Below are 51,028 nucleotides of genomic sequence, written 5' to 3' on the forward strand. Positions count from 1 at the left end.
ACCTAAACCCTAAACCCTAAACCCTAAACCCTAAACCCTAAACCCTAAACCCCTAACCCTAATCAACCCTCCAACGCGGATTTTTGCTTTTTCGCGGCCCGGCCCGGAATTGCCCTTGATTTACCTGAACCACATTAACTTACCTTAACCACTCTAACTACCTTAACCACTCTAACTACCTTAACCACTCTAACTACCTTAACCACTCTAACTACCTTAACCACTCTAACTACCTTAACCACTCTAACCACCTTAACCACCGTAACCGCCATGGCCAACTCAATCCTCATCCACTGGTCCTGACCCAACTCAATCTGCCTCCTCTGCAAATCTCTGTAACCCCACTGCTTTCGCCTTTTCCGCTCTCGCCCCCGCCCTCTACCCCGATTCACCTGCACCCATTCGCCGCCTTGGCCCGTCCTGCATCCCCATCACCTCCCCTTTTTCCTCGCCCTTACCACCCCTTGCAAACCCCACTTTCCTGACTCCTTTTCCGTCTTGCTGGGGGGGGGCTTTACCCCGACTTTCCTTACCCCTCTTCGGGTTTGTCCCGGGGGGGGTTAACCCTACTTGCTTTTCCTTTTCCGCCCTGGGGGGCTTGGGCTTGCCCGCACACCTCCATCCACCCCCAACATGTAAATCCCTGAACACAATCCATCTTGAACCGCCAACATCGATCCCTGAACACAATCCCATCTCAACTCATCATCCATACCTCAACACCCTCCAATCACAATCCATCATCCATCCCTCACCACAATCCAACCTCGATATCCCTCATCACCTGCCTCCATTCGCAATATCCATCAACAAAATCAATCTCCAACATACAAATCCCTCAACCCCTCGCCTTCATCCCCCAAAATCCTGAACACCCCCTGCATCCAACTCCCTCACCTCAATTCCTCCCTCAATCTCCTATCCGTCATCCTGCCGTAACCCTTACAATCTTCTCCAACACCCATCTCCTGGAACACAAATCTCCCCCTCCATATTGCCAAACCCGGACCACTCTACCTTCATATCTCTCCTGTCTCTCCAACCCTATCCATTTCCCCCCAATTTTCCATCCCTACTATCCATCCCCGTCTGCCCATACTCGATATCGTCGCCGATCCTCCATTTCCGCTCTCAAAAAAATTCCCACCTGACCGTTTGTCCTTCCGAATCCCCACCCGATATACGTATCCCGTCTTCCAAAATCTACTATCCACCGCACCCGGTCTGATTTTTTTTTTTTTTTTTTTTTTTTTTCAATATGATTTGCCTCATACTCGCGCCCTGCTCCTGCTTCCATTATTTCTTTCCTATACATTCATCGCTTCTACCATTCCTCTACCTGATTGAATCCTCCTATTGATCTGCTGTTGCCGTGGAACCCCTGCTCGTCGTTGCTGGCCAACTTGCCCCTCCCTCTGGTGCTGCCCTGCCCTGCCCATTTCCCATCACAACCCGCCATATTACACTGCCTGCCCTTCCCATTTGTACTACGCTATTTCCTGATCTTCCCCGGATGTATTATCCTCATTTCCATCATCCCTCTCTATCCTTCCTCGACCTCTGCACCCGCTTACCTCCCACCGCCTCTCCACCTCTTGCTTCCTACTTCATCCGCCTATGCCCCTGTGCCTCTCAACTCTACTGCTTTTGGTCGGATCGGGCCAACCACCTTTCGCCTTTCTAACACCACTCTCGCTGGCTCCCGCCTTTATCGCCCGAATATCCCGTTCCATCTCCAACCGTACTCCCTCTGCGCCTCTACCTTGTTCCGCCTTGGGCGCTTTCCGACACCCTGCCATTGAAAACCCAATATGTAAAACCCTGAACGCAACCCGGGAATCAAACCGCAACATGAATAACCCTGAACACGAACCGCCATGACACCCCATCCCGCCCAACATACATAACCCTGAACACCCACCGCCATGACACCCCATCACGCCCCAACATTCATAACCCTGAACACCTCACTTCCATACGCAATACCCCTGAACACGGCCGGTATGAAACCCTCGCCAACGACGGATCCGGGATATTCCATCCGTTCCTCCCCTGTCTTCCAAAACATCATTCCCATCATCAATAACCCTGAACACAAATCTCCCTCTCCATACGGATAAACCCTGAACACCACGCTTGCATACGTGCATCATATACTCCCCCAATCAAATCATCATATATTCTGCACTTCCGCTACCCATGGCCATCAATCCCGAATCGACTCCGTACCGCTCAAAATTTTGGACCTGTCATGGCTGGTCGCGGAACCGCAACGAAAATATATATCCGGTCGGCTAAATATATTTTGGCGTACCGGTATCCTTTTTGTTTACCACACTGTTTTCTTCACAATACGGCTTCCGTAACACTGATCTGGTGGATTGGATAATTATTCATGTCTTTATATCCCCCTGATCCAATATCGACACATTGCTGCTATATCTACACATTACTGCTGTATAACCTGCTGCCCCTGGGCTGCCGTGACGTGCCGCGCCGCTGTCTTTTGCATGCATCTCTCCGACCTCCCGCGGATCCGGAATACCAATCTTCGTGCACTGGAATATATATATGAAAATCATCATTCATATATTCCTGCTGGTAAAAACCAAACGCCCACGCCGATGCGATCAACATGACTCACGCCTCGAATCACTGCACTTCTCCCGTCCATCATATGTCCGCTGGGATGCTTCCGCGTGTGGTGGTGGGAATGGATGTGGGCTCGGCCCTGGGGTCGTGGGTGGTGCTGTCCTTGCTGCTGCTGCTGCTGCTGCCGTCGCTGCTGCTGCCGTCGCTGCTGCTGCCGTCCTCGCTGCGGCTGCTGGTGCATATGCCACCTGGGACACAATCCTCCCACTATCACTGCTGCTGTCCGTGCCACGGGGGGACATGCCCGTGAAAACCATCCGTGGCCTGGGGCGCAATGTCCGCGGGAACGGCGTCATCGCGGTCAACTATCTCAATATCCTCATCCGTCGTATACGCCTCCGCCATCACAATCCCATCCATCGCAACCGCCTCATCCACCGCCACATCCTCTGCCACCGGGAACGACGACCCCATCCGCGACTCGTGGTCCTCCCAATCGGGCTGGCATCCATGTCCATCACACACCGACTCGCCCGCCGTGTCACCGCACCGCCTCCGCGCATATCCATCAACCGTCCTGTCCAAATATCCATCCAATCCCGCCGTCGCCAACCGCCATGTCCCATCTGCATATACTCCTCCACCCGCCCCTGGTCCGTGCTCTGGCTTTGGAATGTATTGCTGGTGGCTATTGCCTTCATTCACTGGACGTGGGTCGATATATATTGCTGTCCGTCACCGGCTGATCTATATATAATCCGTCGCGCTGATCGTGTCCCAATGACAATCTATCCGACATATTCGTTCCCCTAAATTGTAATCAAATCTTTGCTGCGGTGAAATCGTATAAAACGCCTATCTGGGCTGCATTCCGCCGCCCATGCCATTCGGCTGGAAATGGCCATGTGATTCAATATCGAACAAAACCTTAAACCCCATCAATACCCCTGAATATGTTCAATTACCCTTAACACCATCAACACTCACTACCCTGAACACTCACTTCCCTGAACACTCACTTCCCTGAACACAATAATCAAAACCCTCAATGCCCATTATATCCCTCAACACCATCAACCAATAACCCTGAACACAAATCTCCCTCTCCATACTGATAAACCCTGAACACCACGCTTTCATACATCCATCATATACTCTCTCAATCAAATCATCATATATTCTGCACTTCAACTACCCATTGCTATCAATCGCGACTCGATTCCTTGCCGTTTAAAATTTTTGACATGTCATGACGTGTGCCGGAACCCCAACGAAAATATATATCTGATCCGGTAAATATATATTTCAACATATCGGGTTCATTTTTTGCCACACTGTTTTCTTCACAATACGGCGTCCGTGACACTGATCTGGTCGATTGGATAATAATTCGTGCCTGGACATCCCCCGGATCCAATATCTACCCATTTCTGCTATATAACCGGCTGCCCCTGGGCTGCCGTGATGTGCCGCGCCGCTGTCTTTTGCATGCATCTCTCCGACCTCCCGCGGAACCGGAATACCAATCTTCTTGGACTGGAATATATATATGAAAATCATCCTGCATCTATTCCTGCTGGTAAAAAACAACCCTTGTGAAACGCCTACGTGATGCCATCAACATGACCCACGCCTCGAATCACTGGCCTTCTCCACCCCTCATCCCATCGTCAAACCCCGCCTGCCCAACTCGCCGCTGCCATTCATCCGCATACCTCGTAAACCGCTTCTGGAATTCCTACGCCCCGCCGTGCGTCCCCACCCTGCAATCCAATCATGCATCACCATCCTGCCTCCACCACTTCATCAATCCCTAAACCCGCCTGACCGCCCCGGACGCCCACGGGTCCGCCAAATCGCCTTCATGCGCTGTCAATCGGCATCACTCCCATCACACAACATCTCGGATATGCCCAAATCCTCCTTGCCATCATCGCACCGCCTCCGCTCATATCCATCAATCACCCCGTCCAAATATCCATCCAATCCCCGCCGTCGCCAACCGGGATCACCCATCTGCATATACTCCTCCACTCACACCTGGTTCGTGCTCTGGCTTTCCAATGTATATATTGCTGGTGGCTATTGCTCTAATGAACGTCCCCGGGATCGACATATATTGCCATCTGTCACCTGCCGAATAATATATAATCTATCGCGCTGATTGTGTCACAATGACAATCTATCCGAAATATTCTTTCCCATAAATTGTAATCAAATCTTTACTGCTGTGAAATCGTGTAAAACGCCTATCTGGGCTTCATTCCGCCGCCCCTGGGATTCGGCTGGTAATGGCGACCCCATCAAACACCCTGAACATGTTCAATTACCCTTAACACCATCAATCACCCTCAACACTGTCACTATCCCTCAACACTGTCAACAACCCTCGACGCCGATAACCCTGAACACATTGATAAAAAATCCCTCAACACCACCAATGTCCCTCAACACCACCAATGTCCCTCAACACCACCAATGTCCCTCAACATCATCAATATCCCTCAACATCATCAATATCCCTCAACATCATCAATATCCCTCAACATCATCAATATCCCTCAACATCATCAATATCCCTCAACATCATCAATATCCCTCAACATCATCAATATCCCTCAACATCATCAATATCCCTCAACATCATCAATATCCCTCAACACCGACAACACTGAAAACGTTGATCAAAACCCGCAACACCGACAACCCAACCGTATCTCCGCCATATTCTTACCATCGCCCTTTGACCATCCTCTATACTCCCGGAAAACCCACTCCCACCCTACCGCCCATCCACCCTACTCCCCCCCTTCTCCGCATCACCAATGCCCCTTCCTCCTCGCCAATTCACATCCTCTCACCATCTTTCCCCTCCATCTTTTTTTACCCGTCCTTGTGCCCCCGGCCTATACGTCCCCCCGTTGCGGAATGTCCAATGCCCCTTCCTCCTCGCCAATTCACATCCTCTCGCCATCTTTCCCCTCCATCCTTTTTACCCGTCCGTGTGTCCCTACCCTATACGTCCCCCGCTGCGGAATGTCCCCAATATCCCTTTGAATATCAATCATCTCACCTCTTGCCCTATCCGCCGGACCCTCCCGGATATCATCACTGAATCCCTCCTATCGTGATGCCTCGATTGCCGCCTGCGATCATCCTTCCGAAATACCATCTTCACACCTTCGGATATTGACACTATGTGCTCATTCAAAACAATCACTTCTTCCTTCCTAATCATGGCAAATACGGTCACCCGACTGCGACACCTGCAACCGACAATATTAATTCCCTTAACATCCCTCAATATACACCATAATCGATCCGTTAATACCTCTTTTATCCGCCCTGGGAATTGCTACACTGCTTAATTACACCTCTGACAATCATAACTCGTGCCTCTCGACATGTATGTGCTAATAAACTGTAATATTAAAAACCCTGAACACACTGCTCACAAATCCTGCACACGTCTGTTAAAACCCCTGAACATCTCTGTTATACTCGGATGCCTGGGAACTATAAATGGGTCTCTGCTCTGGCTGTCTAATATATATATTGCTGGTGGCTATTGCCCTGATTTACGGGACCGCATTCGATATATATTGCTGTCCGTCACCTGCGGAATTATATATATTCAATCGTGTTGATCGTGTCCGAATGATAATGTACCGGAAATATTCTTTCGGCTAAATTGTAATCCAACCTTTACTGCTGTGAAATCGTATAAAACGCCTATCTGGGCTGCATTCCGCCGCCCATGGATTCGGCTGGAAATGGCGACCCCATCAAACACACTGAACATGATCAATTACCCTCAACACCATCAATAACCCTCAACACTGTTAATCACCCTCAACACCCGATAACCCTCAACACATGGGTTAAAACCCTCAACACTGTCAATAACCCTCGACGCCGATAACCCTGAACACATTGATTAAAACCCACAACACCGACAACCCAACCGAATCCCCGCAATATCCTTACCATCGCCCTTCGACCATCCTTTATACTCCCGGAAAACCCACTCCCACTCAACCGCCCACCCGCCTTACTCGCCCCCCTTCGCCGCATCACGAATGCCCCTTCCGCGCCCATTCACATCCTGTCGACATCTTCCCCCTCCCTCTTTTCTACCCGTCCTTGTGTCCCTGCCCTATACGTCCCCCGCTGCGGAATGTCCCCAATATCCCTTTGAATATCTTTCATCTCACTTCTTGCCCTATCCGCCGGACCCTCCCGGATATCATCGCTCAATCCCTCCTATCATGATGCCTCGATTTCCGCCTGCCATGATCCTTCCGAAATACAATCCTCACCTCCACGGATATTGACCACTATATGCTCATTTGAATCAATCACCTCCACCTTCCCCATCATGGAAAATATGCCCCCCGACTGCGACACCGGCAATCCACAATATTAAATCCCTCAACACCCCTCACTATGCGCTATAATCGATCCCTTAACACCTCTTTTCTCCGCCCTGGGAATTGCTACACGGCTGAATTACCCCTTTGACAATCATTACTCGTGCCTCTCGAAATGTCTGCTACGAAACTGCAATGTTAAAACCCCTGGAACACATCGGTTATATCCCCTGATCACACTGCTCACAAATCCTGAACACATCTGCCAAAACCCCTGAACGTCTCTGTTATACCCGGATACCTGGGAACATGTCGGTGCGCTGGCTTTCTAATATATATATTGCTGGTGGCTGTTGCCTTCGTTCGCTGGACCGGGGTCGATATATATTTCTGTCCGTCACCTGCCGAATCATAACCCTGAACACGTCTACTACAATCCCTGCATATCTCCTTTATGCTCTGATATCTGGAACTATAAATGTATCCGTGCTCGGGCCTTGGAATATATATATTGCTTGTCGATCAATTTGCCCTCACCCACTACCGTGAACACATTGATGAAAAACCCCTCAACACCATCAATAACCCTCAACACCGACCATTCTCAACATCAACATAATAACCCCGAACATGTTCCTTAACCCGCAACAACGACAACCCAACTCAAATCCCGCCAATGTCCTTGCCATCGCCCTCTCACCATCCCCGAAAAAAACACTCCCACCCTTCTCGCGATCACCAATGTCCCTTGCTCCTCGCTATTCGCCATCCTCTCTTGATCTTTCCCTCGATCGTTTTTACCCGTCCTTGTGCCCCCGGCCGATACTTCCCCCACGGCGGAATCTCTCCAATATCCCTTTAATATTAATCATCTCACCTCGCGCATCATCCGCCGGACCTCCCGGATATCATCACCCAATCCCTCCTATCGCCATGCCTCGATTGCCGCCTGCCATGATCTTTTGGAATCTCAATCTGCACACCCTCGGATATGGACCCTATATCCTCATTTCAAACAATCACTTCTACCTTCCCAATCATGGAAAATATTCCCCGACTGCGACACCGGCAACCCACAATATTGAATCCCTCAACACTCCTCATCATATACTCTAATGGAACCCTGGACACCTCCCACTATATATTCCATACTGGATCTCGTAACACCTCTTCTATCTGGCCTGGTATCCGCTATCCTGCTAAATCATATTCCTTCAACCATAAATCGGCGCTCGCTAAACACCCCTGCTAATAAACTATAATATTGAAAACCCTGAACACTCTCTTATAAACCCTGAACACTCTCTTATAAACCCTGAACACTCTCTCATAAACCCTGAACACTCTCTTATAAACCCTGAACACTCTCTTATAAACCCTCAACACACTGCTCACAATCCTGAACACGTCTGTGAAAACCCCTGAACATCTCTGTTATCCTCTGATACCTGGACACTATGAATCTGTCTGTGCGCTGGCGTTCATATATATATATTTCTGGTGGCTATGGCCTTCATTCACTGGACCGGGGTTGATGTATATTGCTGTCCGTCACCTGCTGAATTATATATAATCGATCGTGTTGATCGTGTCCGAATGATAATGTATCTGAAATATTCTTTCGGCTAAATTGTAATCCAATCTTAACGGCTGTGAAATCGTATAAAACGGCTATCTGGGCTGTATTCCGCCGCCCATGGATTCGGCTGGAAATGGCGACCCATCAAACACCCTCAACACCCGACAACCCTCAACACCGATATCCCTGAACACATTGATTAAAACCTCAACACCACAACCCAACCCAAATTCCCACAATGTCCGTACTATCGCCCTCGGGCCCTCCCCCATAATCTTTCCCCTCGATCTTTTTACCCGTCCTCGTGTCTTCGGCCGATACGTCCTCCCGCTGCGGCACTCACGAATATCCCTTTTAATATCAATCATCTCGCCTCTTGCACTATCCGACTGACCCTCCCGGATATCGTCACTCAATCCCTCCTATCGTGATGCCTCGATTGCCCCCTGCCATTATCCTTCCGAAATACAATCCTGACATCCACGGATATTGACCACTATATGTTCATTTGAATCAATCACTCCCACCTTCCCAATCATGGCAAATACGGCCACCCGACTGCGAAACCGGCAATCCACAATATTAAATCCCTCAACACCCCTCACTATGCGCTATAATCGATCCCTTAACACCTGTTTTATCCGCCCTGGTAATTGCTACACGGCTGAATTACCACTCGAAATGTCTATGCTAACAAACTGTAATATTAAAAACGCTGAACACACTGCTCGCAAATCCTGAACACGTCTCCAAAACCCCGAAATATCTCCGTTATGCTCTGATATCTGGAAACTGCAAATGTGTCCGTGCTCGGGCCTTCGAATATGTATACCGCGGGTGGCTGTTGCCTTCATTCGCTGGACCGGGGTCGATATATATTGCTGTCCGTCACTGGCTGAATCATATATAATCGATCGCGTTGAACTATTCTTTTGGCTAAATTGTAATCCAATCCTTACTGCTGTGAAATCGTATAAATCGCCTATCTGGGCTGCTCTCCACCGTGCATGGGATTCGGCTGGAAATCGCCATGATTCAATATCGAACAACCCCTACTGATAAGTCTGAAAAAATCATATGGAATTCGAATTCGAAAATCTTCTTCCGTGGCCTGCTGAATCTCGATCAATGGCTTCCATCCGTGGTACCGCTGTCAACATCAACCGGAACCCACATCTACCTGCATCGTCACGCCCTTGATATGCCCGCCGCAACCAAATCAACTCCTCCGTGATCTACGCCCGTTTCCGTGCCCTATTCCGCACCATCTGTCCAAAATTCTATCAACGCCTCGTCGTCCTGCTCCGCGTTCCGGACCCCTGTGCGGCCAACCGCTGGGACTACCGCTGCGATATCTCCACATTTGCATATGGCCCCTTCACCATCATCACCACCGTCGGGATTAATACTGTCCGAAACCCTTGACACCGATCCTGTACTGCCGGACTATGCTCCGTCGTGTGATCCGCCTGCGGGCATATGTATTGCGGCATCCCACGATGGAACCAACCTTCCACCTCCTGCTCCAAATATGCCTCGTCCTCATATCGCTGGGATGCCGTGCCATGGTGTCGATCTGATAAACGGGCACGTTTAATGTCCTGCGTTCGGAATCGATGCCATGGGCAATCGGGATCCTATCCGGTTTGGCGGCCGTGGATACTGGTGGTGGATGGGTGGTGCCGGCTTGTGGTGACTCGGGCTCATGCTCGTATGATCGCTTCCTACCCGCGATGATGGATCTGGATGGCCTCTTCTGATGCCGCCGCACAATGGGCTGGGTACTTTGTGCTAATGGCGAACTCAAACTGACACTGCTGTGGCTACTGCTGCTGCTGGGCCGATGGGCTATAATGGAAACCTCATAACTCTGATCACACACCTGGGGTGGCGGTGGTATGATGGGCATCCATCGGCCATTCTCCACCGGCGGCAATGGGGCTGGTATATACTGGGATGCCACGGGGGAACGATCAATATTAATGGCCTCGGTCATCACGGGCTCCTGGTCCTGCCATCCGGGCGCACATCCATCACATAATGACTCGGGTGGATATCGCCACAACGCTGCCGGTGGGATCCATCAATGTGCCCGTCTACATATGTATCCAACACCACACGCCGGCAATCGTGGACCGCACTCCATATACTCCACAACACCGACATGCTCCGCCACACTATGACCCTGCATCCAACGGCCGTTGCTCCCGTCCAACCCTTTGACCGTCGGCCTGGATGATCATGGCCTCGCTCGGTTGCCCATCGCATCCCGCGCGGCCACTCTCCTGTGCGTCATCGAACATCGTGCGTGGCTGACCGAATGAATGACACTCCGGTTGTCTGGATATCAATTCCAATGCCCAATGCGTTGGTGATGGTGATGACGGCGCTGGGCGTGTCCCGGAATGCTTGCAATACACCATCGCGGTCGATTGTCATCTGGTGATATGCGGCACACCCTAATGACTCGGCCATCCGGGTGATATGGGCCACGGCGGTGCCATATATGATCACCCGGCCGGGTTGCGCGCGACGGATCCGATCCTGGATGAATGCAATCCCCTCGGGCATATCCACCCACTGCGACTGCTGTTGAATTGGGCCGGGGGCCCCGGTATGCACCCGATATGCCACATGGGGCGATGGGGACGTCCTCGATCCCATGTCACGTCCCCGTCGGTCCATACCACATACCATGCGCTGGCAACACTCGGGCTCCGCACTGGGGGCAATGTCGCGGTTAACATATCATCTGCGTCTGCGCGGATCGTAACGGGCCTCATTCCTTGACCAATGGGCGGAATTCGGGGTCCGGCTCAACACAACATGGCACTCGTCAATCACCATCCGATCCAACCGCTTCCACATCCACTGCCGGTCCATGAATCTCCGGACTTCATGACTTGGCACACTCTCGGGCGTCACTAATATAATGGACGCTCCATCGGGGGGCCGCTGGCGATCCCACGCCGCACACGAAATCCCCACCTCCTGGCACCGGCGCTGCATGTCCCATCGTAATGCTATTAAAATGGCAAAACCACAATGGTCATCCCGCCACGACTTCCACACGGGCCACATGAATAATACACTGTTGCCACCCCCGGTGGGCATCACGGCGACAATCGGGCTCTCGCCGTTCTGGATGGACCGGAACTGGCTGCTCCCGCGTCCATACCGCCGGCTGATGGCAATGGCGATCTCCCGATATGCCTGGATGTTGATCGCGGTGCCATGTAACCCCGTGCGGGTTGGTGCCTTCAATATCTCCCGAATCGGGGAACTCCACTCCTTCTGGTTTTCGGGGTCGGGGACCAAATGTAATCGGCGCGTCGCTCGGTGGTGGCGGGCTGCCCACGGAACCCTCGCTGATATGACTGCATGGCCTCGATAAACGGCAACACCAACTCCCGCGGGATATATCGGCAAATCACCTGGTGTCATTGTTGATATGGAACCCTTGTGATATCGGCTGACAAACATCACCATCCCATCATCAATGAACCCATTCCGGCGCTCTCGCTCGCTGTCGAATACTCAACAATTCGGGGGCACGTCTGGGTTGCCCGGCACATACGTGGATGCCCACGCTCAACATCTCCCGGATTGACGAACAACGCGGAATACTGATCGATCCCCCGGCCCTCGGGCGTGATGAACTGCCGGCGTAATGGCCCTCACGGCACAACCGCTGGATCACCACTCCGATCCATTGACCGGCCACTGCGTGCGGGGTCCTGGATGAATTCCACCCTGGCTGGCGTCGTCGTGTAAATGATCCCATGGAATAATGGGCGCCCGGCGGGCAAACATCAACTGCCCAACCAATGTCGGGCACGTCTTCCCCACCAACCCATGCACGAATCCACGGAAATCGCCCATGGTGAATGGATCTGCTTCTACCATAACTCATCCCCGGATTGCCATTCAATCTGGCCTTCCACGGGCGTGTTGGTGACCCGGCCGTATGTACGCAAATTGATCAACCACTGGATGGGCCCGCTGGTGCCGCGGCCTCGCATGACGCCACACAATATTCTACAACCGCTGCTGGTTGGGCGATTGCCAATCATGGGGGATCTGGGATGGTTAATGGATCGATGGAATGTGGGCGGGGGTTCGCCGGTGGGATGCATGAATATATATATCTGGCTCCTCGACATGTATGCGGGCATGCGGACTCACATTGAATCGCCCATGGTGAAATGGATCTGCTTATACCATAACTCATCCCCGGATTTCCACTCAATCTGGCCTTCCACGGGCGTGTTGTTGACCCGGCCGTATGTACGCAAATCGATCAACCACTGGATGGACCCACTGGTGTCACGGACCATGAACATGTCAACGAAATACTTCACCCATTCGGGGAATGTCCGGGTGGGATGCCGCGCCTGCTCCTCTTCGTGGGCATGGATGATGGGGCCCCGCGCTCTCATCACTCTCGGCGCGTGGCGGCTATAACCCCCCAACTCGACTCATATCGCCGGTCATCCACCGCGGGCCACCGCGGCTCAGGAACCCTTGCCGAATCTCTAATGACCGGGGATCAAATCGTAACGCTTTGTGCGAAATCAAAAACCGGACGATCTTCAAAATACTGTATATCTGGGGGGGACGGGGGGGGGGGGCCCACACGGACTCATTGTATCCCAACACGGCGGTGGCACATATGAACGCGCATCCATATTCGTCGTTGCGGATCTTTTGGCGGATCAACTCGATACAAAACTCCAACCATGCCACCTCAATGGGCTGTAACTGAAATGGCTCGGCATCGACGGTGTCCGTGGGATCGGGGCTGCGTGGCCGGGCCTCGCATGACGCCACACAATATTCCACAACCGCTGCTGGGACTGCGAAAACTGATACTCGGGCGATTGCCAATCATGGACTGGAATATATATATATGAAAATCATCTTGCATATATTCCTAATGGTAAAACAACCCTTGTGAAACGCCCACATGATGCCATCAACATGACCCACGTCTAATCACTGCACCTCTCCCGTCCATCATATGCCCGCCGTAACCAAATAAACTCCTCCGTCAATTGCGACCGTTTCTGCGCCGTCCCCGGCGCGCGCTGTCCGAAATACTGAATCAACCCTTCATCATTCCGCTCTGGATCCACCACCCCGCGCGACGCCAATCGCTGGTACCATCGCTGCGTGACCTCCGCATCTCGCTGCGGCCCCTTGCCCATCATGGCCACCATCGGAATCAACACGGTGCGGTATCCTCGACACCGTTCTTGGACCTCCTCGCTATGGTCCGCGTGATGATCACCCAATGGACATATGTGCTGCGGCATGCCACACGGGAAATGTGCGGTATAATTGGCATACTGGACCTTCCCGCGGACCATCTTCATCCAATCCTTATTCGCCTGGATTTCCCTGCTGGCTCCCCCGGCCCCGGTAAACCCACAACGCCACATCTCATGCGCATCATCATATCCCCTCTGCGTGCATGTCCAACACCGATGCACCCACTTCTCGACCTCACTGACCAAAAACGCTTCGTCGTCGAATCGGGGCCCGGCCGGACCGTGATGCCGCTGCGCGATGTGGGCGCGCTCAATGTCCTGCTGCCGGAATTGGTGTCGGATGTCCGTCGGGATGGTTCGGGGTGTGCTGGCGGGAATGGATGTGGGCTCGACCCTGGGGGTCGTGGGTGGTGCTGTCCTCGCTGCTGCTGGTGCCGTCCTCGCTGCGGCTGGTGATATAAATGGCACTTGGGACACAATCCTCTCACTATCACTGCTGCATGCCACTTGGGACGCAATCCTCCCACTATCACTGCTGCATGCCACTTGGGACGCAATCCTCTCACTATCACTGCTGCATGGCACCTGGGACACAATCCTCCCACTATCACTGCTGCATGCCACTTGGGACGCAATCCTCTCACTATCACTGCTGCATGGCACCTGGGACACAATCCTCTCACTATCACTGCTGCATGCCGCTTGGGACGCAATCCTCTCACTATCACTGCTGCATGCCACTTGGGACGCAATCCTCCCACTATCACTGCTGCATGCCACTTGGGACGCAATCCTCTCACTATCACTGCTGCATGGCACCTGGGACACAATCCTCACACTATCACTGCTGCATGCCACCTCGGACATGCGCGTGGAAACGATCGGTGGCCCGGACACAACGGGGGGCGCAATGTCATCCGGCATGCCTTCATCTCCGTCAACCATCTCAATATCCTCATCCATCGCCTCCGCCTCCGCCGGGGACGACGACCCCATCCGCGACTCGTGGTCCTCCCAATCGGGCTGGCATCCATGTCCATCACACACCGACTCCGGCACCGTGTCCCCGCATCGCTGGCGCTGGTATCCGCCAATCTCCCCATCCAAATATGCATCCAATATCACCCGCCGGCACCCAATCGCGCCGCGGTCCATATACTCGACCACCTGCGTATGCTCGGCCTCGGGGGCATCGTTCATCCAATACGGACGGATCTCCCGGCCCATCGTCCGGCCCTCGGCCTGCACGATGATGGCCTCGCTGGGCTGCCCATCACGACCGGCCCGGCCACTCTCCTGCGCATAATCCAACATGTTCCGCGGCTGGCCCACGTGGATCACACTGCGGATGTCCGGAATGTCGATGCCCATGCCCAACGCACTGGTGGCGACGATGACGGCCCCGGGCTGGTGGCGGAACGTTTCCAACATCCCATCTTTGTCGACCGCGTTGCGGTAAAATGCCGGGCACCCCAACTGCTCGGCCACCCGCGTGACATGCGACTGGACGGTGCCATACACGATCACCCGCCCGGGGTATGCCCGTCGCATGCGGTCCTGGATGAACCGGATCACCCGGGGCATCTCCACCCACTGGAACTGCTCGTCATATGCGTCGTCGACGGGGATGGTGTGCACGCGATACGCGATGTTGTGCCGGCTGGTGGGACTGCGGTGCAGACTGACCTGGTCCCGCTGCCACCCCATGCGATCCCACAACGTCTGCTCCTCGCGGGGGGCAATGTCGCCGTCAACAACACCATCTGGGTGGTCGCGGCCCGCAACGCGCCCATTTGCTGCAATAATGGCCGGAAATCCGGGTTGCGACTCAATACCACATGGCACTCGTCGATCACGATGCGGTCCAGCCGCTGGGACACCCGCTGCCGGTTGACGAACTTCACAAATGCCTCGTTGGGGGTGGCCTCGGGCGTGACCAACACAATGGACGCCCCGTCCGGCGGACGCTGGGGATCCCACGCGGCACATGCAATGCCCAAATCCCGACATCGCGCCATCATATCACTCCGTAATGCCGTCAATGGCACGACGACGATGGTCAATCCGGCCCGGCCACTCACCCACGCGGGCAACATGAACAACGCACTTTTGCCGCCCCCGGTGGGCATCACGGCCACGATGCAACTGTCGCCGTGCTTGATCGCCTGCAACACGGGGCCCTGCGGTCCGCGCAATGTCATCGCGGTGCTGCCCATCATGTTCTGGAACGCCTCGGCCATGTTGGTCTGATGCAAGTCATATCGGCGCTGGATGCGGGCCTCGGCCGCGGCGTCTTCCCACGGGTTGGGCTTCCGCGTGATCCCCGGGGCTCGGCGGCGCTGCTGCTCCACGGCGGACGGGAATTCCAAAAAATGGTGCCAATCGTGGCTCACGGCCCGGAACAACTCGCGGTGCCGCGCCGTGCTGTTGGGGTTCTCCATCAACATGCGGCCGTAGTTCATCCCGGCGATGCTGGCGGAATGCGCGGCCTGGATGTCGGCGATGAATGCCCGCATGCCCTCGTCGTCCATCTTGCTGTCGTCGTCAATGTCGTCGGCTTCCTCCTCGACATTGTTCTTGAACTGGCTGCTCGGGCGTAAATACCGCCGGCTGATGGCGATGGCGATGTCGCGGTACGCCTGTAACCCTAATCGCTGTCCGCGCAATCCATGGGCGGTCTCCCGTTGTAACACCGCACGAAACCGGTCCCCACTCCATTCGGTGTGCCGATCGGGGTCGGGGGACCATATATACTCGGCCCGACGGCCCACGGTGGCGGGCTCCCCCGGACATGCCGTTGGTATGACTGCATCTGCTCGACGAACGGCAACACCAACCACAAATACCACACCACCAACTCGCCAATCTCCCGCGGCACATATCGGAAAATAACCTTGGTGTCGTTGTTCACGTGGAAACCCTTGTGGTATCGGCTGACGAATGTGACCATGCCATCCTCGATGAACACGTTGCGGCGCTCGCGCTCGCTGTTGCGGTGGCGGATGCTCATCAACTCGGGGCCCCGGCTGGGCTGGCCGGCACAAACATGCACGGCGACACTCAATTGCTCCCGGAACTGGGCCACCACCCGGAAAAATCGATCGATGGCCGGCATCCGGAACCCGCTCCCGTCGGTCTGGATGAACCGCCGCCGCAACTTGGGCTCCTGGCTCACCCGCTTCAGCAACCACGTCCGCCCGGCGACGGGCCACTGGGTGCGTAAATCCTGCAAAAAGCTCCATCCGGGCGCACTCTGCGTGGCATCATCATACAACGCGTCCCACGGGATGGCGGGCGGCGGCTGATCCAGATCATGACAAAACAGCAACTCGGACACGACCCGCTGTCGCATCTGGTGGACCAACCCATGGACGAATCCGCGGAAATCGCCCATGGTGAAATGGAACTGCTTGTACAACAACTCATCGCCCGACTTCCACCCCACGTGGCCCTCGGTGGGCGTGTTCATGTGGATCGTCCTGCCGTACGTGCGCAAATCCATCCACCACTGGACGGGACCGTTGGTGCCACGGACCATGAACAAATCCACCAAATACTTGACCCATTTGGCGAACGTGCGCGTGGGGTGCCGGCGCTGCTCCTGGGTGAATCGCCCGATCATGTCGTCGCGGGTCGGGGGTGGGGAACTCCGCATGGCCATGGGGGTGGACGGGGCGCTCGTGTATCCCTCGTCCTCGTATGCATATGCGTCGTCAAACTCGATCATGTCGCCCTCGACCCACTGGTGGTCCTGCCGCCCGGCCAATCGACGGCGGATCTCCTCCGAATTCGGGTCCAACCGCAACGCTTTGTGTAAAATGAAAAACCGCGTGATCTTGATCAAACTGGATATCTGCGGTGGGAAACTCTGGGGGGTGGCCCAACCGACCTCACTGTAACCGATGACGGCCGTGGCACAAACCATGGCACACCCGTATTCATCGTTCCGGATCTCCTGGCGTAACAAATCGATGCAAAAATTCAGCAATGCATTCTCGATGGGGCGGATCTCAAACGGCTCGGGCTCGTCCTCCTCGTCGCCGGGGTCGGGGCTACCGGCACGGGCTTGCGCATAATGCCACACGGTATCCCACGACTGCTGCTGGCGCTCGGTGAATGAATATGGGGGGACTCCCAATCGTGTTCGACCTGTGCTGGTTAATATGGTCGGTCCGGAATGGACATGGGTTGTGGTGGGAATTGGGTTGTCGACGGTGCGGGTCGGGCCGGGCTGGTCACCCCGGTGGAATATCCACAACGCGGCAATATATCTCTCCGCCGGTGGACGGGAGCATTGGCATACCCACACGATGCTCTGGGCACACCCTCACTGAACACAACGTACCTGGGTCCGCGCAAAAAACATCAAAATGTGCTGCCACGGCGCCACATGCTTTGCAATGGCGGCGGCATCCAAATATGCCAACAATGGCTTGTGCGGGCTCTCGTCCTTGGTGGTGCGGACGACTTCGATCCGCAATAAATGACCACACGCCTTGGCAATCTCCTGGCTCACATGCGCTAATCGTTCAATGGCCTGCCAAATCACGAATGCGGCGCGCTCCGGTCCCTCGATATTTTCCTTGGGGCGCCGGGTGCTCTCGACCAATGGCTGGCGGGGGACCCCTTGTAAATACCGGACCCATCCCGTCCGATTCAACCATGGCGTGGCTTCGTCTAAATCGCCGGCCTGGATGATGGTGTCCTGGGCCTGTTGATCTTCCTGCTGATACTCCGACACGGTGTGCAATAGCTGGCGGATGGCATCGGCGTCGGGAACGGGATTCACGGGCACTGCGGGGTCTGGCTGTCCCACGCAAATATAATGGGACCCGGGCCCTTGCTTAAACAACCGTTGGCATGAAACGGTCCAGCAGTGGGCTTCAATGCGGCCCTGGATGGCTCGAATCTGGGTGGGCGTGGGGCGACCACGGCCCTCATACACACGATAGTCATGGGCCTTGCCCAATGTTTCTTCATCACATCGATCTGACGACATGTGTATTGGTCGCAGAACCGACATATGAGTCCATCCTGATAAACGGGTAACTCGGGGATGGGCTCGTCCATCTGATGGGGCCAACGGTCGACCTGGGGCTGCTCGTCGATGTGATCCCACTGCTGAATGACGCTGTGAATGTGCTGGGCCCACCCCATGGGAATGCGATGAGCGGTACTGATTAAATGGGCCTTGACCTGTCCTGGTCGTACTGCACATTGGCATTTCTGGCAAATCAACACCTGGAACGCGGGGTTGACACAAAAAATGTCGCGGGCATGGTATTCGCGGCCCATGGTGGATCTGCAAACATCTATACTGGTGGATGTTGTAGATGCGGGGGAATGGTGCAACCGCGACCTCCTGGGATCGGGCTCAAAATCAAATGGGACGATGCGGCGGGATATCGGAATCGACCCCTGAAATTTGCAATCGCAAAAGCCAATTTGGTCGCTAACCTGAATGGGGTGGTGGCCGGCGATGGTCGTGGTGACTGGTCGCGACCGGCGGGTGGCGGTTACCCCATCAAAACATCGCCCACATTTTCACGATCGCAAAACCACCCTCAACATGCTCCGATCGCGCTCAACTTCAATTATGTTATGAACATACCTCCAACATAAAACATACTGATTTTTGGGATCCCTGCGACCCTATTTATATGCGCGATCGGGGCTTTGAACGTTCTGCGCGACCCAGTGCCACTCGAATTTTTCCCCTCCTAAAAACCCTAATTTTAGCTCGACTCGGGCCCATTCGAGCAACCCTGATGGCCGAGGCTGCTCTCCAATGGCCTCCAGCTGGTCTACCCCCTGTGCGTTGCGTTGCGTTGCGTTGCGGTTCGGGCGGTTGAAAAGCGTGGATTGGATTGTATAGATTGAAGTCGGTTTGGATATGGCGCTAAATCAACTTTATCTCCGGGGTGCGGGAACTAGGCCTGACCGGGTTAGCGTGGTTCCCGGTCACCAACCTTCGACAGAATTGGGGCTATGAGGATGTCTGTCAGCTTTATCTTCAGATCTATCACATTAAGGATACATTTGTTCCAATGGCCTTGGTGTGTTAGTCATCATGCAAAAGAGTTTCGTTTTGAGTATTTAACGCGAAACGGGCTTAATTTGAGGACAAACATGGGGTTCCGTGATTAAGTAATCCAGTTCAACGAACTCGCCCAAGCCCAACTTCAACGCATTATACTACATGAACCACACAAGGAATCAAAATTGTGATAAAACGATCAAAGTATACGGTATTAATTGTACTAGAATCCCAAGAATTAGCCTCGAAGGATGTGGTGGTGATGCAAGGTCAGGTCGGCTTCTACCGCATGGTTTCCTAGCTCTAACTAGCCATCTACCTCGCAGTTCTATATTAGTAGCTTTCATCATCACTATAGTCAATAGTGATATACTCTTTTCGGCGTTTCTGTGCAGATAGCACCTTTTCTTTATCGCTGAGCTGACCATAACGCCTTTTCTGACCTCTTGGAGCGTCGAAACCCAGCAGTTTATGCCATTCAGAACTGATTGCCCGAAACCGGATCCGCTTCGCCTCAATAACTCCGGGCGCCTCCTTCAAGCCACGTGCATAAGTAGTTCCGGCCATCCAGGACCCATGCGCGGCCTGTTCATCCACAATCGGGTCATCTGGCCCATAGTCGCGCTTGAATCCACCACATTTCAGGTGGACGCGAGAAATACCGATCGCTGCATGGCGCCAGTTAAGCACATGCAGCTTGGTCTGCAGATGGGCCTCCCCTTGTGATCTCAACACCGCTCCAAGACGTTTCGCATCCCAATGCCCCCTCCCCTTCGGCCAGAAATACGGCGACCGCATCCGGGTATTGCTTTGGCAGGCAAACATAGCGGCTTGCTCTGCGAATGGTTGGATCAGCCAAAGATAGTACACCACAAGCTCGCTCACCACTCGTGGCAGGTATCGGTGGATGATCTTCATGGAGTTGGTGACGCTCTTGGATTTATGGTAGCTAGTGACAATGCAGACCAGTCCATGTTCCACGAAGACGTTGCGATGTCTCCCTTCCGGGGTGTTGCAATACCGAATCGAGATCAGTTCAGTGGCACGCGCGGGTTGGCCGGAAGTCATGTGGACCAGCAGTAGCAGCCGTTGTAAGAACTCATCGACCCAGTTAAGATATTCCAGGAGGAGAGCTTTATTCCACTTCACAGCCGGACGAACTTCAGTCCTGGTGGCTGGGCCGACCTCAACAAAGTCCTTGCGAAGGGCCTCGGTGGCCATAATGCGGTCCAGCATCCATCTGTCACCACGCGTGGAGAGAAGCTGGCGGTTTTTCCTATGCTTCAGGAAGTTCCACCCACGCTGGTTGTTGACTGGATCATCAGTGAGCTGGTGCAGGGGCAGCTCTGGGATCGTACCAGCGCGTGCTTCACCTTCATTAAGCAGGAAGAGTCTCTCAAGCTCATATTGGGCAAGCTCCACTTGCGTGCGGATAAAGGCGGCCAGGGAATCCATAGTAAGCTGGAGATCCCGGTAGTGGAGTGACTGCTGATCACCACTCCAGATGAGAAATCCAAGGCTGGTGGATGTATTCTGCACTTTCTTGCCATAGGTGCGGAGACGGGCGATCCAGCTGAATGGATATCGGACGCCATACATCAGGAAACGTTCTTGCATCTCTTCAAGCGCATCGCCAGGGTGCTTGACCTCGTTCCGATCGGCCAGATCGACTGCCTGCTGGGTGACGAGCATCTGGGAGATCTTCACCAAGGCGGACAGGTATGTGGTATAGCTGCCAGGCTCGAAGTAAGTCTGGTTCTTGCTATCAACACCTAGCGCTGCCATGAAGGCAACCACAGGGCTCTCAAAGAAATCGCCACGGATCTCATGGTCTAGGAGCGCGAGAGACAGGTCCAGGCAGGCTTGGTCAAGATCCTTCATGGCCTGGCTGGTGGGTGTCTGAGTCTGGTCGCGGGGCGGGAGACCTGGATCGACGTTGGCGTCCTGCATAGAACCGGGGTCCCTCGCATGAAACAGCCGCTGGAGGGAGCCTTGGATGTCGTCAATGGCGCTGAGCTGGGAGGTGGTGAACTGGTGGCGAAGCTGGAGCTGCTGGTCGGGCTGACTCGTGCGATACGCAAAACTCAGGAGACGGACCCAGGTCCGGCAGTAGCCATGATACGTCTTGGGCCGGAGCTTGATCTGGATGGGGCGCTGCCAGATACCGGGTTTCTGGACAAAGCTGTTGATGCGCACTTGGTCAAACTCGTTGATACGATGAGAGACGATCGACTCAAATGCCCGATCGATGAGTCTTTTCACGCTCAGGCCAATCGCGACCAAGGTTGGCTCGGTCATGGGGTCCGGGTGGGAGGCAAGTTGGGCGATGTCCCGGAACGCATGCCCTCGAACATACTCAGGCCATCGGGTGAGCTCCAGCCACGGGGACGTGTCGGTGGCATTCTCGTCCGTTGGCGCCATCTGGTCTTCTGCATCCGCGATCCCATCAGATCGGAGGAGCGCCAAGTCCACCTGGGATCGGATATATGCAGCTTCATCGAGTTCCGGGGCCGGGGCCTTGGGGTCCGCCAGCTCCGCCGGATTGGGCGTGACAGCGAAGTAGACACTATGCGGCCCATATGGATGCAATCGCTGGCAGTACACCGGCTCCAGGGCCCGGAGTCGGAGTATATCGTCATCTGGGTCGACTGGTGGCCTCCCCGGGGGTAGACAGCATCGCGATGCTTATCTCCACGATGTTTGCCCATAGTGCTTCGGGTGCGGCACGCGTATCGACAGCCGTCGGCGGGACAGCGGTAGCCACGATGGACCGTTAATCCAGGAATTGGCCGGGAGTCAGGGGGTGGTGGGGTGAATGGCTCCGTGTCAGGGTTCCATGGGTTCGCCTTCATGGCTTCAGCATGAATAGCTGCCCGTTGGTCGCCAGTGCGGGCCATAGGGTGTTGTCGGTGCTTTGCGCCTAGGTGGGCAATCATGGTTTTGACATCCACCACATATTGACAGGTCTTGCAGATCCATAACCGATATGTGGCATTATATGTGAAGAATACCCCGATGGCGTCCATGGTGAGAGCGCTAGTGGAGAAGGCAGCGGTGAGTGAGGTCGATATAGAAAAACACAAGGTGTAGATTCAAAGAACTTGATCTAGGGAGGCAGGGAATAGGGGTTGAACGGCACTGGGGCCGATGTGATAGGTCATCCCGGAGAGTACCTCGGGATCTGACACGCGGGTGCGGGACTGCCGGAGGTCTGGCTGACCGATCTAGATATTCCAGCGCAATGCAACAAATAGCGACATCGAGAGATCAATAGTTGGGGAATCAAATCAGATATGGCCTCGGAATTATCAGGAACACGTCGATCTGGGCAGATCACATATGAGCCCAATGCACCCGGCAAACTGGGCTTGACAGTGTAAAGATATATATTGTAGTGGGGAGACCCCCTCCCCCTACTACATGGGTGCCATCCAGACTATGTGACATAGCCGGCAGTATACGGTGGCCGGATAGCCAGTTCTCGAATACACCTTCTTACACCTCCCCGACCTGACCCCTACATACGCGTGTGTTTTGTGGTGGTCTTTCTGCTGAATCGACCCGCACGTCCCAGCGCGTGCTGCCATCGAGCGTTCCCCTCTTCAATACATATACTGTAAAGACGGGGATACACATCTATACTCTAAATGTGATAATTCGGTGTGGTGAAGCTTAGGTCTGGTACGATCGTGCGACCGGAGTGTGGATGATTCTCCAACTGCATCATATAGCAATCCTTGGCCGAATGAATCGTGAATAGTCTATGGCTGTGCCCGGCAGGGTCGCTGCGGTCGGCGGTTGCGGATTTCGCGAATTTGATGGGGGCTATGATGCTCTTAAAATATGGGATATCAATCAATCCTCTGGCAATTAACCTCTGACATCTCGACGAAAAACTAGTCCTGTGAACTAAACCTGATGGGGGTGATTTTCGGAGTACGGCGGATGGACCACGGTCGGCGGGTGATGCGCGCTCCTGCAAAAACATCGGGCGTTTTCGAACCCCAGAAACCAAGCTTATATCAATATGGATTGGCCTCAAATTTGATCTGACTATCAAACCGAATTGCTTTTACAACATATTCAAATTTGGGGTATCTTTGTCAGCAAAAATGTCAACACAATGGGCCCCGAAACCCATTTTACGACGGCAACCCTAAAACCCTAGAAACCCTACGGCACATTGAATTTACGCCCATGGGGTGGGGTCCCGCTGCGGTCGGCGGTCGCGGACTGCGCGAATCTGATGGGGCGCGGGCCCTCCGGGCACGCACCGAGGGCGCCGGGAGCACGCACGGGGGACCAATCAGAGGGCGAAGAAGTCGAGCGGGCCCCGGGTGGAACACCCTCTAGAGTATATCCCAGTGGATCTTGTTAAGGAACCAGCCATAGCCGTGGCGTTGAATAGTGGTTCCCAGTCCAATGCCCTCCCGATACTGAATCTGGCCATTGGACCCCGGAACTTCTTTCACGTCTTGCCAACACGCCCGGCTTTGCTCTAACCGGTTCCCGCCTCCGCCAAATGCCCGTCGGAGACAGCGGAGGAACAGGATCATTACCTGGGTGCGATCCCAGGACACCATAGAATGGCGCTGCAGACTATTTGTTAACTCGAATCCCGCACATAGCCGATTTATGTTCCACCGGACCCATTTAAGGATAGTCGCAGTGGAATGGATATAGAATGGTTGACTTGATGGATTTTGAACCACCCGTTGAGTCGCGCGGCGTCGCTGAAACTCCTGATTAATTTGGATCAGGAGGTCTTCGCGCACCCGATGCTCTTCCCGGGTCCCAAAAGATTTTCCAATAGATGCATCGATTGCAGTGGCACACCGGGACTTGCTGTGGATGTACGCGCGATGGAGGGTGTTTCGGTCATGAAAACCTTTCCCGATATGCTGCCAAGTTTGATATGACTCGTGGTCCAGGGCTGGAGCCTCTAACAGTGGATTACTGAAGGGGTACTGATTTCCAGCCGCAAAGATCTCTTTGACCGAGTTGTAGAACTGGCTGTAAAGGAGCCCGGTCTTACGGAGGTGAGATCTAGTCCGGGTTTGGATCGTCAAGGACCCTGTATCTCGGAGAAACGAGAAAGGATAAAATATTGTCTTCCCCGGGTTCTGGACTAGCGGGGAGCGGAGAAGCTTGTCTAGACAGCATTGTTTCCAGAGCAGAGTTTGCCCCCGGATGGGCTGGCCAGAATCGGGGGTAATAGGACATGTTTCCTTCCCAATATCAAAGAAGACCTCGTGAATATAACTCTGGTTGGCAGTGCTGCTCCATAACTGTTGAAACCGATGTTGCATATCGGACCAGGTCGCGGACTGTGTACGGAGCTTTAGGTTCTTAGCACTCAGGAAAAGACGAACCCCCTGGAATTCGTCTAGCCCCTTTGCTCGAATAATTTGATGAACAGCCTGCCAGATATGATCTAGGTGCTCGGGGGGCAGAAAGTAGCTGAGTAGCTGTTGACGGGACTGTGTCTGGATCGATCGGCCCTCCGCCCACGCCGCCCATGAGTTTGAGTTGCTATGACTGAAACTGGAAGGGAAATGCTGTAGCCGGGCATCGGAGTAGTATTGATGGACCGCTGGGAGGAGGATATCGTCTATCCAGACCCGAAACTGATCATCTGGCAGTCGGCTAGACTTCTGCTGGGGCTGATGGAGTCTAGGGAACAGGGCGTAGATCGATGCATCCTCGAATCCCGACACCCGGGCAAACGTGTAGTGCTTAACGCGATGTAGCGGTACTGAGACGCAATGTAGGTGACCGTGGCCATCTGTGAACTGAACCGGGAGTGGATCTAAGTGAAGATCCGACTGGAGGTCCGAGACCGGCCGCTGAACAGGATACCAGTAGAGGCCTTGGGAACAGACAGCTGGACTGGTTACATGAGCTAAGACACTGTCAATATCGAAGTGGACGGCTGCTGGCCCTAACTTCTGTTCTCCCCGGGCCAAGCAGATAGCAGGCACGCTGCTGGGTTGTCCCGCATCGGTTCCGCAGAAGACTTTTTCACGCTGTTCTGGTGGCCAGTCCTCGATCAATTGGTCACCAGACCTGGCCAGTCTGGTAGTGCTGAGCACGTCGGGACAGGGCCAGCTGAAGACCTCGTTCAGACCGTGGCTCGGTGATCCGACTGGGTTCCGCTCGTGCTTATATCGCGTATGGCAATCAATGCAGCACTCGGGAGACCGGAGGAGCTGTTCCGCGAGTAGCGCTCCGGTACTTTTCGTTTCTTGGTCTGGAGTGGGACTCTCTAGCTCGGTATCCGAATCGACGATGATGTCAGGATCTGGCACGTCCACATCAGGCCACACGTCATTCGTGTCGCTCAGAATACGTGTATGATCACAGCCGGACTGGTTAGGGGATCGGATCGGAGATTCTTCGTTATCCTCGCTGATCAGTGCCGCGGGCGATGATTCGCTAGTCCGTGAGGGATCGAGCGGATGATGATCTGGATTTGCGTTCACAGGTATGCTATCTGGCAAAATAAAGGTCGAGTCGGCGGACAGAGATCGAGGGAGAGCGGCACTTCCAGGTTCAATGACTGCAGTTGGTGTGGGGCTCAGAGGAAGCGAGAGCGGCTGAATGTCTCCAGGCAGCGTGGGTTCCTCTCGGGGAAGGGCAAACGAGGGAGTGGTAGGAAGAACAAGCCCAGCAACAGGCTCGGCGGTTACGCGAGCGAGATTGGCACAGTACGGACCGATTTGAGACGCATAGTTGGCAGCCTCGGCAGCCCTGGCGGACTGTCGCCGTCGCTGATGCCGTCGTTGAATCGTGCGAGCCTCGCGCCTCTGCTCCACGGATGGGTATTTTCGTGGTCGGCCACGCTTTCGAATATTAGGACCTGTGGCTAGTAATGTCATGTTAAACTTGGCTCCTCAGCGGTCGATCGCACGTGGGGATGAGAAGCGCTGGATTCACCCCTGCAAGGCATGGTCAACAGGGCGGATGGAAATAGGGGCTGCAATGAATAAGTTCGCGGCACTAATTGAGGACACAAGATTCGATAGGTCAGAAAATGCATATCTGATCAAAGAGTAAGAAAGTTACACTAATGACCAAAAGAGGTTTAACTTGGCACTATTCCAAAATCGGTTTAGCTGTCGCCGAAAATCGATCACTGTCGCCGAAATTATGAACTTCAAAAAGTCCCCAAATTCCCTACCTTCTTTTGGCTCAACCAGAGGTGTTGGAGGAGTTTCAAGTGTGGATTCTGATTAAGCAGATCTTCTTTAACCTCTATCTACGAGACCAAATCCCTGCGACCCTGGGGTGGCTCTGGTCCTGGCCATGAATTACCCGTTAGAATGAGAAGCTTCTCGAGGAAGTCCGAGCTCTACGGGCACAAATTAACGCCGTCCCACCGACGTCCCCGACCAGATCTTGGGCCACGGTTGCAGCTGCTGGCAGCAACCTAGACCCCCAACCAAACCACCGACGCCCCGACAAGGACCAGAACTGTGTCCGGATTAGCACCCAGCGATTGTTTGTGGACCCAGACGATAACGACAGTAGTGAAGGAAACACCTTTGGCCGATACCTCTCCACCGAGTCTGCCAACACCCACATCCGTACGGCGCTACTAAACGCGCCCTCCACGCAAGATGCCGAGGTCGCTGGAATTGGCACCACTAAGACCGGATATGTTATTCGGTTCAAAAACCAAACGTCCGCTAGCGCGGCCCGCAACAACACCGAGTGGTTGAACGAACTCGGGAACAATACGAAACTGGTGAAACCACGGTTCGAAGTGGTAGTCCACCGCACACCGACAGAGAACTTTGATTTAGAAAACGCAAACGCGCAGGCTATTGAGAAAATAATGGAAGAAAATGATCTAGGAGGACAGGGCTTCCGGATCGAAGAAGTGGCGTGGCTCAAGAAAAAGGACAAGGTGTTAGGGAAGTTCGCATCGCTAGGTATCTGGTTCGACTCCCCAGAAGGGGCCGAAAACATCCTGAACAACGGCCTTCTTGTCGGCCAGAGATACATTGGCAGCGTGGAACGGCGCGAGATTAAGAAAAAGAGATGCTTCCGGTGCCAACGATTCGGACACCTGGCGTGGTCCTGCAAGGAAACACCGCGCTGCGGACATTGTGCAGGCCCACACGAGCGACAGCGATGCCCTCCAGGTGTCAGAGCCCGATGCCTTGATTGTAGCGGAGAACACCCAACGGGCGATCGACAATGTTCAACCCCCGCGACTCCCAACTCCCAATGTTAAGAACCAACCTACGCGTGTTACAGTTGAACATTATGAAGTCGGGGCCAAGAATGGAAGCCCTCATCAACGATCACCAAAGCCAGAACCTAGATGTGCTCCTAATCCAGGAACCATCTATCACCACTTACCGAACACATGTCAACCACAGCGGCTGGCGGCTATACCGCCCGACGTCTGAGGCTGACGCAGTACGGTTCCGCAGCCTAATCTATGTCAACCGGCGAGTCTCGACCTCTTCACACCGGCAGCTTCGGTGCGATCACCCCGATATTACCGCTATTAAGATCTGGACTGCCGACTCCCAAATTCTACTCTTTTCTGTGTATATCCCATGTGTCCCGCTACACACGCCTAACGACGCGTCAGCGGAACCAGCGCTGACAGCAATCCAAAACACGGTCACAACTGCCCTACAGGACGACCGACGGTCTACGAGTATCGTCCTCTCGGGTGATTTCAACCGTCACCATCCGTCCTGGGGCGGCAACCACATCCAACCAAGGCTTATCGAAGATGCAAGCGAACTGATCACCTTCTTCCAAACTCATAGTCTACACAGTTGTCTCCCCCGGGGAACAGCGACGTATTGGTCACTGAACGACCCTGGAAGGAGCTCTACTATCGACCAGACTGTAACGAACAGGCCAGAACTACTGATTAAGTGCCATCTCTACCACGAAAACTACGGATCGGACCACCGCGCCACATACTCAGAGTGGAGTCTCCAAGCTCAATACAATCCAATCGCCAAGCCAAGGAAAGCCTACGACCGTGCAGACTGGGGCAAGATCGGCGAAGAAGTAACGCGGAAGATGGAACCGTGGAAGGAAATCAAAACTCGGCCGACACTAGACGAGACCGTCCAAAGACTCACAGAAACGACAGCGGCAGCCGTGAACCGGTTCACGCCCGCCCTCCGACCGTCCCCGTATGCTAAGCGCTGGTTCACACCGGACCTTAAGGCACAGCAAACTAAGGTCAATCAACTACGGCGGAAGTGGCAAGAGAGTTGTAGTGAGCTCGGGCGAGACCACCCCTGCTCTATGACACTCTTCCGAGAAATGCAACAGAAACGACGAGAGTGGACCCGGACTATCGAGAAAACTAAAGCAGCACACTGGAGACAATTCCTAGATGAGGCCGGAGAAGGGAAGCTGTGGAAGGCTGCCACCTACATGAAACCGCGAGAGGCTTGGGGGTGTGTCCCGGCCTTGCAAGTCGGCAACCGTGAGCTCGCTGAGAACGAAGATAAAGCGCAGGCATTCCTAGATGCCTTCTTCCCCGAAACGTTACCACCCGACCAGCACGTGTCGTCCCCGGCTCCTCTGGAACTCCCATGGCAACCAATCACCGACCTAGAGATAGAACGATCAATCAACGCGGCAAAGGGGTCCACAGCACCTGGCGACGATGATCTTCCCATGCTCGTGTGGAAGCACCTATGGAAATACCTGAGACCATTCATCACTAGTATATTCACTGCATCAGTGAACCTAGGATACCACCCGAAACAGTGGCGTTGTGCCAAGATAGTGGTGTTACGGAAACCCGGGAAACCAGACTACTCGAAACCGGGAGCCTACCGCCCTATCTCCCTCCTTAACACGCTGGGCAAGCTTCTAGAGGCGGTCATGGCTAGACGACTATCGTACCTAGCAGAAAAACACGGTCTGCTCCCAGATACCCAGTTAGGTGGGCGACCGGGAAGAACCACAGAACAGGCCCTGTTAGTGCTCTCTAATGCGATCGACCGAGCATGGTATAGACACAAAGTGGTTACTCTCGTTTCGTTTGACCTAAAAGGAGCCTTTAACGGCGTCAAAAAACTGAGTCTGGACGCCGCCCTGCGAGCTAGAAGGATCCCTGGAATAGCAAGGAAGTGGATCGCGAGCTTCATGAACGACCGCTACGCCAGTATAGGGTTCGATGATTACCGCTCTGAGACATCACCACTAGCGAACGCAGGCCTGGCACAAGGATCACCGCTCTCGCCTATCTTGTTTGCGTTCTTTAACGCTGACCTAGTTGACCAAGCTGTCACCTATCAAGAGGGCGCATCAGCCTTTATTGATGATTACTTCCGCTGGCGAGTAGGCCGCTCAGCTGAGGAGAATCTGGCCAAAATACAATCTGAAGATATCCCCCGCATCGAAGCATGGGCGCGTCGAACTGGGTCCTGTTTTGCAGCTGAGAAAACCGAGCTCATCCACCTCACTAGGAAAAGGGGCGAACAGCTCCAAGGTCAACTAGTCATAAACAGACAGACAGTCAAACCGTCTCCTACAGCTAAGCTGCTAGGCGTGGTCCTCGACCAGGGCCTACGATGGAAAGAACACGTCCAGCAGGCCATCAAACGCGCAACTAAAGTAGCCATCGCACTGGGCGGGCTACGACATCTACGCCCAGAACAGATGCGACAGCTCCACCAGGCCTGTGTCACACCGGTGATGGACTATGCATCAACCGTCTGGCACGATCCACTAAGAGACAAGACTCACCTTAGACACTTGGGCACAGTGCAAAGGACCTCGCTGATTCACACCCTATCAGCGTTCAGAACTGTGGCCACTACGACCTTAGAAGTTGAAGCACATGTCCTCCCCACACACCTCCGTCTCCGCCATCGAGCCCAGAACACTATCGCTAGACTCTTCACTCTACCTCGCGACCACCCTATTTGGAGTGCACTATCACGTGCCCAAAAACGCAGGAATAATATTGGGTCGTCCGCTCGGTTCCCACTAGCGGAAGCGTTAAAAACTATGAGCCTAGAAAGATTAAATGAACTAGAGACGATCGACCCACGACCGCTGCCCCCATGGAGGGCAAAACCTTTCGCAGAGATTGAAACAGAGACGGACCGAGAAACGGCAGAAGGAAGAGCCGAGACGGCACGGACCACATCTGATATTGTCGTCTACACAGATGCCTCTGGTCGACAGGGCCACTTAGGCGCAGCTGTCGTAGCGCTCAACAACAGCCTAGAGATCGTCGAGTCTGAGCAAGTCCAGGTGGGACCCTCGGACCGCTGGTCGGTCCACGTCGCGGAACTGATAGGCATCTTTTATGCGGTCAGCGTGGTGTTCAAGATTGCCCACCAACGCCCAAGGACAACAGACAAGGAACAGACAACAGCAACGATCCTATGTGATAGCAGGTCAGCTCTACAGGCAATCCAAAGCGTGAGAAACAAATCAGGGCAACGAATCGTCCACGCAATCCTCCAGTCGGCGACTGAAGTTCAAGCGGAGGGAATCATGCTCCGTCTTCAATGGGTGCCAGGGCATTGTGAGAACCCGGGAAACGACGCAGCAGACCGACTAGCCAAGGAGGCAGCATACCCAGGCAAAACCCACCCCTTTCGCCCGCTGCTCACCAGAAAGAGAGCATTCATCCGCGGCAACATCGCTGCCCAATGGGAACAAGAATGGAAGTCATCCACTAAAGGGTACCATCTGCGGAAGATAGACAGCAACTTACCGGCGACCTACACTAGAAAGCTATATGGAAACTTGCCCAGAAACCGGGCGTACCTGTTGATGCAGATGCGCACAGGCCACAACTGGTTATCTACCTACGCTAAGACCTTTGGCTTTCGCGATGACGATCAGTGCACGTGTGGAGCGCAGGAAACGGTGGTCCACGTACTAGTGGACTGCCCAAGTCTGAGGGAACTGAGAAGGGAATTAAGAAGAGAAGTTGGAGACGCGTTCAACAGCGTGTCGAGTCTGCTGGGAGGCTCTAAAGAAGGTGAGAAAGGTAAACCAGACACCGTCTCGCGAGCCAGGACGGTCAAGGCCGTGCTGGACTTCGCCGAGGCGTCACAGCGGTTCCAAAGTCGCGCGCCACGAGAGCAGCCTAACAATGGGAACGGCAATTAGGCCACGACAGGCCTTGACGAGGCTCTAAGTTCGTTATCAGGAAGTGGAACACTCTACATGTACGTGCATTAAGATATATAGTGGTTGTAGCCTGCATATCGCTTTTGCAGTTGGATCCCAGGTCAGGTCACGTGACATATAGATATTATCATATTGGAGTGGCAGCCTATCAGGCTGCCACTACCACTCTAGGCAGAAGGTAGCTACTGTGACTACAAATAGCTGCGCTTACTTGCATAGCTAGAGAATGATTAACACACTGGTACCTCAATTCAGGGTCTCAACTGGTTATGAGCCTCTTTTTTCCATTCTAGACTTTGGATTGAAGCAGGTGACCAGACCCCAGACACCTGACCCCAGACCCAGACCACACCCAGAACCAGACCCAGAACCAGACCCCAGACCGAGACATTAGCTCTCAGCACCAGACATGACAAACTTCGAAATGGACGAAGTCAAGGCCGACCGCAAGCTCAAGGGCAAAATCAACTTCATCAGCTGGAAGCGCGAGTTCGAGCGTGCGGCCAAGGCGAATGATACCTTTGAATATCTCACAGGTGAAGAAGTTGTTCCCCCCAAACCTAGAAAGGAAGACTACTTCACGAAGACTGGCGAAGCCGAAATTCGTCGCTCTACACGGACCAAGAAAATTTCAACTCCAACAGTTGACGACGGTGATGAAACAGATGATGCCCAGGCTATTCTGGTTACTACCAACAACAACCTCCGATGGCAGATTGACTACAATGAACATAAAAATGCCAGGGAGAAGATGAAGCTCGCTACCAAATTGCTGGACACTTGGGTCTCAGACGGCATCAAGATTGAGATCGAGGATTGCACCAACGCCAAGGAAGCCTACGACTTCATCAAAAAACGATACGCAGTCACTCATGAACGTGCGCGTGACAGCCTGTTGAACCAATTGAGTCTGATCAAGCTTGACGACTGTCTATCTGTGACCGACTATACGAACAAAGTTCACCAGGTCAAGGCTGACCTCAAGACCGTCAAATATGACATGACCGACGATATGTTCGCTACCGCTCTGCTTCATGGCCTTCCTCCCAGCTATCGCGCCTTCAAGGAAAAGTATGACTGGATCCGCTCGACCAAGCCCGACGACCCTCCGGATCTAGACTACCTTTATGAGCGCCTACACGTCGAAGAAGCTCAACAACTTCGACTGAGGGAGGAGAGGAGGGCCCGCGAGAGGGCCAGAAAGGACACGAGCGTCGACGCTGGCAACAGAGGCTACAGCGGCCGATATAAGCCGAGTCGCGCGGATAAAAGCCACTTGAAATGCACCTATCCCGACTGCGGCAAAACCGGCCACACCGAGGAGACCTGCTGGGTCAAGAGCCCCGAGAAAATCCCACGATCTCTCAAGGACAGATTGCCTACCCACATCGATAACAAGCCCATGAGCGAGAAAGCCGGCATGGCAGGTGTCGTTAAAACGGATCCTGTCCCCGACAGAGATGTCTCTATCCGTGCTGATTCCCTAGGTACGACTCCCTTCTCCACAACTCACGTAAACTCAGCTGACTCTTCGCCACAGAAGCGTAGTGCTGTGTTGTGCACCGAATTGCGAGAATTAGGGGGAGCTACTACTAGGGGGTCAGGAATCAGGAAATTGAGTTTCTCAGAGCGGGTTTTGGGAGCATTCTTGACAGGCACCTTCTGTACCACAGACACATGGCTAGCTGATACTGGAGCAAATATGCACATCGTCAATGACATCAAGTGGTTCAAGGATAATACTTTCCGTTCGTTCAATTCAAATATCAGCACCGCAGATGGATCTACTACCCTTGAAATAAAGGGTGGAGGAGTCGTTCAGCTCATTCTTAAGAGCCCTGATGGGTTCCCGGTTAAAGTATCGCTATCAGAGGTCGCCTACGCTCCTCAGGGAAAATGCAACCTATTCTCGGGCGGCTTGTTTGTCCAGAAGGCAAAGGTAACTGGTGTCTACAACGATCGTTATATGACATGGATCAATGATCATGGACACACTATCGGACATGCCATCTTTGGCAAGGGCCTGTATCAACTTGATGCTACAAGACTCTCCAAGGGACATGACCCAATTGACGGCATTGCTGCCACAGTGGATTTCGATGACCCTGTTTGGAAATGGCATCGGAGACTGGGACATCTTGGATTCCAAAACATGTTAAGTTTGTTGGATTCCTCCACCGGAATGGAGATCACTGCCAAACAGATCAAGGCAAAGCTCAAGGCCGTTTGCCCTATATGTGCGACTACAAGGGCCCTGGTAAAGATTCCCCGTGACCCCGCTAAACGTCATGCCCAAACACCGGGATGGATGGTGCATGCTGACGTGTGGGGACCATACCCAATCGAGGGATTTGATGGCACTAGATATTTCCTCTTCATCACGGACGACTGTACACGGTATACGTGGAGCGCACGATTCGATAAGAAATACCAGCTCTTCGAAGTTTTCAAATCGCTAGTGAAACTGATCCAGAACGCTTTCAATATCACTATCCGGTGTTGTCGCCTTGACAATGAATTCGAAAGGGGGCCGATCGGCAGGTGGTGCGAATCTCATTCTATCGCCCGAGAACCGATCGAGCCCTATGCTCATTACCAAAATGGAGTCGCGGAAAGGACTAACCGGACAATCCGAGAAAAAGCTGCACCTATGGTTCAGGAGGTATCCATTTCCGGGCAGGTCTCCAAAATCATTGCGGAGAAGGGCACCGAGCTCTTACGTAACTCCAGAATCCCCGAGAATCTCTGGCCGGAAGCCATACAACACGCAGTGTGGCTCAAGAATCGAACTCCAGCACGTGCTCTGCGCAAAAAGGACGCAAAAACACCATACGAAGCTTTAAGGGGAACCAAACCCGCGCTCACAAGAGAGCGGATATGGGGGAGCCGGGCATATGTTACCTATCCTCAAGAGCTGAGGAGCACGGCAGAGATGAAAAAGTTACACAGCCCTCGTGGATGGTTGGGCTACTTTGTTGGATGCGAGAGTGAGGCGATGTATCACATTTACTCTCCGGAAAAACACAGGGTTTATCGAATTGGCGTTGCCAGGGTCGAAGATGGTGAAGGTTTGGATGACCCTCAGAATGCGCCCTGCTTGGAGGATAGAATCTCCACCCCAGATGTTGCGGTCTCAAGCAACATCCCCTCGGAAGATGAAAACGACTATTCTAGTGACGCAGGCAGTGATCACTCTGAAGACGAACACCACATCAACACTCCTGAAATTCCTGTCGAACAGACCAACCAGACGGCTGCCCGAAATAAGGGCAACGTTCCGAATGACGGAGAACAACCCATTTCAGAAATGACGCACGAATCGGAGGACGGGGTCGACGACTCCGACGACGAAGATGAGGCCAGCGAAACAAAGTCAGGATCTAGAGTGGTGTCTAAGTATTGGAATCGATTCAGTTATGCTGGCATGGCCAAACGCAAGATTGATGAGGACACATTAGTGGCACCGAAAAACAGCCGTCGAGCCACTCACGACCTACGTGGCACCAACAAGGATGATTCCTCCTCAGATCTGTCGGACTTGAATGATGACTCATGGTACTACTCAGAAGATGGAGCTATTTCTCAAGCTTACTGGCGGTTTGTCGCAAAGCATGGCGGGAATCATATGAAGAATTTCTTTCCTGATAATGATAAATGCGACCGTTGTTTTCGGAATGGTCGAAAGTGCGACTCTGCCGAAAATGGGATGCCATGTTCAACCTGCAGAAAGGACAACCAAGCATGCAGACCGCAGTCAAAAAGAACCAAACGGCTAGTACTCCCTGAGAACCGCCGTAGACAGAAACGGATCGGAAGATTACAGCAGGAGCAGCCATGCCGAAGGTGCTTCCAGACAAGCCGCAGCTGTTTTCTTCTTGACCCTAATATCCAACAGTGTGAGGGATGTCAAAAGTCAAACCTACGGTGTAACTGGAGCCTGGACGGTGCAAGGAGATCAACCGCCCGTCAAGAAAAGAGAGAAGCTGAGCGACAGGCAAGATATGAAAAACTTGGATTCGTCCCAGTGCCTCGTGACCAGAAATGCTCCAGATGCGCCGCGAAAATCATGGCTTGCGATGGAAAAATCCCGTGCAACAGGTGCAACACTCTACTCCAGCGTCTATCGTGTCGACCACAGGGCGTTGACGATTTGCCTCCATGCGATCAATGCAGTTACCGAACTCAGATTGGAAGTGGGAAAAAGTGTGACCGTGGACGACCCTGTAAGGCGTGCATCAACAGAAAGTCAACATGCAGTTACAGAGCCCAGAACGGTCTGCTGACGAGACTCTACCACGTACCCGACTCACCGCTCCCGATTGGCTTCTCTTCAATAGGCCCATTGGGAGAAGGAGAGTCGTCCGACGAAGAATGCATACGCTGCCGAAAGGGCAAATTGAATTGTGACGGAGAGCAACCCTGTTACCCATGTGTCAAAGCACAACCTAGTCCCCACGTCGCTAATTGCAACTACCGACGCTCTGACGGGACATACGAATCATGGGCGATTCGCCCATTTGAGTTGACACCCCTGGGCGGGCCAAAGCTTCGGGAGGATTACGAAAAGCACACCGGTCGAAGGAAGTCTAGGAGAGAAACATCCGAGACCGGCCAACAGGAGAAGAATGAACTTGCCCCATATGCAACGCAAGAGAGTATCGACACCGACCTCGATGACAACAACGTCAGTACTGATCAACAGGTGGCCAAGAATAGCCACAAAAGTTTCAAGTTCGGGCTGTCTGCATACAGTGAACGTACTCCACATGCTCTCCAATTAAAACCGCACAACACTTCCAGTGCAAAGTATCATCAGGCTAAGATAGAAGAGCTGAAATCTCATGAAGAAAAAGGCACATGGAAGATCGTTCCTCTCAGGAAAGGGATCAAACCGATTACCTCACGATGGGTCACCACCGACAAATACGGACCAGATGGTACGGTCACAAGACATAAGGCTCGGCTGGTAGCCAGAGGTTTTCAACAGGAAGAGGGTCTTGATTTTGAGGAAACGTTTGCGTCCGTGGTCAAGCCCGCTTCAACCCGCATCTTGCTTGCATTGGCGGCTATTCTTCATTGGCATATTCACCAAGCAGATGTCAAAACAGCATTCCTGAACAGCACCTTGGACAAACCAGTCTACATGAAGGCCCCGAGAGATGTACAGTTGCCCGGTGGGTACTGCTTGCTTCTCATCAAGGCACTCTATGGACTGAAGCAATCACCTCGTGCGTGGTACGAAAAGCTCCGGGACACTCTGATTGGTTGGGGCTGGCGCATGTCCGCTTACGACCCATGTGTTTTTATCAACGACAAGTTCGGGCTCTGGCTGGAAGTTCATGTGGACGACATAAACGTCATGGGCAGAAGCCTTCAGGCAATTCTTGATTTCAAAGTTCAATTCGCAAAGCAATTTCCGATTTCCGACGAGGGCGAATGCTCCTGGTATTTGGGCATGCACATAGAGCAGAAGCCTGGGCAAATCCACGTCCATCAAAAGCAATACATCGACCAAATCGTCAAAAAATATGGATTCGGAGACGCTGCCCCAGTTAAGACGCCTCTGGACAAAAATATCAAGCTCGCGAAGCAAGACGGCTACATCGCAGACTCGAAATTTCGCAAAGGATATCAGTCCAAGGTCGGATCGCTCAATTTTGGCAGCAATCAGACACGGCCAGATATTGCCTTCGCTACAGGTTACGTAGCTCGGTACGCGTCCAATCCAAATCAAGCTCACATGGACGCCGTGGATCGCATCTTCGCCTACCTGAAAGGTGATCCGGCGAAGGGAATTGTCTATTCGGACAAACACGGTCTTCAGGTGATGGGTTTTGTGGATAGCGACTTTGCGGGGTGTGAGGACTCGCGTAAGTCAACGACTGGGTGGGTTTTCACGCTCGCCGGAGGCCCTATATCTTGGTCGTCTCAAAGACAAAAGACTGTGGCCACGTCCACTATGGATGCAGAATATATTGCGTCCGCTGAAGCTGCGAAGGAAGCAGTGTGGATTCGCAACTTCATTAATGACCTTCGCATTCCCGGGGTATATGTCAACGCAATCCCACTGTACATCGACTGCAACTCGGCCTTGAAGCTTACAAGAAACCCGGAATTCCACAACAAGTCCAAACACATCGACGTAAAACACCACTTCGTGCGTGAAAAGGTGGAGGAGGGGCTAATCAACACCCAGCGCGTCAATACAAAGGACAATCTGGCGGATGTCTTCACCAAAGCTTTGCCCAGGGCTACCCATGAGGACCTGGTTAACCGTCTGAACCTCCAGTCAGGGGGAGGTTCTTCGGATTTACCCAAAGAAGGAAAGGTGAAGAATGACTTGGATTCTGGGATCTTTTCAGGTGCCTCGGCCCCTCCGGGTCCTTGGCACAGGGGGAGAGTTGGATCTAGGCCTCGCCAAAACCCGCCCACGGCCCAAACCCGCCCACGAAAACCCGGCCCACGGGTTGGGTTGGGTCTTAGTCAGCAAACCCGTGGGCGGGTTGTCTGTTGAAATATCACGGTTACTGGGATAATCATGGGGGCTGGGATCACGTGCATGCCTATATACCTGTTCACCAGTCTACCTGTATCTAACACAATCAACTCCCCTAAACAACATGAACACTGAAGCATCACTATAAATCAACAGGTTATGAGCCCGGCAATGCTCACCTCAAACTGGAGAATACTTTCTACTCCTAAGTTTCCCCCTTAAGTGAAAGCTTCATACATATATTGACTGAACTGGAATTTCTCATTTAGTTCTTCAACCGAGAAGACATTTTTTCTGAGGATCAACAGGCAAACGAATTGTGCGAAATCGTCTCACAAGGCTGACAAAGCCACCACACCGCTACAGAAAGTCGTTAGACCAATGATGGTCTATAGACATGTTTCACAACAGACAACATCGTCTTACACCGCTACAAACGTCACACCGCTCCAGACGTATCACATTGCCACCAGAAACGACCTGCTCTCTGTAGCATGCTAGGAATCCATTTCCTCTCAAATCCCTGGCATTCTCGGAAAAGGACATTCCACTATTTTGACCTATGACGAGAAGGAAAGGATCATACAAGGGACACAGATGGACTGAAGAAGAGCTCAACTTGGTATGCTATCTTCGATACATCCGCCAGTGGCGCTTCTCGCAAATCCAAAAAGCGAAGTTTCCATTACTTTCCCGACACGCACTCGGCGGGGCCTATAGGCGTTTACCTCTGGAAGAGCGCACTCGCCGGGCGATCGCTGCTGCGCCTGTTATCGCCAACTCCCGGCATACCACAGGACACAGTTCTCCACGTCAAGTTCGACCTTCGTTCTCCAGTCCAGAGCAGGGTCCAAATCACCTCAACTCAACAAGCACTGAGATTGGACATGCACCGTTGACCTCAAATGGGAATAACTCAAATCGGTACAACCTCCGACCAAACAGACCGACAACCTTTCAAGAGCGAAAGCCACGATATATGGTTGACCGCGTCCGCTTTCCTCATTTCTTCGAGTCGTATCGCAATCACCTCAAACCATACGACCTATCGGACAGTGAATACATTCCTCCATCGCATACGCCTACTCCAGGCTCATCGGATTATTCCCACTCCATCAGCTCTAGTCCGCCCAGCGAGATATCAAGCCTGGAACTATTCGGTCTTGAGGCGCGGTCTCCCGAGCTGTCAAACTGCACGCCTTCTGTCCACTCAATTCACTCAAGTGGCTCGTCAAGTGCCGAATTCTTTAGCACCGAAGAGCCCTGAAAACCACCACGATGGATTCGAATAAATTTGAACAAATAGGCTTGAGCACATTCTATCATGCCATACCAACACTCGATAATGCCAACGACTGGTCACAGTGGAACCAGAAAGTCAAGGAGTTTCTTCGAATATCTCCTGTGGCTAAGGATGAAGCCATCCCACCTCTGGAAGAAGAGGAGGCGCAGCAATGGTCTCACCGCCAGACGTTCTACTCGGCAATGATCGCGGCAAAGCTGACCCACAATGCGGCTCAGCGGATAAACGCCTTCGAAATCACCCGAGTCCAGTCACTGATCAAAGCGGTCAAAGAAAGCTTTAAGCCGGAAGGTTCAGGAACATACGTGAATCTTCAGAGGAGGTACATGTCACTTACCCGGGCAAAATGTGGGAGTGCACAAGCCCTCGGGGCCGAGATCAGAAAGATCCATGCCGAGAAACTTTTACTCGACCCCGCATGTGTCACTTCTGAGATTGAACGAACTTTCTTCTTCCTCCATGCCTTAGGTCCAGAATATGAGAGTTTCCGCGACCATGTCTTTCGGCAAATGGACATTGTCAATGATAGAGATGAGGACGGAAATATCACCAAAGCAGCTCCTACATTCGACTACATTGAGAACAAGGCCATTGAAGAGGAACACAGAAAAGGACAGCTGGGCAACCAACCCGCAGATGCAAATGCCCTTCCTGCCTTCACACTCAGTCGAAGACTTGAAGACAAGAAAGTCATACCGTCTCCAGATGGGAAAACTTGCCGGATCGAGATCAACAATGTCCCCTTCTGTCTTTTCTGTCGAAAACCCTATCACAGAGAGCCGCAGTGTTTCAAGAAGAACCCTAAACCGAGGGACCAAGGAAAGGAGAGAACGACGCGCAGATCAAACCCCAAAGATGCGCATGCGGACCATCGTAATTCATCAAAGAGGCGGGCCAGTACGGATCATGAAGACGACGATTCAGAAGGACCGAGAGACCCCAAAAGACCGACGTTTATGGCGACACAAGCCTCAAAACAGGATATCAATGCAGCATTCGGAGCCGAAGTTGAAGGAAATGTTGCCACATTTGATTTCATTCCCAGCATGATGGTCACGAAGGCTCCCTCGATCAGTGAGGCCTGGATCGTGGACAGCGGATGTGCCCAGCACGTCTGTAACAATGCCTTGAGATTCGTTAAGATGGACAAATATGACGGTCCACCATTGCGAAGCGTCGATACCTCAACGGCTCCTTCCGGCATAGGAGTGGCAAATATCTTGTGCAATGTACGAGGAAGAAAGAAATGGCTTGTTCTAGATGACGTCTTGTTCGTCCCGACTGCGCATGCGAATCTCATATCCGTGCTGCAGCTTCTCAATCGGGGGGCAAAGATTGATTTCTCGAGAAATGGCGCCTTTATTCGGAACAAATCAGATGGGAGAAATCTGTTCACTGCGAGCCAATATCATGGAGTCTACGCACTCGACCTATGGTCGAAACCTGCTTTTCCAGCCTACCATGTCAGCCCGCAATCGGCACTTTGGCACAATAGGCTCGCTCACATGAGCGGTGCGAACATACAACGACTCAAAAAGCAAGCTCACGGCATTCAGGACGATACACCACGCCAACCTTGCAACGCATGCCTTCAGGGAAGAATGATTGAAACCCCCCATCGCCGTTCAGAAGCGTGCAAAAGAGCCACATACGCCATGGAACTCCTCCATATCGATGTTGCAGGACCTTTTGAGGAGGGCCTTGATGGTAGTCGCTACTGGCTAACCATTGTTGACGACCATACTGGATGGGTTGAGATCGTCCCCATACCACAACGGCAAGAATACGTCGTGGAGTCCTTGCGGTACTTCCTCGACCACAATGAGCGCCCTGAGCGCAAATGCAGGCGCATTCGTCTTGACCGGATCCCGGAACAAGTGGGAGAAGAAATGAAATTTACCCTCTTCTCGAGGGCAATCCGAGCCGAAGTCACGGGCGTCGACCAGCACCAGCAGAATGGGGTAGCGGAAAGAGCCCACAAGACAATTTACGACCGAGTCGGACCAACGCTCAGGCATGCGAAACTACCGCCCAAATTCTGGCCGGAGATTGCGCGAACTGCGGCATTCCTCTCAAATCGATCCCCATCATCCAAACGCAATATGACTCCGTACCAAGCTTGGTATGGTGACAAGCCTGACCTGTCACGGCTGAGAGTCATAGGATCCAAGGGAGAGTACCTAATTCCACCCAAACAAAGAAAGAAGCTGACGGGACCAAGAACAAGGCCATGTCTACTATTGGGATACGAAGGTAATACAAACTATCGCATCCTGCTAGAAGACGGCAGAATCATTGGTACGCCAAATGCAGAATTTTATGAAGTCCTCAACACTCCCTCCACGCAGACCATACAAGACGTGGGAGCCAAACAGCAGAGCTTTCCTGTGGCAACGGCTGCTGCCGCAGGGGGGAGTGAGACGGTGGGACTAATAAACCAACCGTCGGCCAGTATGCGACATGCATCCGTGCCAGCCTCGGGGCGTCAGGCATCCCTGGCGCCACAAGAGCAAACACAGCCTGGATCATGGGACGACATAGTGCAAGTGCATCTGCCTCAGTCGAGTGATAAGACCTCGCAGCCCGCTGTTGCTGGCCAAGGAGCTATAACCTTTTCGCCTACACGGAGTGATGATACCTTCGGGCCCTTATCACCTGCTTCACAGGATTCCGCCCTTAGGTTTGACTCACCACCCGGTAGCGACCAGCAACAAGGCGATGCTCAGCAAGGGCGAATCCCAGATTGGCTAGATTATTCCGAGCTACGAGAGGGTGGTGCAAAACACTTAGTGCAAAAAGACTCACTGGAACGCCACCCTGAACTCAAGCTCCGTGACACACAAACTTTTCGAGACACATCCGGTTATGACCAAGAAGAACTCGCATTGATGAATATCCCCGACAAGAACGTCATTCCAACCTTCTTGGCTGTTGCGGCGGAAGAGATAGAACCCTTCGAACCAAAGTCCCTTCGACAGGCCAAGAATGATCCACGCTGGCTCGAATGGGAAAAGGGAATGATCGAAGAGATACAATCACTCAAACAAAACAAAACTTGGGAAATGGTTGACCCTCCCAGGGATCGCCGAATCCTGAGCGGGAAGTGGATTTTTAAACTCAAACGAGGATCAGGCGGAGAAATCGTCCGCCACAAGTGCAGATGGGTAGTCAGAGGTTTCACCCAGGAAGAAGGTGTCGATTATGATCAGACATTTGCTTCCGTAGTCAAACCAATGAGCTACAAAGCCTTGTTCGCAATTGCCGCAGCTCTGGATCTCGAGATCGAACAAATGGACGTCAAAACAGCGTTCTTATATGGCGAGATAGACCATGAGATCTTTGTTGAACAGCCTCATCACGCTACAGACGGCACATCGAGGGTCTGCAAGCTTCGCAAGGCACTCTACGGCCTGAAGCAAGCACCTCGTATCTGGTATCAGACGCTGACCAATTTCCTTCGAGATCTTGGCTTTGAGCCCATCAACGCCGATCTCAGTATCTTTGTTCGGAGCAGCATGTACATCGCAGTATACGTCGATGACCTCTTGATCATCGGACCAAGCATTGCAGAGATAAAGAAGATCAAGCGAAGCCTCAGAAACCGTTTTCATATGACAGACCTTGGCCCCTGCAGCTACTATCTCGGCATGACTATCCGACGAGATCGGCAGAACAGAATCCTCTATCTGAGCCAAGAGGCTTACGTGCGCAAAGTCCTTCAGCAATTCGGGATGCTGGATTGTGCTCCTGTCAGCACGCCCATCGACACCTCACCTCTACCAGAAAACGGCCCTGAATACATCTGCCCGTCGAATACAAAGAATGAGTACCAGCGCGTGGTCGGATCGCTGATGTATGTCATGCTTGGAACCAGAGGCGATATTGCATACGCTGTCTCAGCGGCAAGCAGACACTTGACAAATCCTGGCCCACAACATCTGAAGCTCGCGCGTCGAATCCTTCGATACCTCAAAGGCACCAAATCTCTCAGTCTCGCATATAAAGGCCAGCTCCAGATGCTCCGTGGCTTCACGGATGCAGATTGGGCCGGCTGTCGCCAGACAAGGCGCTCGACGGCAGGATATCTTTTCAACATTGGAAGTGGAGCAATCAGCTGGCAATCAAAGCGCCAGAATGTTGTTGCCCTGTCAACCTGCGAGGCCGAATTCATAGGCCAGACACAAGCAACCAAGGAAGCTATCTGGCTGAGAAGACTCCTTCACGAGCTGAATATGGGCCAGGGACAACGGGCAACGATCATTTGCGGCGACAACCAGGGAGCCATTGCGCTGGCCTCAAACCCTCAATATCATTCGCGCACAAAGCATATGGAAATCCAGCGAAAGTGGCAAGGAGAAGTCCAAGATGCCGGGACAGTGGAACTCAAGTATATCCCAACGTCAGAACAGATAGCGGATGGTTTCACGAAGCCCCTTGCACGAGACAGATTTGAATGGTTTCGAGAAGGCCTCGGCATTGAATAATAGCCCGGTCAGACACGAGCCTTCAAACTAAAAGAAAACAAAACAAAACAAAAGACCGGCATGCAAGCACCCTTTCCTTCCTTTTTTACCACTGGTTTTGGGAGGTTTTAATGGGGCTTGACAACCGTGATAAAAGATCGCTAATCTCCTTCGTCAGAAGGATATCAGCGAGTGGGAGTGTTGAAATATCACGGTTACTGGGATAATCATGGGGGCTGGGATCACGTGCATGCCTATATACCTGTTCACCAGTCTACCTGTATCTAACACAATCAACTCCCCTAAACAACATGAACACTGAAGCATCACTATAAATCAACATTGTCATTTGGGCAACCCAACCCAAGACCCAAATGGGTACCCTTGATAACCCAAAAAGGCAAAAAAAGCTGACTTATCACTTTACATTAAATTATGCAGTAATTTTCGATTACATAATGGTATCGATTGTGTTCTCCTGGTCTACGGCTGAGAAGATTTGGAACAAATATGATGGACGAAGAAAATAAGATTGGCTAACTATAAAGACTAGTATATCTCATAACCTCGCAGTCGGCTCGAGGGCATTGTCACCCGACCAGAAGATCTCTTCTGGCTTCTCTCACCCAACTGCGTGATTGGAGGCGGAAGTAAATCTGCTTCCTCGGATTCAACCACCTCTTCCTCCATACCCTCTTCCTCCATACCCTCTTCCTCTTGTTCCAGGTCGTAAGTCTGGCTGTCCATGGTGCTCCGACCAGTCTCTGCCAGCGTACACTCCGCTTGATATGGCTCCTCGAGCTCAAAATTACCCTCGAAGTCCTCGCTCTCTTCAATTTCTTCATCGTCGCTGATCGGCTCTGCATCCTCTTCAATTGCCTTCAGAGCTTCATCCTCTTCAAGTGCCTCTAGGCTGTCGCTCTCCAATGGTTTCTCCAGACGGGTCAGTTGCTGTCCCTCTAGTGTGAACTTTTCTGAGCACATATACATCATCAAGTCTTGAATAGTCGCTTCATGAAGAGATCCTCGACGGTAATGACAAATGTCTCGTGCACTATTGAAAAGCCTTTCTACGCCCGCGCCGGTGGCAGGGACCGAAAGCAAGTCTCGTGCAAGCCGAGAGAGCACCGGGAACTCGTATTCGTGTTCCTTCCAATAAAGCCGCGGTGATACCGGGACATTTGCTATCAGAAGTCAGTCAGTCGTTCTAGTACAGTATGCCAGTTGCTCGTACCTTCTCTAAGATACTGGTCCACTTCGTCATACTCTGCCCCTTCGTGGAGCATCGATGCATCAGGTGGTTCAAGTAGCCGATCAAGCTCTGAGCTATGTAAAGTGGAAGAGCGCTGCACCGTGCGGAATAACAGCTCGGGGTTCTGCTGCTGATACTGTGTGAAACATGCTCTCAAGTATTCACAGTACCGTTTCGACGTATCTTCGTGGCAGGTAGAGTACTCTCTATCATCGAAAGCACTCAATTTATATTGAGGAGCGAGTAATGTTCCAGTGCCATAGAGAAAACCGTGGTCGCGGTAAGTCTTTTCATAGTACTCTTTCAGCTTCTGCCTCGCAACAAGCAAAGCGCCATACATGTCCTTCTTCCAGGGTGTTGCCTTTCTTTTCAATTTCCGATTCGACCTTTCAATATGCTCCAGCAGCTTCCTGTACACGAGGAACACACTATGAATTGTGATGTCTCTGGTCTTCATCAGAGCCATGGTGAACTGAAAGAACGGTTTAGTCAAATGAACCAGGTAGTCAATTTGCCTCCATTCAGCATCAGTAACCTTGAACTGCGAGTATTCATGATCGCAGCAGTATTTGTCGATAACGTTTCTTAGCCGGCGCGCACGGCGAAGCATCAAAAACGTCGAATTCCAGCGTATTTGAACGTCATGCAACGGGAACAGCCGAGTTCCACCTGATTGGAGACACAGAAAGGCATCTCGCCGTTGTGGGCTTGCGTTGACAAAAACAGCAAATGATCGAATCTAGTTCTATCAGTGCTCCATTTATATTGACAGCCAATCAGAGAGAATCTATTCTCACTTTGGTTAGAGTATGAGCCACATCTCCATGGTTGACCGAATCTTTCAACCCATTCGCTTGGGTGTCAGACCAAAACGTCTTTATCTCTTTGTTCCGGGGTGCTGCTTTGATATGCCCCAAAAGTTGTTTCAGGCAAAGTTGAATCACATGAGCCATACAAGGAACTCGAACTATTGATTCTCTGGAGCCAATCGCGCCGGTGGAGATCAGTCTTTCCTGCAAGGCTCGTATGAGAGTTTCGTTATTGGTCGCGTTATCGGTAGTGATGCTAAAGATGCGATCCAGGAGTTTCCGTTCCTTCAGTAGTTGGTGCAAAACATCACTGAGGTTGCTCCCCGTGTGAGGGCCATGCAGCGGTTCAAATCCAAGAAGCATTTCTCGATAGTTCCAATCTTTATCAATGAAGTATACCGTGATTGCCATGAAGGCCTGCTGGAATGGACTGGTCCAACAATCCAAGGCAAGTGACACCTTAGCATCTTCAGGCAGATCTTGTAACTGTGACTCCTGTTGAGCTGTAACTGCATCTCGAAGTCGCCGTCGTAGGGTTTTCGCTGATGGAATTTCCAGTTCCCCCGGACCAGAGTGTAAGATGTTCAGCAGTCTTTGGAACACGGGGTTCTCCACAGTCTGAAATGGCAGCCGAAGGCAGGTGATGGTTTTCAGCAGCTGCTCCTCAAGTTCAGATGTTGTGACCCTGTCTGCGGCGAGTGATGCACTAGTGGAATGATTTTGCAACGAATCTGAGAGTAAAGTTTGATGGGATCCTCTCTTTTTCCCCCGGCGACAAGTATTGGACTTCAGGTGTCTGCTCATGGCGCTTGTACCATTTTTCTTGTGCTGCGGATGATCAAGCAAAGTAAGACAGGCTTGACAGATGACTCGTGGACGCCCAGTATCGATGTCAGCTACTTGGTCGAAGTGCTTCCAAACGTCGGCATGCCGCGATTCGGTGGACCATTTTATCTGAGACTGACCATCTCCGTTCAGCTTTTGACCGTACTCCGTTTTTTCCCACCACCCTAGGAACTCTCTCTCTAGACTCGATTCGAACAAAATCCAATTCTTTCTTCGTTGGGGCCCCACACGCCTCAGCGTTCCTGGGGGCCTTCGAGCGATTATATCGTAGCTACTGCGGGATCTAGTGAAAGGCTATAGGTCGTCTCAGCATACCTGTTGGTGGTCTCGCAATATTCAGGGGCAGGAGGGGCCATTCTCTTACAGAAGACTGAATGTCAGAGTCTAGGAAAGCGTCAGATGACGGCTCAATGGAAAGCAGAGGACTGAAAGCCTGATGCAATGATCGCGACGATGAGGAAGAAGAAGCCATATTCAAGAGGCGTGCTATCGGGCTTGGGAATAAATTTTCTCATTGTGAAAACTTGGAAATGGACTTTGTTGGGGGGTCGTGTCGTGCGTTTGGATCTATTAACTTTCGCTTCGCGTTAAACCCGCGGGTACCCAAAAACCCAACCCGACCCAACCCAGCCCAAAATGGACGTGACTTTGTATAGACGCTGAGAAAGTGTGTGTCGCCGATTTAATTTATTAATTTCCAAATAATCATTTCGAGGTGGCTCATAAAGCTCAAACTCATTGAATTCTCGTGAATTCATGGATGTGGCCCCTGATCGCTTGGGATGTAGAAGTGGTGGGATGAAGGAGGTGGTCCCTTTGCAGTAAATATATATTTCCATGCCGTCAGCGTACATTGTTTCGACGTAACACACACCTTAAGGCGTGACAGAAATAAATTACCAAAATTACACTAGGTGACTAATCGAGTTTATCCACGATTTATGCATATTTTTGGGTATTTTGGGCAACCCGTGGGTACCCGCCAAGAACCCACGGGCGGGTTCTGTTGAAATATCACGGTTACTGGGATAATCATGGGGGCTGGGATCACGTGCATGCCTATATACCTGTTCACCAGTCTACCTGTATCTAACACAATCAACTCCCCTAAACAACATGAACACTGAAGCATCACTATAAATCAACAGGTTCACCAAGGTCAAAACCCGCGATGGGTTACCCGTGGGCGGGTAAAGAAATTGAAAACCCAACCCAAACCCACGTTTGGCGAGGTCTAGTTGGATCCCAGGTCAGGTCACGTGACATATAGATATTATCATATTGGAGTGGCAGCCTATCAGGCTGCCACTACCACTCTAGGCAGAAGGTAGCTACTGTGACTACAAATAGCTGCGCTTACTCGCATAGCTAGAGAATGATTAACACACTGGTACCTCAATTCAGGGTCTCAACTTTTGCGAGGGGTCAGGGTAAATGAATTCATCCATCCATCCATCCATACTGTATTCCAGCTGCACTGCTTATCTCACCTTCAACTCACCTTCTGGTCAATTTCTGAGACCAGCTAGAATATCATCGTAAATCCCTCGAGCTAAACTGTAAGTAAAGGAAAAGGGAGCATCAAATCCGAAACATTTGGTATCCATGGTATCCTGAAAAAAGCATTTCTCCTTTTCCCACATATTTGCACGAAAAATGAACTACGCTGACACCGACTGAAGCTTCAAGTCAAGTGTACCTTCAGTATCTTTCGCCCACTTAGTAGCCTTTGCATTCGCATAGATATTTATAGGGAAACCTATCACAATAGGGAAAAACCTATATCAAGGCGTAACTTGTTAAAGGGGTTCACCGGACTTGAAAACCACTCGAAGCTTCATGAAAATCAAATAACTTTTCCGATACGGTGATCCTGAGAAACAATCCCAAAAGCCATAGAGAAACTCTCACACGAGAGAAGTTATAAGTATCTTCTTCATTACAGCATCAGGTTTCCTGTATAGGATTAGCGATGGACCGGGAGGGATACCCAGGTGTATATGTGTATCTTTTATCATCCAATACGGATGAAAAATGTTCAAAGTAGGGAATTAATTGCGGTTGGAGGTTACCACATACTCTCTGATCATCCTGTGCCTGGCTGTCCTGTGCCTGGCTGTCCTGTGCCTGGCTGTCCTGTGCCTGGCTGTCCTGTGCCTGGCTGTCCTGTGCCTGGCTGTCCTGTGCCTGGCTGTCCTGTGCCTGGCTGTCCTGTGCCTGGCTATCCTGTGCCTGGCTGTCCTGTGCCAGTCTGTTCTCTAACTGGTCACATTGCGCTTGTCAGTACCATGCCGAGAGATTTTCGGATTCCCAAGACATTCGCCACTTACTATCTGCCCATCCACAGCCATCAGCCTCGGTTTCATGTAGTAACGCAGTCTATTCCGGATCATCACTTACAACCTGCCCATCCACACCCATCAGCCTCACTGTCCTATAGTAACGCAGTCCATTCCAGGGTCATCACTTACCGTCTATGCATCCGCTCCCATCAGCCTCACTGTCCTATAGTAATCCAGAGTCATCACTTACCCTCTGCCCATCCATCACGATCAGCCTCACTGTCCCATAGTAACGCAGTCAATTCCAGGGTCATCACTTACTGTCTATGCATCCATCCTTATCAGCCCTGTTTTATGTAAGAACACAGTCCATTCCGGGGTCATCACTTACCCTCTGCCCATCCATCGCCATCAGCCTCACTGTCCCATAGTAACGCAGTCCATTCGAGGGTCATCACTTACAAGCTACCCATCCACACCCATCAGCCTCACTGTCCTGTAGTAACGCAGTCCATTTCAGGGTCATCACTTACCATCTATGCATCCACTCCCATCAGCCTCACTGTCCCATAGTAACGCAGTCCATTCGAGAGTCATCACTTACCTTCTGCCCATCCATCACCATCAGCCTTGGTTTCATGTAGTAACGTAGTCCATTCCGGGGTCATTACTTACCTTCTGCAAATCCATCACCATCAGCCTTGGTTTCATATAGTAACTCAGTCCATTCTAGTGTCATAACTTACTGGCTATGCATCCACCCTTATCAGCCTCGCTGTCACATAGTAACTCAGTCCATTCTAGGGTCATAACTTACTGGCTATGCATCCACTCCCATCAGCCTCACTGTCCCATAGTAATACAGTCCATTCCAGGGTTATCACTTACTCCCTATGCATCCATCCCCATCAGCTTTGGTTTCATATAGTAACGCAGTCCATTCCAGGGTCATCACTTACATCCTGCCCATCCAATCTATCTCAGTCCAATCTTCCAATGTATAGCTGTGGCCTCATAACTTGGCAAAGCCTCTAAAGCCAACTCACCATCTATTCATTCCACACATTAGATTGGGTCTAGAATAAACAACCCGCATCGTTCGTGATCTTCCCAAGTTATCGCTTACTGTGTAATAACTCCGCAGCTAGGGCCATTATTAGTCTGTTATCCATATGACAATACTGGGCACCTCGCCAAGCAGTCCTAGATCAAAGTCAATCGGTTCTCACCAATATTTTGTTCAGATAAAGGCTTAATAGAAAGTAGAATTCGAAGTTGTATGCTGCAGTATTGAATAATTGGTTTATCCAACCCCGCCCTTCAGGCTATGTACTATTCTCTCTGCCCTAAGCCCTAACTTCCGTAATAGTAATTGTGTGGAACGTAGTCATGACTTGGTCAGCAGCGGCGGTGAATAACGTAATCGGTAAGCGAGCGCCGCATGTAAACGAGCGCCGCACCCCAAAACACCATATTAAATGCGATAAATTACCACTTGATATCCTGCCAACCACTGTTTATCGTAGGGTGTTCCTATGGTCTAATATTCTTTGTGATATATCTAGCCTGTCTTTCAAGTCCCTAAGAA

At 52.3% G+C, this 51,028-nt stretch overlaps 5 protein-coding genes across 5 annotated transcripts; 1 reads left to right on the forward strand and 4 right to left on the reverse strand.

Moving 5' to 3' along the window:
- Positions 1 to 13,532: 13,532 nt before the first annotated feature.
- On the reverse strand, positions 13,533 to 14,352 carry N7532_002194 (uncharacterized protein; the record flags this gene model as incomplete). Its single annotated transcript, XM_056614688.1, has 2 exons — positions 13,533 to 14,298; positions 14,345 to 14,352. 2 exons carry the CDS (start codon positions 14,350 to 14,352, stop codon positions 13,533 to 13,535), a joined length of 774 nt encoding a protein of 257 aa, XP_056477660.1.
- A 10,051-nt stretch (positions 14,353 to 24,403) lies between these two features.
- Positions 24,404 to 26,726, reverse strand: N7532_002195 (uncharacterized protein; the record flags this gene model as incomplete). The annotated part of the gene is made up of 2 exons (XM_056614689.1): positions 24,404 to 24,440; positions 24,685 to 26,726. 2 exons carry the CDS (start codon positions 26,724 to 26,726, stop codon positions 24,404 to 24,406), a joined length of 2,079 nt encoding a protein of 692 aa, XP_056477661.1.
- Positions 26,727 to 32,413: 5,687 nt separating this feature from the next.
- N7532_002196 (uncharacterized protein) lies at positions 32,414 to 36,272 on the forward strand (the record flags this gene model as incomplete). Its single annotated transcript, XM_056614690.1, has 3 exons — positions 32,414 to 34,259; positions 35,112 to 35,590; positions 35,766 to 36,272. The coding sequence occupies 3 exons, from the start codon at positions 32,414 to 32,416 to the stop codon at positions 36,270 to 36,272; spliced, it is 2,832 nt and encodes a 943-aa protein (XP_056477662.1).
- Positions 36,273 to 45,489: 9,217 nt separating this feature from the next.
- Positions 45,490 to 47,440, reverse strand: N7532_002197 (zinc finger BED domain-containing protein; the record flags this gene model as incomplete). The annotated part of the gene is made up of 2 exons (XM_056614691.1): positions 45,490 to 45,813; positions 46,928 to 47,440. Coding segments are annotated over 2 exons (837 nt in total), but the record flags the coding sequence as incomplete, so codon positions are not given.
- Positions 47,441 to 49,105: 1,665 nt separating this feature from the next.
- On the reverse strand, positions 49,106 to 50,108 carry N7532_002198 (uncharacterized protein; the record flags this gene model as incomplete). Its single annotated transcript, XM_056614692.1, has 4 exons — positions 49,106 to 49,114; positions 49,238 to 49,420; positions 49,691 to 49,719; positions 50,045 to 50,108. 4 exons carry the CDS (start codon positions 50,106 to 50,108, stop codon positions 49,106 to 49,108), a joined length of 285 nt encoding a protein of 94 aa, XP_056477664.1.
- Between the last annotated feature and the right edge of the window lie 920 nt (positions 50,109 to 51,028).

Source organism: Penicillium argentinense (genome assembly GCF_028826775.1).
Source record: "Penicillium argentinense strain IBT 30761 chromosome Unknown utg000003l_segment0_segment0, whole genome shotgun sequence".
NCBI classification, from domain to species: Eukaryota; Fungi; Ascomycota; class Eurotiomycetes; order Eurotiales; family Aspergillaceae; genus Penicillium; species Penicillium argentinense.